This window comes from Melanotaenia boesemani, chromosome 2 (genome assembly GCF_017639745.1).
Source record: "Melanotaenia boesemani isolate fMelBoe1 chromosome 2, fMelBoe1.pri, whole genome shotgun sequence".
Classification (NCBI taxonomy): Eukaryota; Metazoa; Chordata; class Actinopteri; order Atheriniformes; family Melanotaeniidae; genus Melanotaenia; species Melanotaenia boesemani.
The window spans coordinates 22,102,432-22,173,388 of record NC_055683.1 but is presented as its reverse complement, the minus strand read 5'-3'; the positions used below and the strand labels follow the sequence as shown (position 1 = coordinate 22,173,388).

The 70,957-nt window shown below is 39.3% G+C and overlaps 3 protein-coding genes across 4 annotated transcripts; 1 reads left to right on the top strand and 2 right to left on the bottom strand.

Annotated features, from left to right (window-relative positions):
- Positions 1-18,902: 18,902 nt before the first annotated feature.
- Positions 18,903-22,693, bottom strand: wfikkn2a (info WAP, follistatin/kazal, immunoglobulin, kunitz and netrin domain containing 2a). Its single transcript, XM_041996624.1, has 3 exons — positions 22,205-22,693; positions 21,316-21,632; positions 18,903-20,227 (listed from the first exon to the last, which is right to left on the bottom strand). The coding sequence occupies exons 1-3, from the start codon at positions 22,418-22,420 to the stop codon at positions 19,027-19,029; spliced, it is 1,734 nt and encodes a 577-aa protein (XP_041852558.1). The 5' UTR covers positions 22,421-22,693; the 3' UTR covers positions 18,903-19,026.
- Positions 22,694-29,386: 6,693 nt separating this feature from the next.
- On the bottom strand, positions 29,387-34,533 carry ankrd40 (ankyrin repeat domain 40). The gene is made up of 5 exons (XM_041973086.1): positions 34,013-34,533; positions 33,417-33,565; positions 32,596-33,240; positions 31,990-32,171; positions 29,387-31,762 (listed from the first exon to the last, which is right to left on the bottom strand). Exons 1-5 carry the CDS (start codon positions 34,144-34,146, stop codon positions 31,625-31,627), a joined length of 1,248 nt encoding a protein of 415 aa, XP_041829020.1. The 5' UTR covers positions 34,147-34,533; the 3' UTR covers positions 29,387-31,624.
- A 5,105-nt stretch (positions 34,534-39,638) lies between these two features.
- luc7l3 (LUC7-like 3 pre-mRNA splicing factor) lies at positions 39,639-54,344 on the top strand. Of its 2 annotated transcripts, XM_042011936.1 has the most exons (11): positions 39,639-39,861; positions 40,772-40,838; positions 40,923-40,962; positions 41,044-41,188; positions 41,349-41,423; positions 42,931-43,035; positions 43,279-43,440; positions 43,716-44,071; positions 51,482-51,660; positions 51,849-52,063; positions 53,692-54,344. In XM_042011936.1, exons 1-10 carry the CDS (start codon positions 39,763-39,765, stop codon positions 52,028-52,030), a joined length of 1,410 nt encoding a protein of 469 aa, XP_041867870.1. In that variant the 5' UTR covers positions 39,639-39,762; the 3' UTR covers positions 52,031-52,063; positions 53,692-54,344. The 2 variants fall into 2 exon arrangements, with proteins under 2 accessions (XP_041867870.1, XP_041867861.1); XM_042011927.1 differs by having other exon boundaries at positions 51,849-54,344.
- The last annotated feature ends 16,613 nt before the right edge of the window (positions 54,345-70,957 follow it).

The following is a 70,957-nucleotide window of genomic DNA, read 5'->3' as shown; positions in this document are numbered from 1 at the left end:
TCATAGATTTATTTTATTCTTTTACAACCTAAACAATCAATATAAAAATAAATCTTAAACACTTGAATGAAAAGCAGCAGAAAGAAGACAAGTCTCATATAATCTGCCCCATATCTGTTCTAGAGTAGAGTTTTCAACACCAGCAATAACCAGTAAAAGTACTAATTGATTGGTTAAAGTAAGAGAAAGAAAACTGACACTCACATGATGTAAACCCAGGTCAGAACAACAGCAAGCAGGAAAAATGTAGCCATCTAAAAATTTCAAAACCTTCGTCAAATAACATATTTGCAGAAACACGGGCAAGCAAACTTTGTAAATTTATAAAAAAAAAAGACTAAACTGAGCAGTGGATGAACTTGCTGTGTAGGTTTCCACAAACCATAACTTCACTTAAAAAATGAAATATTATTTTGAAAAATACTGTCTAAATCCTCAAATTCATTGGTTTCATGTGCTGAGATGGCATACTATGTCATACAATAAGGAAGTGATTTTGATTATGTGTGTTACTTCTTCATCGATTCATAAATGCTTGTCTTTATGTAAAAACTTGTTAGATGACAAAGGTCATTTATCATGGGTCTTGCTGCACTTGTGTTGCATCACATAAATAAACTCCTTTGTCTAAAGTTATAGAAATTTCACGTTGCTACAGTATAAAGCCAACAATGGCATTGGGCAAAATTTGTATATCTATAAACTTTGTACAAAAAGTTTATACAAAAATTTGTGTTTTATTGCTTATTTCTTGTAATAGTGCCACTTGGTGATAAATCTCATACCATTAGAAATCCTGTCTATTTCCCTTTAAAATGATGCTACATTTGAATTTTTAAGTAAGCAAGTTTTTCATGTGCACAACCCACATTGTCAACTCTGCTGCGTAGCCCACAAATTAATTTTCCTTATAAATGTGGCGCCATGTAAAAATGAAAAAAAAAATAAAAAAAAAAAACAGGCTTTCCAGTAGTATAAGACTTATTGCCAAGAAGCATTGTTCCAACAAAGAAATAATCCACCAAACACAAATTTTCTTAATTTTTGTGCTAGGTTTATTTTATCAAAACTGTCTTTCCATAAAGACAAAGCAGCATTAACATACTGATGGGAGTGTGTGATTGTGTAAACCAGTGGTTCCCAACCTGGGGTCTGTGACCCCTCCAAGGGGCTTCCCCACAGAGCACAGGGGGTCCACAAGGCTTTAAACATTCAGAGCCATTGTGATTTATGTCCACACATTGTCCCTATTTTACAAAAAAAAAAAAGGTAAGGCTATATGTTGCTAATTTAACTTTAGCTTTATCAAAGGACAGGACTCAGCCAGAATACATTATTTATGACAAGAATCTAACTATTAAAAGCATAAAACCAGTATGGTTTCAGCACAGGCTGGGACAGGGGTCCATGGCTTTTTAGTATTTGCATAAAGGGGTCCCCAAGGAAAATAGCTTGGGAACCACTGGTGTAGACAACCCTTACTTTTGTTCACAGATTTTTAGATTATTCTTCAAAAACTAGAGATTGATTAACACTCTTTAATGTACACTGCTTTATATATAGTTTAAACCTAGAAATCATTATGGTTACCATCAGCTATTAATCATCAAAATTACATATGTTCATGATTATGGATTTTAAACCCCAAAATATACATTTAGTTTCCCCCAAAGAAACATTTCAGGAGTGAGGCTTCTTTTTCCAGATCAAAAAATTAAATCTCACTGGAGTTAAAATCATATTGCACATAGATATAACAGACAGGTGTAATATTGCAATCAAACTTTGACGTCGAACCCCGGTTCCAGTAATAGAACCTTTAGAGTGCTGTCACATGTCTAAAACTCAGTGCTAACAGTTTATTTCCATCAGTATAGGATATCTCAGTGACAGACCAATATTTCTCGTTGACATCTGATGAAGGTAATAATACTTCAGCTATTGCAGTGGCACAGAAGGAGCAGTTTAAGCTTTACTTCACCATCTAGCTGTCTTGATGAGAAACTGCAGAGACTCATGTGAGGTCAGAAGTGGGATAAAGAGGTTTCTACACAAGCATGGCTCGAATTACACCAGAGCATATTAGTGCATGTAGTGCGGTTAAAAATATGGTTAGCTACTACGAAAAACCCCCTCTGCTACTACTGTATGCAGCTTGTTTAGTAAGAAACAGGGACAGAAAATTCTTTTAACAAACACAAAAAGAAGCATATTAAGTGGTTGTTGTATAGATACTACAGAACGGATCTTCTGTGTTGTTTGGAAGATTTAATTAATTAAATTTAATAACTTAATAAGCACACAAAGGTGACAAATTAATGTTAAAGTAACCTGAAAGTGTACTTTCAGGGCCTCCTCCACTCCTCTGCTTTTTAGGGGAGCTAAACTCTACTTAGCTCTCCCGTAATTCGAACCCAGTACACAAGTGTGCTCATGGGGCAACACTACAAAGATTTTTGCCATGGTACATTTAGGGAAAACCTCAGGCAAAAGCATGTTGTCAGAAGCTGTTATATAACAATGTCAGATGCAAGTCACATTTGGACTGAATATGTTCTTTGTTTTGCCATTAATAGAGCTTCCACTCAGCACAGCAAATCTCAGACAACTTTTTTGAAAAGCAGCAACAAAGAAAAGTGAATTAAACACTTTTCTATTTAGTTTAAGGCAAAGTAATTAGACTGCATTTTGTTGCCAGAGACTGGCAGTATAAAGATTGTTGCTAGTGGTTGTGACCAGAAAAAACCAAAAGAGAAAGAAAAACAGAAACAACAGAAGAGGAAATCGGAGATAACTCTTCTTTGGGAATTACTGTCATCACTGGATATATCTGGGATATTAAATTCTATCTAGAAATGTGCCAGTCAGTCACATGTGCTGGCTTAAACTGGTAGCAGTCATTATGTCTAGTCATTTTCATCTTTGCTTGGCCAGATAAAAAACACAGTTATTTTCCTTCCCCCCAATGTGTATCAGTTGTGCTTTTTCAAGTCAAACATGCCTCCTTTGTGAGACCTTCCAAGACACGTGCTTCTTCATATTCATAAACACATAATGGATAATTCAGGTGGGAAAATATCATGGCAACAATCCCTATGTCAATCACATCTAACATACACAACAGGTGAAAAACTGACATGGCTGTGAAATAGCTGTTAGCTGGCTACTTAACGGCCATTTAGCTATCTAATAACTTCCCACTAAGTTATTAGGTAGAAATAGCTTAGCCTTTACCATCGACAATATGTCACTGTATAGCCAAGAAATAGAAGACATAATGCATTCCTGCCAGTATTGTGTTACCCCCTAATGAATTGATAGGCATGCTTTGCTAGTTATTGGCAAAATTAGGTTATCAGTATATTGTTTCTAGACTGTGGCTAAGTTAAGCTAACCAACGGCAGGCGTTAGGCATTGAAGAATATGAATCTTTTCATCAAAACTATAAAAGAAAACATGATAAAATCTCCTATGTGTCAAACGAGTCTTATAAATTGTATTGCAAAATAAATATTTCATGAGTTGTTTGGCTACCAGCTATTGCTATTAGCCACAGTCCCAACAGTGTTAGCTAAAGCCACTAGCGAGATACTACTGCAAGTGGCAACAGCTAATACTGAGTTCTGATGTTTGATTCTCATCTACAGAAGTAATGCCCACTGTCTTCCTAGTTTTGACTATTTGAATTTAACTAATTAGTTTTACCCCTTTTCTCTATAACAGTGGAAGTAGAATACATGCCAAACTGTGAGTTCATAAAAGCCTCAACTCAGTTTCCCAATGTGGGTTTACAATATTCTTCTCTTTCTGTCTTCTGCCACACCCTCACCTCCTTCCCACTAACAGTATGTTTGTCCATAAATGTGGACTGAAATAGATAGTGTACCAGCCAAAGTATACAAAGAGGACATTTGATGCAGTGTGCTAAGAATAAAGACATGAGTCAACAACAGCCCCAGTGAGAAGGGACAAGCCCCTGACAGCAACACATTTTACTGAGGAGCACATGGAAGTTGTTCAAAGGGAGGCTGTATTCTATTTCACTTGTTTTTATGTTTGTTTTGTATGTGTGTTATGTCAAATGTTCTGCCAGCAAATTTCCAGGACAGAATCTTTCTTTTCACGCCAAGAGAATTTGATATTTTTTGTTAATCTGATAATAAGGAAGTGTGCTGTTAAGATGTGTAATATTAGACGTTACCCCATCTCCTCTTTCCAAAGTCATCCTGAAAATCTGGGCTCAGCTTACTGCTGATCTTTGAGAAAGCTACCACAGTACCTTTAACTGATTTCCTGAGGCACAGCATTCTTCTAAAAAGCAGGTCAAGCTCATCTGAGACCAACCGCGTCTACCTTCTCACTGCTATACTCCCTAGCTCACTTCTCTGATTCCAGCTACAGATAGGTTAGAAGAGCCTGTTCTACTAAAGATAGTAACACACAAATCATCTGCTATGTTATTATCACAGAAGGTGCAACTGTGGCCCAGAGTATAAATGAGATACAGGACAGTGTTTTGCTTCCTCTAAATTCTTTTTTTTTTTTTTTTGTCAAATCCACAAATAAAGGTGACCCACATGAATGCTCTCATACATACAACTCCCACAAACATAGACATGCAAATACATTTTCCTTTTCTGTTATGACACAATCAGATACGGAAGGTAGTAGGAGCCTCACATTCTTTTTCTACCTTATTACCTTGTTCACTTTTTTTCAGCAGTAATAACAATAACCCTACACCCTGGGAAGTGTAGTCAGTGACTCAGTAACAAAGCACTTGCTGCAGCATCAATCATTTCACAAGATTCCACCAATCAGATTTTAGTAACACATATTTCACCGCCTCCCCTTTTTGTCCACAAGTCACTGTGTGCCCTCTGTCATGAGCCTCACCGCATTCTTGCTGTCTGCCCCTCTTGCTTTCTGTCAAATGGCTTGCTGTGCCAAGTGAAAGTGATTCAGCTGATTCACAAGTAGCGTGGGATGCCAGCTACTACCCTTCTCACTCCACCACTCATGCTCAAACACTGATGTAGAATACAAAACCAAGCAGAAGAGAAAAATTCTCAAAGGATAGAGAACGTATCGCTATTCAGCTGTTTATTTAAAGCTTGCAGTCACTTTGTTTGAAAGAAGTCTTGGGATTTATATAAACATACAACAGAACTTGCCCAAAGTCTTTCCCTTTCTTCTGTGTTTGCAACTGTTTTCTTCTGAAACTCTAGTCTGGCAGAAGCGGTTATAAATTAATAATTTGCTCTCCAGAGAGCACCAGAGTGAGTCATTCCTCCAATTACAACTCACAGAAAGTAAACACAGGAACACATAAAGGTAGGCAGAGATCCCCTGGGGTAAACCACGACCCCCTTGACACAAAGACACACATTACATATCATATGAGAATACACACATGCAAGAATACACAACCTACCCTTGTAGTAGTTTCATATTAGGCAGACTTACTGAGAGAGAGAAATACAAGCTTTTATCTTCTTCCTTTCCACAATTACAATTGTGTAAGCTTGAACTTCTTTGCTTAATTTCTATTTGAAAGGTAGGTTTTTTGTCACTTAAACTAATGGTTATAACAACTGATGTGACATATGATTGTGCACTGATGATGGAATTATTATGATGGAAATAGAAAAAATTCCTAGGACAAAAGTAAGGTTTCTATGCTGTTCAGCTAATGCCCTAGAATCAAGAACAGATTGAGCCATGGGACATGGTCATTAGGCCTCATTAGCTCCAAGGGACAAGGTTGTCAACCTTACTCTACCCACACACACACACACACACACACACACACACAAACACATAATCCACATGACTTAACCCATGTGGTTGTGTGTGAAATGGAAGGTAGCAATTAATCATCTGCATTGTGCAGAGGCACCCATTTAGTCTGAGGTGATGCAAGGTCATCTGTGCACCTTTACTGGGATTGGCTGACATCAGGATCACACCTAAACATTCACACACACACACACACACACACACACACACACACACACACACACACACACACACACACACACACACACACACACACACAGAGACTCACACACTCTGCGACTGTAAGAAGAAGCTTTATTCACATATTTTAAAGATGTTTTCATGCCTTGTAGAACCACTAATTACAAACTTCTTGAACGTAGCCATCTGGACATGACAGACTCAGGCAACCTGAAACGAAAGCCTTCCGTCTCACCAAACTTTTCAACCCTTGGACTACCCAAACCTCTGCCCCCACCGTCCCCACCTCCATCCTGCTCCAAATACCCACCCCACCCTCTCGGTTTATAATCAGAGTTGCCGAGCTAAGCAGAGTGAAAGCACAGGAAAGACAGCGGGGGCCGGTGCTCGACCCCCATTCAGCGCAGTCAGAGGGCCAGCCCGGGCCCCGAAAGCTCAGATTACATCCCACATAATGAGAGGCCTGGCTCAGCAGGCTCTGCCTCTCTCTCTCTCTCTCTCTCTCTCTCTCTCCCTATCACATAGACACACAGGCAGACCCACTGTGGTATTATTGCTGAAGCCCTGTTCTGTTCCTCTTTGGTTACTACACTGACAACTGCCAGCACAGCTGCTTTACATGTCACTGTATGGTCAAGGGAAACATACTCAGATATGGTGTGTGTTTGATACTGTGTGTATCTGGCACTAATAACGAAGGTCAGGTCCACTCACACCAATAGATACAATAAGTTTAAAATTACAACTTTGCTTTGCTTACTGACATCACACCAAGCTTAGCCAGTGTTTAATGATATGGTATTTCTTATCTGACTAAACACATTAAGCAGATAAAACTACAGCACGCCAATGCCAAATATCCATGATTAAAACAGCCAAGGTTTAATATATCCATAACCTAGGAAACCAAAGAGAGGATGGTCTGGGTAATGTCATGCAGAGAACACCCCCACACAATGCTTTCTTTTGATTAAGCACAGGTTTGATACACTGCTGATAACTAGTAATTCGCCCACATTCGTATTCCAGGAAAATAGGATCAATAGGATGATATGAACATTTTTGGTAGTAAATTATTAGAATAAACTTCCCCCCTAGAATGCACATTACATATGATCAAAAGGTTAAGTAATAGGATTGACATATTATGGTCTGTCAGGGGTTTATGTGACAAATTTTGGTCAAATGTGTTAGAATAAAATAATTGCAGCTCATTTTAGAATTTAAAAATACGTTGTACAAATTTACATAATAAACACAATTCAGATATTCTCTGAATATGTGCAAATTCTGGATGTGAAAATGAAGTTGTCTATGAGTCTGTGAAAGTAAAAAGTTGGGCTTCTTCAACTAAACAATGATTCCTGGAAGAGCCACAAAGTGTAAGAAATGAGAGTTCATGGTTAATACAAATCACTGATTTGAGCAGCATGGGAAGTTTGTTGGTAGATCTTAACAATTCTGTGTATCTGAAATTCCCTAAAATACTTAAGACCCTGAAGGGATCTGCCAAAGTGGTTGAAAATCCCAAAGTTAAGAAGAGATAATGCATTCGTTTCTGTTATGTTTGCTGCAGGAGATGGTCTTTCTTTCTTTGACATGTTTTCTTCTCAAATATCACAGGCAGTAAAAGATTGACTTAATCTAAGTCACTCCAGTTCATCTTTGGCTTGAAGTTAAATCATGTTTTTGTGAAGATGTTGAGTTGAAATACTGGATAAATGAAGAAAAGATCTCATGTTGGAACTGGAGGAAAAACAGTTGTCTTTGGACCATTAGTCAAACTTAACTCAACATCATTTCTTAAGCTTGTTTTGTATACAGAAAATCATTTCAGTGTCCTGAAATTCACAGAGCGAGAAAACATAAATCAAAGACAAATAAGACAATGTAATTAGTCTACATTGAACAGTTTGTCCTCTTTCAGCCTTTGCTGTGAAGACCGTACAAAACCATATTGAAACACAGCCTTTTCTGGAAGCTCGGTGTGTGGATGGCTGTGACAAAGCCTGGCTCCTTCGCAAACACACAGATCCATTCAGAACACAACTCACAGCCTACTCACTCACATGTGGGCCGGCATTGTTTTTATTCCTCCATGCTTTCAGAGTACCAAGGCCATTAGCATTATGAAAAGCTGGACTGGGGCACAGTGAGCTTGTGTATGTATGCATTTCAGTGGATCAACAATATGAGTCTATGTGGGGCAAAGAAAATTGATCTATACTTGTAGATAGAGCAATATCACATTTAGATGAATGTCTGTTGTTCAAAGTGTCCATGTGTCTTTGCTTTCCCTCAGGAATATGTGTGTTTGTATATGTGAGTCTCTGTAAAAAAAAGGAAGGAGTGAGGTCACAGACTGTTGCCACAAAGGCTCACAGCCCAAGGTCTACTGGAGTACAAGCAGCCTTTGTCAAGGCCATGTGTGGAGTGCTCTGTGCAGGATTACAATGAATCTGAGAGAGTGGGGGGATGTACAGAAGGAAGAAGAGCAAGGGGCTTCAACAGCTTGTATTGATTAGCAGGAAAGAGTTCCACCTAACACCCCATCTGTCTGTACTGCTGCCAAGAGGACAACAACAGCACCTGAAACAATGATTTGATTCCTTTTAAAAAAAGTTTTTTTCTTTTAACTTCACATCATGGTTCATGGCCTCTATGGTTGTCTTTCTGTAGGGTTGCATTTTCACCCTTTCTTTAAGTCTGTGTGCTCTCCTCTTTGTTTGAAGTTAAATGATGTGCTTGAAGGTGTAGATACACTTGCCTGGTCTTGTTTTCTGTTTTTTACCACACTGCTAATGCAAAGTAGGGATCAGTTTTGGCCAGAATTTATGAACACTTATAATGTGATATAACAACACTGGATGGATTATTGTGGGGGGGGGGGGTCCCTTATTGATAGGGTGAAACTAAAGTACCACAGAAAGATTATGATACCAAAGACTCCTGTGTGCCCTGTGATGTTGCAAAAATTGAACACAAATATGTTTGCTGGTCATCTAAAGAAACTTGTTAGCAGATTTTTGCCACCTACTGATTCGGAGTAGTGAACTTCACAATACACTGGCTTGTCACAGATCAAGTTCTGTACTTCCAGAACAGAGCTGGTGCACATTTCAAAATCAAACTGGTTTTAAGTTGGTTGAAATAAAGCATGCAAGAGACTCTGTGGGTATTTTCATAACCGGTATAGGATAATCGATAGACAGATTAAAAAAAACAATATACTGTAATTGTTGTGATGTTTAGTCATTGCTAATTCATAGACAGCGGATACAGGTCATTGTTGCATCCAGAAATATAACTCATATGAAAAATCAAATTTCATGATTATTTCTTGAAATAATGCATACCCATCTTCTATGGTGGTAGCCAATACGGCTTGTTTTCAATGCAATTGATACACATTTACATGTATCAATTGTACTAGCATGCTCTATGATAGTGTAGAGATGCATTAGCACACATGACATGATATCTGAACATCTATAAAATACATTGATTATGAAGCATGTGCAGAACTCATTTGCCTGTACAGACCAGTCAATCTTTAAACAATGCACTATGAAAGAGAAATGTCAAAAGAAGCCCAGAGAAGACAATTGACTTTCAAAAATACACCCAATTGTTAAAAAAACATGTTTTGTTTAAGAGTAAAGGTCACACCTTTATCTTTACACCTGCAATTCTTGTTAAATACTATTGTACATGTGATTCGGAGGTCAATAAAAGAAGGCAAGCCTCGGTATGCTTTATGAGCTCATGAATGTTTGTGTTTGTTTTTTGTAAATGTAATTTTATGTGTGCATGTACCCTCAAGCACATACACATTATATGTTTTCAATGCCAGATGAATGCAGTGTTTTAAAGAAGGGTTAGCCATCCTTCCATTATTCAATTTCAAGTGTAGTCTGACAGACAAGAAGACTCATCGACCAGTAATACACAGTGCACCCTTCACTATTCAACTCATGCACAAATGACTGGAAAGCATGTTCCCCCAAAATCACAGCTGAAGAATTACACCAGCAACAAATACAATACACGGAGTATTTTATCCCTCTTTCTGTTCCAGAGCAGTGTACTGATCGAATGAACCTTTGACAGAGATATTATGTAGAAGTCAGTACCTCTGTTCCACCCAACAGCGTAAACAGCCACTCCCAACAGCCTGGTCCATGTTCAGGGAATGTTAGCTAAGGAAACTCCCGTGATAAAATGATTTTATTTGGAACACAAAATCACCATCACAGACAGAACTCCTTCTATATATTGTCCTGATAAACAATAATCTTAGATTTTATTGGTGCTGTAGCACAGAGAGCTAATATTAACATTATTGTATGCTACAGTGATGCAAGCTAACAAATGTTAGCTTGCTAATAGTCTAGTTCTAATATTGGTAATAGGTTGTGTCTGTAAATATATTTAAGATCTATTTGTGAAATTTTGATTATTTCATGATGTAATTTAACTTCTTAAATTCCTTCAGAAAAGATAATATAAACATTTATAACAATACATAAAATATTGAATTGAATATTTCTTCCTCTACAGTTTGTAGACTAACAGGAATACAGTGTGCTATCTGTATCACAAGGAAGTACTGAGGAATCAGAACACACCCTGTTTGTTATTGTGGTCTTAAACCACTCATGTCTAGAAAACAAATCTGTTTATGCACTCACATTTTAACTATTCTCCATTCTGAGGGCAAAAAGCCAACTAGTGAGGCAAACCATTAAAATTTAGATTAAATTTGTTTTATAGTTAGACTAAGGGTCCAGGAAATTAGAGTTAGTCAATGTAATATCCTCCAATGATCTGGAAACACGACTGTGTGTATTTGTAGGATGCGATGAGAAGTGGAAGATCTGGCAGAGGAAAGCAAATGCCATCTGCTGCTGTGTACAGCCCAAGTGTTACACTCAAACACAAATCTTAAAAACTATCCAAGAAAAAAAATATACAGGTTGTTTGAGCACCTGACAACACATTATTCAGTCCCTTTGGTCTCTTATTCCTTTCTTCTTATTTTTTATTGTCACCCTCAAATCTCCAAAAGCTCCCCCTGGTGAACGAATGTCATCATTTTTCCACTTCAATGTCAATTGCAGCTGGAGGTGGAAGCTAATGGCTGCTCAGAAATATGACTTATGCTCTGAACAGATATTAGAAAGGATATTAAAAGAAAAAAGGAAAAAGGCCACATGAGAATGGCTGATGGACCGGCAAGGACAAAATTATATTGCTTGGCAACTGCACACATCAGGGAGCACACATAACCTGTTTTCAAACTGTAGGCATAAAATGTGTTATGTTATTTTATATGTATAGGTACCCATTAAAGGTAATGAGTACCTGACCATAAAATTACTTCATGTTACAGAAAGTAGGACTGTGAAGCACTCACAGTGACTAAATAAATTAGATATTTTATGATCAAATGAATTTTATATTTAAATGGATAGATCATTTAAGCTAGGAATCTCAGAGGAACGTTGTTTCAATGCTTAATGCTTTGGAAATTTGCTAAATAAATGTGCTTTTAAATTTGTTGACACTAGAAAAGAACAGAACAACATCTGAAAGCTGTTTTTCTAAGCATGTGTCATAATGTATTACTGTTTCTCATCTCTTTATCAATAAATCAAGACATTTTTTAACTTCCTCCAACTAGAGTTTTGGTCGTTATGGTAACAGATTATACCTTTGCACAACCTTGCAATGTGACTTTAATTCAAACTGCCTGTTATTGGTAACTTGACAAGTGCTGTCCACTCTGAGATAAATTATTAATAAGTGTCAGCCTTATTCCATCCCTGTGCCGTTTATTTTATTATTTTATTATTAAGTCCAGTCTATTTCCTCACCTCATTCTCTCCCTTTGTCCCTATATCTCTTGCCTAGCACCCATCCACTCACTGCTGCCAGAGCTCATATCTTTTTCTCACTTGTCTGGGACACAGCAGAGTTCAGAGGTCAAGTGTCATGTGATTTGGATGTTTAATACACACTGACGTGCTGCCTAAGCTGCTCAGGACGAAAGCATGAGGTCGTGGGATCTGCCAACCACATTAATACAGTGGACTCACACACAAACACCCAAGCCTTGATTAGATGTCGGCTGCACGTGAGGATTTCAGCTGTAGCCGGCTTAAAGGCATTTGTCTCGTAGCAAATATGCATGCATTAGTGTAAGCACATGTGCACTCATGGGTACTGCTGGCTTTCAAAGACCCATCAGTAAAAATGCCATTTATTTTGCTTTATACTTGTTTAATTACATATGATCTGCACAAATATGAAAAGACAAATGATGTGTGGCCCGGCTTCTGTTCCATGTGGCAGCTTTGTTGTTCAAAGTTTTCTTCTCTGAGAAATCTTTTCAGTTTATGTAATATGACAGAGAAACAGGTTTATGACTTTCCTGCCATTGAAACATAGTGTAATAAATGATAAAAGCACAGATTAATACTCATGCTCTCCCATGGCAGGAAGGCACAGTCCGTAGGGAAAGGAACCTGACTGCAATCCAAAAATAGTTCAGCTTCAACTTCTATCTTGCTCTCGGTCTCTGACAAGGCCAGGCATTTCCTTCCATTTCAAGTAGTGAACACTTATGTAATGCATCTCTTGAAATAAGGTCAGGACCTCTAAGCCTTAAAATACTCATTTTGCATAACACAGCACAACTGTGCAATATCAACTTAAACACGAGCTGATTATAGACAGACTCTAAGCTAAGCACAATTAAAATAATTGTGTATATGCTTGGAGTCTGGGAGATGATGATGACTTTCTGAGGAAACTATTTGACACCCACATTTCACAAGTATACATAGCACCCTGTCTCAAGTTAGGGTCTCACAGAGTTACTAATTATGTAAGGGCCAACGTCAGTCACATGCTACTAATGCTAAAATGGTACCAAACAGGCACAGGTGCAAGATGGTACCAAATAATAGGTCAAATTAAATGAATTTGTCTTCTTTTCTGAATGAAAGCTCTTTAAACATTTTTGTTTTGGTTTGGTTTTTATTGATTGAACCTTAAATGTCGGCTAATTGTTGTAATTCAAACATTTATCTATGGCTATATTTTAGTTAGAAAATGATCGTTGTTAATGATCATTGTAATACATCCATTTTACAACACAACTATCACCAAGTTTTTGTATTTACATGTAAAGACAACATGTCATGACAACATTCTGTCACTTCCTGGTTGGTTATAGGATATTATATCGCTTGGTGAGGGTTATAAATCAAAATAACTTAGTTGAGGCTAGAAAACAATCGTAATTTGAGCTAAAATACATTCTTTTTGCAATGCAGCCATTACATGGATGCCATTTTCATCATTTACATGCAGCTGCTCTCACAACGAGTAGAGGTTGCAGTATTTTTCTAAAGCAACTATAGCTCATATCTGCCTGCATGAACCTGTGATCCACTGGTCAGTTTTGGGAAACGTGACATGCTGACATGAAATGTTGCCCCATGTTTGTTAGATGTGTAAATAAGCATCTGATAATTCAAAAATTAACCATGTAAACCAAAAAGATTCAGGTATATTACTGGTCAAAACTAGCTTTTTTTACTTTTATTTATTTATTTATTTATTTACTTAAAATGGTCAAAATCTGCAGCATCAAAATTGAAATAAGAAATGTGGGTATTAAAAAATTCAAACTTTTTCAATAACACAAAGGTGCTTGTAGGTGCAGGCTGGCTTCCCTATAATCAAGAAAAGCTTACAGTTTGGCTAAATCAATGTAAATATTGGGATTGCACTGGTTTCCAGAATTCCCCAGAAATGACCAGAACTCATTCACACAGTCACAGTGTGTATCACAAAATCTCTTTCCAACACTCCTATTTTTACTAAGAAACTGAAAGGCCTGTGGTCGTCTTCTTTTCTTAAATAATTTATCTCCCTCTTGATTCAAAGCACTAAAAGAAAATGCACAAACAGACATCCAGTCTGTATTTGAGTTAATGTTTGGCATGCTCAGTTTTGTCTCTGATTTACAATGGTCAGCACTAACCTAACAAAAGGGTAATAACTCACCAGACAACAAAAAAAACTGTCCAAACGAACTGTCTGTGTCTTCCAGTCATAATCAAAAGCAGCAGTCTAGCACTCCCCCCCAGTGTCTGCAGAGCTTCATGGCTTCTCAGCAGAGACTTGCATCCATTGGCCCCTCTGGTACCCCAGCAATGGGAGATGGGAAGTCACTGCCACGATGAGCAGAAAGAGTTTTGTTTACACTGATTTAGTTGTCTGGTATTATGGTAGTTCTTTTAGTAGGTCTGGTATAGTTCACTGACAAACAGAAATAGGCTAAATTTAAAACTGTTTGTGCTCATGAGTGTGGAAACTTTTCCTTCTCTCTTTTCACATCCACAGTGGACTGACGTTACTTGTTTCCACTTCTGATAGCAGCTGTCTCTGTTGCCATTCTGCAGGGTCACACCAGGACAACAGTCGTCCCAAAAAAGACACAATGTGAAATCCCTAAGTAACTCTTTGTGATGTTGGCTGCAGATTGGAACATTTTGTCCCAAGCATCTCTTTATCTCAGTCCCCTCCCTCTTTCTCTCCTCTTTTTTGGCCCTCCTTTTTCTCTTCCTCTTTCTTTCTCTGGTGTCATTCAGATCTGAGTATATCGGAGCCAATTGCTTATTTTCCCTTTGGTGGGGTGGCACACACACACAAAAGGTTTAACATCTGTATTACTGTGCTTATGAATTTCTATCCAATTGAGGGAATGTGCACGTCATATGTGTGCATCAGCAAGTCTGACGTGAATCAAAGCCAGCCTGGTGTTACATCTCATTAAAGAGACAGTCTCACTGCTGTCTCCGTCAGCAGCAGAAGAACACATTGAAACCTTACATGTTAAATCCAGCAAGCTTTGTTTGGAGGGAAAAAGCACCTTCGATTCTTTGTATTTTTTACAGAGGATGGTGTCTATGTGCAGCTGTGATGAATATATATGTCTATCATGTACAATGGTGAGCTGATCTATCTATCTATCTATCTATCTATCTATCTATCTATCTATCTATCTATCTATCTATCTATCTATCTATCTATCTATCTATCTATCTATCTATCTATCTATCTATCTATCTATCTATCTATCAACCCCCCCCCCCCCCCCCCCCCCCCCCACAAAAAAAAGGGAAAACACACACACTTTGGGTAAGTACTATTTTTAGTCCAAGCAGAAATATAGCATGAAAAAGAATCCCCAAAGAGTCAACTGCAGCACTTTCAGCACTTTCATTCCTGCTGCCACCCTATCTCTCCTATTTTTTTACCTTTCACAATGGCTTCCTTTTCCCTTCCCCCTCATACCTCTTTTTCAGGCATTTGCAGACATACAGGCCATAGATGAAAGATGAAATCAGAACATCTACAAAGTGTGGGGATGAAAAAAAATTAAGTGAAGATCAACAGTTTTGGGGAAGCTGAAGGAAGACTAATACATGGACACAAACAGCTGTATCATAGAGCAACATAAAAATTAAATCCATAGCTAGTAAGTAAAGGTAACCAATATAAAAAAAATAATGTGCATCATTATGATAACTCAGAAAATTATTGAAATACAAAATGATTTTTTGTTGCCTTTTTAGACACGTGTCTATTTTGATGTTCGCACAATATAGCCCCAAAGAAGGATAAAGAACAAGAATAGAACTATATATCTACTGTCACACTGCTACACTGTCACAAAACTTTACATTGGCAAAAGAAAAACCTGTCAGGAACAAGGGAAAACATTAAATCAAGCATCATTCCAAAACTGCTCGACCATCATCAGCTATTTTTAACTCACAGAAAGTTTGTTTGTGTGTTTGCATTGACTGCTTTAATTAACACTTTGTCACTTTGTTTGCACTTCCTTGTTGTAGTTGATTGGTAAGATGTCTCCTGTTATGGCATTACAATCATCTTTTTTAAAACTCTAAAACACTTACCATCACCTTCTCAACTTTTTTCTTCTATACTGACCCCTGAACTGCACTCTACTTCTACATGCTGCTTATATCTAGTAGTAAATGTAAATGAATGTTTTTCTAAGTGGAAGGCTTTGCTGTGTAAATATATGTAAATGGGTGTTTCTAAAGTAATAAAAATAGTACTGGACTCTAAATAGAGACATGTTATTTGATATGTAGTATTTTGTTTTGGACTTTTTGCACATACCAATCATGAAAACTGAACTCTTCATGAAAAATTTCTCATTTTAAGTAGGCGTTGACATGTTTAAATATTTGTGAAGCACTGTGCTGCCACCCAGTGGGCAACTGCAATGATTGCACCAAAATAGTGTTTCCTCCAAAATACAATTCTGTTCATGTTACAACTTCTACAAGTTGAGGAGAATTTATTTTAAACTCATTTTAAAAAATATATTTGTTTACAAAATTTTCACAAAATTGCTGTTTCAGTGCTAATACTATATAAATATATGTTAATCTCTTAAGTTTTTATGGTGGCAATTAAAGGCCAATACAATCCTATTCACTTTAGTCATTTATAAACTTAGCACAAGAAGTAAGGACATTTGAGTTTGGTTGATTATTTCTCCCCTTTTATTAAACCAGCCAGCTGGTGTCTTCCAGGATGACAACAATGTCACCTACAGAATCAGGATCTTCACAGGATACCTCCAGAATTTCGGAGGGGAGAGGATGGAATGCCCTGCTTTGAGTCCTCGTCCCAACTAAACACTTGTGGGATCTGTTCAGGTATGCTGTTCATGTCAGAGTGATCAACCCAACCATATTTGGTGATCTTCAACAACTCCTGGTTGAGAAAAAGGATGGCCCACAGGGAGATGTGACCAGACTGGTAACCAGCATGAGGAGGAGGTGCTAAGGTGTTGTGGTTGTATATGGCTCTTCCAAATGCTACTAAAGTCCATAACAGTGTAAAATAATTTAGGCATGCAAGTGCTTATGTATATGAATGTGTGTTATTTCACTCCACTGTGTGCACAGAAGTTCATCAAGATCATGAGTTCCATGTACAATATATTATGGTGGGTGAAATTCTTCTTATTGTATGTATTATTTTATTCTGCCATTTTTCTTTTATGTGTTTCATCATGTATTTTCTTAACCAACAACACAGTTAAATATTTTGAAAAGAAAAGTCTGGCATGATTTCATTTTTAACTTGAAAATTGGTTTCTTTGACACTTAGATTTTTTTTTTGCAATGGAATCTTAAATCTTAAAGCAAATCTTGTTACATTGATTTAATAGATAAACTGTGAGAACTTGATCAAATTAATCAATGTTGTGTTTGTATGGACAGTACCTGATCTGAATGAGGATGTAAAATGACAAATAGGAGGAAGGTTGAAACCCTTTTTAAAGTCACTGAGTGCATGACCCACACACACACTTGTACCTGCAACTGTCTGGCTTATTATTATGGGCTGTCTGCCAGGCTGCCTGTGCCTGGGTGGTGGTCTCCGAATGAACTTGTTACTGACATCAGCAGCCAGTGGTGATGTGTAGAACATCAATGAGGCTGTGTGGAGCTCGGTCTGGTGCACAGTCAGTCACTTAACACTTGTCAACAGTTCTAATGAAAGTTACCTTTTCCTTGGTGGCCTCTTTTTCATTAGCAGGGTCAGAGGTTGGCGCTCAAAGCCGGTTATCTGTTGATCCAAGAGGGCAAACGGTTGAGGAAGAGGGCAGAGGAACAGGGTTAGAGAAGGGGATATGAGGACAGAGGGAGGGGTAAAGGGGAAAAACATGTGATGGCTAGCTGACTCCTTTTGTTTTATGTATGTTCAGCTGGGGCTTGAGACACATTTCTAAGAAGGGTATGCTGCAGTTTAAAGTTTCTCAGCACCAGGCTTTCAACCAGATCTGATCTACACTGACTTGCTCAATTAATAGATTACCATCCCTACCGAACATTGCACTCCCCTCCCTTTCCATTCTGTTTTCTATTATGTCTCCTAAGCGCAGATGTGGCCAGCAGAGTGAGTGAAAGTTAGAGAATCAGCCAACATCCCTCTCCTCCTCCTCGTCCCCTTCACCCCGGCCTCTTGCACATGAAAGGGGCCGCACAAGGCCAGTGGATGATCGGTGGGGTGTGTGCTATGCGAGGGCCCCAGACCCAGACACAACACAACACACAGCTCTGCAGGCCACCACAGCTGGGATGGAATGTGACCTGCTTCAGACGTTAATGCCAGACAAGGCCCTGTGTGTGTCTGTGTGTGAATTGAAAGTGGAAGGAGGTAGGACATGGATGGAGGGATGTCAACTAGAAAACAAGCAAGCTCTGACCGGCAAGGCCCTCTGACAAATTGCTTGAGAGCTCTGGTATTTTTGCTCACACAAAGGAAAGACATCTAAAAACTGAGGAGTAGGTAATACTTTCAGAATCATCTTTATTCAACTAAAAAGGCTAGATGAAATAAAAACAAAAGTTTCCTCTTTATATATTTAGATTCAAAGAGATACATTCTGCCTATGTACTATAATATGTAATACATATAACCACTGGCCAAAGCCCTAAGAAAGAGGTCAAGAAAAATAAATATGAAATATGAAACCCCACATACATATTTAGTATTGTAAATGAAAACTTATCAAAACAGATTCCATTAAAAAAATGGAACCTAAGAGCTTATATGATCCTGGTATTTAAACTGAGGCTTCATGCTGTATTACTGTGAGTGCGCATGGCAGTTGTTGACTGTGTGATACCCAAAACATTAAAAACATATTCTAATCAATTTAGTAAAAACAACTAAATTAATATTAGTGTATTCAAGATAACATTGGTGGAGGAAAAAATGTCAAATACTTTTGCAAATGTCAAATGATTCTTGACAAAAGGTTCTTCTGAGATCTTCTGAGTGTTTTAAAGTGAGAAAAAACAAAAAACAGGCAACAAAACTAAACAACAACACAGATAAGTTGGATTTTTGTTTCCTGGCAGTCAGTTTGGTGAGGTCACTGGAGCTTGGAGTAATCTTAAAATGATGCACAAGCATAAGAGTCTACTGGGCTGTTGAGAAATCTTTGAGGAAATCGCAGGTTTTCTTGTGGATAACCTCACGGAGCTTCCTGATTCTACGAGTGCTGGAGGAGCCCACGAAGCTGTCAGGCTGCAGGACGGCCATCCCGTTATGAACGTCCCCCATGATGATGAGCTGCCCATCAGCTAAAGTAATATTGGGGCAGGGGCAATTCCAGTCCATGTTCAGAAGAGTCACCTCCAATGGTTCCTTGCCAAAGAACCTGAGACCCATCTTCTCATCCTTCAAGATCTCCTCCACGGTTACCAAAGCATGGCCTGACTCTTGCTCCTCTGTCAGCTCAGTCACACGACCGAGGATCACGAAATCACTCTTGCAGAAGCTGGTAACCATCTTGCTTCGAGGTTTACATATCTTGCAGTTGTGGTTCTTTGGAAAGGGACACATCTCTTCACAGGCCTCTTTAGACTCAAAGTTGTTCTCATTGCCACCGCAGCCTCCATACACAAAGGACTGGCACTTTTTCATAGTGCTGCTGTATGCCCAGCGGGGCTCGTAGGCCTTGCAGGGCCCTTGTAGGCTTGGTAAGCTGCAGGGAGCTGCCAGTTCGCCTCCACACGACAACATGCAGGCTTCATAGGTGTCAAAATGGTTTTGGTTTTTATTGCACTGACTGTAGGTAAAGGTAAAACAATTGTTCCTCTTTGGTTCATAGTACCAGCTTATGCTCTCTTCTCCACAGTCATCAGCGTCTGGACTCTTAAGGCACTCTGCAGCTGGAAAAGGCAGGTTGGTATTATTTCCCTCTGAATTTTTACCTTTCTGCTCTCTCTTAATCACCACCAAGGGAAAATGTGATGACACACTTCCTCCAACATTTCTAGCGGTGCAGGTGTAGATTCCAGCATCTTGAAGTTGGGCATTGTATATGACCAGCTGGCCGATGTTAGTGACCACGACATTCCCTTGCACATGATTGGGTCTCATGATGATATTCTCTTTGCCTTTCAGTTGCTTCTCCCAGGTGATTTCCGGTTGTGGCTTTCCAGACACCTCACATAGGAAGCTTGCGGTTTCACCCACAAAAAGGGTCTGTTTGGTGGGTCCATTGTGTATGGCAGGGAGCTGAATCTCAGTTGGGAGGGTGGTTTGGAGGGCAGTAGTGGGATGTAAGGTGGTCTCCACAGGGATTGGGCTGGTGTTGGGCCAGGTCAGGTGATACCTGTTGGTAAACAAATTAAGATTAATTAATCAGTGTCAGATGATGTCGAAAGCTCTTCTTTGATAAAAAAAAAAAAGAAAAGAAAAAGAAAAATTAGGAGTAAAAGAAAAATACTTAGACTTAAATCTATTTACAGGCAATAGTAGGTAGCATAGAATTATTTTTGCATTGCACATCCGCAACACAATCCAAAGAGTTAAAAACCTATGTTGGGGCAATTTTTGGATGATATTTAAAAAAAAAGAATAGTTGCTTTAAACAGGTGATTGTAATCATGGATACTCACAACAGGAGTATCCAAAGCTGCAGCTTTGGCAAGCACAGATGGGTAGAGGATCTAAAGTGGACCGTCACACAGTAGAAAATGTGTGGTTGGATTACTCAAGATTCTAAAATCTTATTCAGAAAGAAATGGACACTGGACATAAAATAGGAACAACTCCAAAAAATCAGGCTCTGTGATGGTAGGGGTTTGATTGAGGGCAGCATTTATACAAAAATGCATTTTTACAGGAACATGTGCTGTCTAAAGAGACAACCTTTAACATGAATGTCCATGTATTTTTCAACAAAACAATTATATAGGTGTTATAAAGGCATGGCTGCAGAAGAACAGGGTACGAGCACTGCACTGCAATCCTGACCAGTCCACAATGGAGAATGTTTGGAGCATTTCGAAAGGAAAAATGCAACAAAGGTGATTGCCTACAGCTGCAACTGAAGGAAAGCTTATAGGAAGAATGGGGCAAAATAACTGATATGCTTTGTTGCTCGGTATCCCTAATGCCAGGACATGTTTTAAACTAGATCAGAAAAATGCCTTACTCCTCTAACTGCATGTTGCAAATGCTATTATGTTGATGAGACAAATCATTAAATATCTAGTTAATATGTCTGCATTGAAATAAAAGTCAGAGTAACTTTTTTTTCTGATTTGTGGTTGTATTTAGATTTACATATATTTCAGAATACATTATTTTTTCAGAGCTACAGCCAGACACAGTAATCAAGTTCATTTTGAGAACATGCATAAGACAACTTTACCTCACTGAACCAAAAACAAATGTTAAAAATACTTAACATGTTACCTGCAGGTGACCTCAGAGATTGAGATACCCTTGGAACAAGCCTCTGCATCCATGTAACACTTGTTATAATAAGTCATGCCATCAGATGCGCACGTGAAGTGGGGTTCTCTCTCACAGCGGTCTCGGCACTTACAAACAGGCTGACCATCCCAGATGTCACACTCGGAGCCTTGCTGAGAGCACATGAACTTGTCACAGGTAGCACCCATTGGCATTCCAATCGGACCCTTGTTGCCCTTGATGTTTATGTAGCGTGCCGCCACACAGCTCTTGTTACCACACACATTAGGGCAGCACTTTTCAAATGCCTCACAGTCCTAAAATTTGAGAAAGGAAAAAATAAAGTTTGGGCTTTTTACTAGCATGCTTGTTTAGGTAAATAAAATATGCAAAGTGGATCAAAAAGAAAACAATTAATTTAATAACAATTTAATTAATTGGTAGCCTGCTCTAAAATCAGCCCTCTGAAATACTGTCCAACCATTCTTAAAACTGTAAACACACATCATATACAGCAGTGGTTCCCAACCTATCTTCCTTGGGGACCCCCTTCATGCAAATACTAAAAAGTCATGAATCCCCCGCCGCACCCAGGGCTGAAACCATGCTGGTTTTATGCTTTCAAAAGTGAGATTCTCACCATAAATAATGTATTCTGGTCGAGTCCTGTCCTTCCATAAAACCTAAGTTAAATAAACAACTTATAGCCTTACTTTTATTTATTTATTTCTTAAAATAGGAACAATTTGTGGACATTATTAACAATGTCTCTGAAAGTTCAAATCCCTGGTGACCTCCTATACTCTTTGGAGGACCCCCTTGGGGGGTCCCGGACCCCAGGTTGGGAACCACTGATATTACAGTACAGTCTGCAGACAGGAGAACTCACCTGGTCGGATTCGCATTCGCGCAAGCAGGTGCTCATAGCATCCACCCACAGGTTGGGGTTCAGATCATTCGGGCACATACCTGCGTGTGAGTACACCACCTTCGCAACGGACATTATAGGCAAAGCTCTCACACGACAGCTGTCCATGCAAAGGAATATAGTGTAACACTGTCCAAGAAGAAACCAAATCCATCGGGGAAACAGCATCCACCACATGTCGTTACGGCCGCAGACGCTAAAATGTTGAAAATTCAGCGGGTTTAACACGACTTTAAATAAATAAGAAAAAAAGTCTTCAAACTATCCACAGTGGCGTATGATTAACTTTTTTTTTAAATCAGCTGCTGTATGTGATAGCGTGCGACCCGGTCCCGGTCTGAAAGAGCTGTCCAGGTTAGTTGCTTCACGTTTAGAGTAACAAGAGTTAAGGGCTGGTGTGTGCAAACCCCCCTCAAGGTCTGGCTTCATGAATTACAGTGGCCTGTCTACTCGGACAGCAAATCCCAGCTGAGTTACAGTCATGATCAACTTAATTAAAAGGGAGGGAGGGAAAGAGAGAGAGAGAGAGAGAGAGAGAGAGAGAGAGAGAAAGTTCACCAGCAGTTTCATAAAGAACTGACGAGACACCTGTGCGTAAAGAGCCGGCGGATTTAACCCTTAACTTACAATGAGTGCAAAGTTATATATGAATCACATTTAAAAATAATCATGTGAAAGTGACTGCACTGCTATTTAAACGTATAATATCTAAAATATAATTACACATAAAACAGTATGTATAGCCTATGAACAAACACATTACAGATGGCAGGCTAAGACTCACTAATATAGTCATACATATCATAGAAATTTATACAATAGTAGTCCAATAATTTTTTAGGCTGTGATTTAATAGAGTATTTTACTTAGGATGAATAAGTTCTAAAACCATGGCCATGAAGGATTTGAGTTTGTAACACATTAATGTGGAAAATGATGCTGGAACATTACCAGCTGTCTAAACAAGAAGTCTCCAGGAGATGGCACCACACTCAGGATCTTTTTGATTTGGCTTCTGCACTGATACCATCTGGGACTTGTTTGTACCCTTTTCTTCAGCCTTTGTTCCATTAAGTCTAGATACATTTATCTAAGGGTCATACTGATTGTCTAGGACCATCAGTTAGACTTTTCAGACAGGTGAAGAGGGCACACTATGTGTAAATGGCTTACCTTTAATCATTAATCTCCTAAACTGAATTGGGGATTTACAAACAAAACTGAACTGAATAGAATTTTTTTAAATGTAAAATTTCAAATTGAAGTTCAACTCCTGCCACCATGTTAATAGTTGCCATGGCCACACATAGACCTATCTTAACTAGATTTCTTGCATTTGATATCACGTTAAGTTAAACTGATTCAAAGAATGAATACTACGTGCTAAACTGATGTGTTAGTTTGTTGCCTGTGCTAAAGTATCATTTAATTTTATAGTGTAATCTGATTACTGTTAGAAGAAAAACTTTAAGTAAAGTACATTGCATTCAACAATGGAAATACTGCAGGCATTTTGGACTGCTATCACAATATTGACATGCAAGAAGTAGTACCGACAGCTTGAAATCATGCTGTGAAAAACTGCTCTGTTCCCCAAAAGGTAATTCCAGGAAGTCCTGCAGAGGACTGAAAACTGAAACTAAATAAATATGCCAGTGGGTAATGTGTTCAATGTGAACATAACAAAACGGAAAAGAACTTTGCCTTTTGATCGACAGTGAACTTGCCTACGATTTGTCAAAAAGTTTTCTCCACCTTTAGAAAACTTGCTCTGTGTGCGGATTGTCTGAAAGGATGCGAGGGCAGTTATGGAGTCTGTGCTTCCCAAGCTGAGTCCCTGCTGAGCTTAATGAGGCCCAGCGTTCTTCAGACCAAACCCTGCAGTCCCAGTCTAGCCTGCTCCCTGTCAGCCCTTTCAAACAACACTTATATTTACCCAAACAGGAGACACTAATGGATCTATATATATATATATATATATATATATATATATATATATATATATATACATATATATATATATATATATATATATATATATAATAATAAAAAATGCCATAGGTCTACAGTAAATGTTGGGGGGGGAGAGGGAGCAAATTTTTTGGCTAGCGATACATGACTTACAAAGATTTGACATACATACATGAACAAAAGTTCTGTTGAATGCAAATGTGCAAACACAGTCAGGCTGTGTTTGCACTGTCTGTTCACCCACTCGCCCCCTCAAACCACCCCCACTTCTAACCTTCACCCCTCAAGACCTTGCATTCCCAACCTAGTCAGCACTGGGGCTACAGGGCATGTCACATATTGAATAAAGCTACATGGAGGACCCCATGCAGGGCACTCCTACTACTCTATCTGCTTTCAGTGCATGCATTGTCTGCAAACAGACCTTGACTTTGACCTTTTCTTTGCACTATCAACATGTTTATGAGCCTTTGAAACTCTCAAGTTATTTCAGAGGATAATGTTTTTGTGAAAACTGTACCTTATGGGGAACTTGGAAGAAGATCTGACCTTATTCAGCTAATTTAATTGCAATTCATTGCATCCCCTGGCACACAGACATATTCATTTAAAGAAAATGGAATATGGCAAAGGATAGGCTTATCAGCACAGCTGAGTTTTATAGTTTAGAGTCTCAATCATCAGCTTGAATGAATTTGAATTCAGGAATTCTTTGACTTGTTCAGAGCTTTCCTTGCGTGGCTGCGTCCATCTGTGTGTTGTCCCCTTTTACCTGTGGGAAGAGATAATTTTAGGACAAAGGCTCAACAGCATAGATTTGAGACTGTGATTTCATCTAACACATCTTAATCGAAATCCCATGGGTTGGTAAGTGTGGTACAAGACAAAACTGTAACTTACACACCACTTAAGTGATCAGAATTGTAGACTATTTTCAAACTGGAGTCTAGTATCTAAGATCCTAATGACCTGGCCCCTGCATGTTAACTGGATTTTGTCTGTTATCGCCCTGCTATTTCTGTAAGATCCTCCAGAACTGTTTTTATCTATAATGTACATTTCTGCAGCACAACTTTTTGACAATCTACCGTTTCTTTTAAGCCATTACAGACACTTAATGACAACATAAATGAAGATATAATATAATATAATATAATATAATATAGAACTGCATGGTGGAGTGGTGCTTAACACCGGCCTCACAGCAAGAAGGTCACTGGTTCAAACATTTACATGTTCTCCCCATGTATGTGTGGCTACTCTCTGGGTACTCCAGCTTCCTCCCACCGTCCACGTTAAGTTAATTGCTCACTCTAAATCCTCCCTTGGAGTGAGTGTGTTGTTTGAATGGTTGTTTGTCTCTCTGTGATGGACTGGCGACCTGTCCAGGGTGTATCCTGCTTCTAATTGCTAGGATAAGATCCAGCTCCCTGTGACCCTTAATTGGACTTAGCAGTGTAGAAAATGGATGGATAATACAATGTAATTAGGGGTGGGACTTGATTAAAAAATATCTAATTAATTACAGGCTTTGTAATCAAGTAATCTTGATTAATTGCATTGTGTAACAATATTTGCCTCCAAAAGCATTTTTTATGGATTTTAGTGGACAACTGAATCAAATAATAGACATGGACATGGATATTGTGAACTCAAGCTTTAAAAATGTCTGGAAAAACGAATTTAATTGCATTTAAATTCAAAACAGTCTACAACATGTTAGAGTACTTTTAGCTTTTAAAATGTTTTCATCCACACTCTTCATTAATAAACATTAAAATTTGACGGTAAGCCAGACCGGGATCAGCCAGCATCAGCTTTACACCTTGAGGTGAACGTCTCCTGATCTGACAACTATGGCAAGCCAGGAGGGCCACAAATTTGCCACTCTAATGGTGCCTTTGTACTATATTTACTATAGTATATCGTACTTAAAGAAGAACAGCATAATAAAACATACATAGATAGTTTCACATGTTTCATTGTGCCATATCTGTACACCTGTACCACCTGCTGGTGGTGGTGTCCACGGGGTGAACAATCCAGGACTGACAATAGACTGGCCAGAGAGAATTACTGTTCCTGCCATTACACTTAGGAAGATGTGAGACAACAGGTCCAGACATGGTTTAACCCTCTCAGTGCTCCCAGGGGTAGTCATGGATTAGAACTGCTGTGTGTTCTTATATGTTTCTTGGTGACTGTGAGTCATGAACAATCTTTGTGAAATGTAAATAGTTTGTACTGTATGTGTTTACACGAATATGTTTTTTTTTTGTTTCAAAACTATAAATGCTTGTAACTGTGTTTATATTGTAAATAGTTTATTAAAGTTTGTTAATCATGTCTCCATGTTATTATCTTTTCTTTGTTCAGTTTGTTGAATTCCAAACGGGGATGTGTATTAATTTCACTGAAAACTCGCTAAATATAGCACCAAAGTAGTGAAACTGACAAAACTGAGCATCAGCTCCATAAACTGTTTCAAATCTGAACTGAAGCTGTTTTTAAAAACAACCCAAATCTGTAACTACTAACTTATATTACTCTAAATTTTGGTCTTTTGTATTTTCTTATGGTAATGAATAAATGTATGTTTGTGTCTAGGATGGGAGGGTAACCATATATGGGAATTGTATGGTTTGTAGTGTGTCATGCCAGAGGACTGTAGATGTAAATTAAGACTAACTGGTACAAAGCATCAGATGGCAACATTTATGTTTAAATTATACATGGTGCCTTATAAATATATTAAATAAATAAATTTGATTAATTAATTAATTAATTAAAAACATAATTTGTCCAGCACAGTACACAACAACAAACTATAGCCCATATATGTGCTGCAGGATTTAAATTTAGACATGGTAATGATCAGGTTTAGCTAAATAGACAGAACTGAGCTTGCAATCACTTTGTTTCCAGTTTTCCATTGTTTTCCCCCTTTTTTTCCTTCTTGTATGCCAGTTTGTGTTGCTTATTGTTATGTGTTTCCCTGGCAGAACACAGGGTCTTAAAAAATCCCATTTCAATCATCTGTATGTACTCTACATGTGATGAATTGGTAATAAAGAAACTGGACTTAAAAATATGCACAAGGGTAATCCCAGCCGTCTTTTTCTCTCTCTCACCACACTTTTCTGAACATAACAGTCACATGCTGACAAATTGTTGTGTTGCTTTATAATGCAGAGTCAAAAGTAATGCCCGGCTAAATGGAGAACTGATTTGGTGTTGTTACAGCATCCAGCTGTAGTTTGGTATCTGGTCTGTCCTTCCCTTTTGACCTGCATCTGCACAACAAACCTCTGTTGTACATTCTGTTATAAACTCTACTAACATTAGATTTTGTTATGTTCCCTTTCTGATATAAAGAACATAAACAACACTTAAGTTACAGTCATACTGACGCACTTGAATCTGTGAAATCTTAACCTCTTTAGTGACATGAATACAATAGTGTTCATGTGGAGTCCAGATGTTCAGACACAGCAATCTGGAGAGCACAAATATTACATAATCTATGCAGAGTGGTGTTAGGTAAGTGTGTGTTTATACAGAAGAAAGGACAAAGCAATCTGGATATACATTAAACTGGGCATCCATCAGTACATGTATGCCTCTATGTTTGTCCACTGGCACTGCTGTGTTATGTTGTGTGTCTAGACTGAGGCTGAGGAATCAGCTTAGGGTCCTGCTGTGGCTGGACGTGTCTCTCTCCTTTGTTCTGGAATGAGACACTCATAATAAGCTTAGAATGAACAGTCATAACACCGTCATTGTTTTGAACCAGCTTCCCAGGGCTCAATCACAGTCAAGAGAAGCTGCAGACCTGCATGGGCTATAACCCTTAAGGTTATTTTAGAGCTGCAGGCGGAAGACAACGTTACTCCCAGGCACATGCCTTCAACCATGGTATTTGGTGTAATTTGTTCCCTTCTCAAACAGGCATAATTCACAAAAGCTGATATACAGAGCTACTTATTTGCAGCAAAAAAAAAAAAAAAAAATGCATGCATGAGAGTGTAAAACCACCAAGCTCTGTTGGGAAGTTTTTTGTACATTTTACATAAATCCATGCAAGTATTATGATTGCATGTCTCTTTTACCTGCATAATTTATAGATTTCTCAGTCAGAAGTTATTTTATAAATGTATTGAAGTTGTTTGGAGTTAGAAATATCTGGCTGCTTTATTAACATATAGTGTACAAATCACATACTTGAGGCATATGCAGCTTTTTCTTACTTTTAGTGGAATTAACATACGTTCCTGTGGTGATTATTTCACAAAACTGCCATAAATGTTGTGGAAAAACTTCTATACATCCACAATAACAATGACCGAAGGTTTCATCCACATGTTCCTTGGCTGAAGGGTTAGAAAACTTCAGGCAAAAATATTACTGAGCTTTATTAGAATCAGTGTGTAATGAGTAATCCAAATTTACAATAAACATCTGTTATTTTCAACTGCTTCTATCAAATTTCAGTGTTTTTCCCTCTTTATTCCCACCACAAAATTCATTAATGAAAATATTCATGCAATAATGACTAGGACAAAATAATCTCGAGGCACCATATATTCAAACAGACGATTATGCTTTACAACCAGAACCATGTGTGCCATCAAAGGATGTCTGAGCACCAGCAGTGAAATTTAAAGCATTATTTATTACTAACTGACTTGCATAACAATTATCTGTATTCAAATGTGCAGCAATCCATGCCAAATTGTCCCCATGATGCCTTTTTTTTTTTTAATGAGATGCAGAAAGGACCCCGACCTATGAAAACTGGTGTTTCAGTAAAGAGAAATAAAGGATCTGTATTAAATGCCAGAGTTCACAGTGAAAATTAATACTTTATATGAAGAACAAATTTAGAGAAAAGTTTTCTTCCCTTTTATTCACTGAAAGTGCTCCAGTTTGCAGCTCATTCAATGCCAATATTTGCTCATGTGCTCCATCTAGTGGCTGCCAGCTGAAACACATTACACATAAAGGCTAATCTGAAAGAGAGGCCATTCAGTACAGGCAAACGGTGACTTGATGCCAACTTCATAATCAAACTAATGATCAAATGACATAAATTAGTCAGGTGAGTGTTAGTTTGTATAAGACATTTGGACAGTCTGAGAAAATTTGGGATAAAAAACGAGAAAAGGAAAAGGATCAAGTCATTTACCATGCTTTATCAAAGAACAGGTAGAGGTCTCCATAACAGAAACAACACAATTGTAACAGTGCCTAAGATCATTTACAAGTACACATGTCCTGCTGTGTATAAAAATATCAGACTCTGAATGCATAGGTTATTTCAAACTGTATTCTGCTCTTTCTGGAACAATAAGCAACCCACAAACACAACATAGGCGTCTTCTTTTCATAGAATCAAAGAGCCCACAGAAACCAAATGCAAACATGCAGCTCTCATTCACCTTGAGCACAAAATGGCACAGATCTTCATTTTAGTTAGCTTTTTTTTTTTTAGCCACAGCTTTTAACTTTCCTCACTCAAGCTCCTGCCTTACATGTGTTGAACAACTTCACTCAAAGCATTTAACTTAGCTTTCCTCTGCCCTTCACATTGCACCTCAACAAAAGCATATAACACTTTCCATCACCCTCGTTGAACTCTTGCACAAAGACGTTTTGACACAAACACAACAGGCCTAGCTGGTAAGAAAACCAAAATAAAATAAAAAAAAACATATAAAACATACAAATACAGTAAGAGCCTCAGGTGTACATTTGAACAGTAAACACAGATTGTATGCCGAGTGAAGTCTGCTTACTGCACTGTTTAAAGTAACTGAGTCCCAGCAAGATACATTAATAAAAGCAGCATAAACAATGTTGTCATCTAACACAACATGGCTGTGCCTCTTCACCAGTTAGATTTATTTAGCAATTAGTGTAAATACTAATGTCATTAGTCTGCATTTAAGATCACTTGTCTATCATTTCAGAAATGATCTTTAAACAATTAGAATGAAACAAAGCCTGGCACGACCCTGCAAAATAGAAACAAAGATTTCTATATTTCCATAAATGATGAACAAGGAAGCACTCAATCAAAAAACGATTAATGTGTGTTTTCCCATCTCGTTTCTTTCTCTTTATTCTGGAGGGAAAAAAAATAAAAACATACAAAACTGTATTTGTTTCTCATACAGTAAAAGTTTTGTTCTAAAGTTAGTGTCTTTGCTGGCTAGATTAGTTTTTTTGGTTTTAACTCTAATTAAAGTCAAAATGAAAAAGACAGCGACAACAAAAAAGTGTAACAAAAACGCTTGATTTAAATGGTCATAGGAAATGGAGTGTATGGTCTCACTGTATAAGAATCAACATGACTCAAAAACAAAACATGAATACTTCACACCAGACTCAACTAGCAACACTCTGCAGAGCAGAGGTGATGATGAATTATAGAATGAGAGGGGGAAAAAAAAAAGTTCTGCTTCAAGTTACTCTCACAATGAGGTTTTTGCCTCATGTAAAAAAAGTTATAATATATATAACATAAAAAGCACAGATCTTTAAAACATAACTAGCTATTCCCTTACCACAGTGTACAACTGAATGATTTATAATGCAGGGAAATGAGTATTTCACCTCGGCTGTGTGGGGTTTTAGATTAAAGTGTACTGTATGTGATCAGCTGATACAAGTACTTGGAGTCCAAAGATACTTATATCTCACTTTGAGATTGAGATCCACCTTAGGAATTAGGTTAACAACAGAAACCCTGCAAGAAAAGACACTAAGGTTTATGCCAACAGCATGTAGAAAAGTGTGTACACAAGCAAGAGTATCTGATAGCACTCTGTAGGTCAACGTGTTAGAAATCCTGCTGTGTGAGTTCACTGTGCTGCAACTCGTCCTGCGTTGAAGAGCTCATCAGTTAGAGTTATGTAAATACACCCCTGACGTCCTCTGCTCTCTGTCCTCTCAGACTATTGTCCTCTTTGACCAGAGTCCACAGCCAGAATAAAAATGTGTCCATATAAGGAGACTGAAGAATCCCATTTGAGTCCAGCCCATTAGGAAGACACGCCAACATCCCTCTCTGTCGACCCACTGGAGCCTTGGCACAAAGTGCAGTGGGAGGAATGGGTGATAAAGACAGGAGAGAAGGGGGCCAAATACTTTCACACATAATCGAGGATACCATGCATCAGTAATCGCTGGGAACTGGTTGGGTACACTAAAGCGGCAGCAAGGCCAGGAGGACAGGAGAAGGGACAATAGCTACAGTTGCAAAAAACAAATCCCAACTAGGATATTGGTAAAACACCAAAGCTGAACAAAGCTTTAACAAGGAACCTGGCCAGGCAACTAGCTGAGGTTGCTTAAGGTTAGCTAAAGAAGCCTGTTATAATCACAGAGACCTCAGGGTTCACAGTAGCTTTAATAGGTGAGGCGAGAGGCCTTCATGTTGTAGCAGGGTCTGTCTGTTAGACCCCCAGAGAAGAGGGACAGGCCTTCTGCTTTCTCCAAAACAACCTCCAGCTCTTGGAAGTCCTGCAGCCGAGCCACATCCTTGTCCTGGACATGAGAAGGAAAACATTATTACTAACAAATACTCTTTTCAAAATTATTAACTATAAAGAAACTACATATGGTTAACGATGGTTCTGCAGAAAAACGCTCCATGTGTACTGGAATTTTCTTTTTTCACACATGGAAATTGCTGGAGCACAGAATGGAGAAACACTTTGCACACTACACTTGATAATAATAACTTGCATACGTCTGAGTCTTCTTTGCTGTACCTTTCTTAACATGGTGTTTGGCAGCTTCCTGATCTTCTCCACATGCTCAGCGCTGATGTCCAACTCACGGCAACAGACTCTCAGAAGGGAACGATATGTCAGCTCCTGGCGATCCAGCTCTACTTCAATAAAATCATTCTCTCGTGCAGTGGGGTTCTGGATACGAACCTTAAGAACCAACTCTAGAACAACAACCACAGCAATTTCTCTCTGTTAACAATAATATGCTTGGAGGGGGGAGTCACTGATTTAACATACCAGTTTAAATTAATGGCAGGAAAACAAGTTTGTTTACTGTTTAAGAAATGTTGTGGGGCTGGATAAACTCTCATGGATGTTTGTTATTCCCTTAGTGAGGGTGAGGTAACTAAGTAATTATAATGAGTGATGCCCAATGAAGAGCCTGCTCTGATCCTATAAGTTGGATGCTGCTATGGAGCAACAAGTGAGAACATCATCATGGCTTTGGCCTCATTAGATACTTATCTGAAAATGAATAAACCATAGAACCATTAACACTTTGATCATCAAAGCATATGGCTCCAGTAACAATAAGCAGGGTGTGTGTGTGAGTCAGGAATGCTATAGAATCCATTATAAACTTACCTTGTACATTGACAGGGAAGGTACTAGTGAAGAAGAAAGGCTGGAAGGCCGGCATGAGCCCATTAGCCTGACTGTAGCCCAGTTGCTGTGGAATAGACTGCTGCCTGCTTATGGTTGGGTTAGAATTGGCCAATGGGGCTTGAACCTGGCTGCCACTGTTGCTAGCCAAATTGGAGCATGGTGAAGCCAGTGGAGATGAACACATGGTGCCATTGTGTGCCACAGTGTGAGGATAGTCAGCATGGTTGACCAGGTGAGGCTCAACTGACAGGTCCATAGGCACCGAGCAGTTAACAACGGTGTGATTGTGGGATGAGGCTGTGCTGGGTGACACACCATTTTGCTCTGACATAGGGATGAATTCACCAGCTTGGGCTTGACTGTGGTTAATGGTGGGATTTGTGGGAGGAGTGGAGCCATCAGAAACCAGGCTCTGTGATTTCTGAAGCTCATCTGTTGGGGATGGGGATGCTGAGTCGCTCTTTGTGTCTTCAGTGTAGTCTCCAGAGCCGTTTTGTGTAAGGTGCTGTGCATGGATGATTTCTGACTTGTCCATCTTGGAATACATGAAGGGTGGATTGGACAGGTAATTTGGGATGATCGGCAACTCAGGCTCCTTGACTTCAGGCACTTCGTCCACCTCAACTGTAGCATGAGAGTGGAAATAGATAATTTTGTTTTCAAATGCTCAATACAATAATACATATAGTTTTTATCTGTCTTAAAACAGTTAGAGAATGACCTATACCAACAATATTGAAAATGATAAATGACCATGCTAATCTAACAGTGACAACTAAACTGTAGAGGAAAATTATTACCTCCTAGCAGTCGTTTAATCTCTGCTTTGGATGTCAGTTGTGAGGCCAACTCATCCTTAGCCGTGAGGATTTCTTTGTCTGCTCCACAACTGAGCAAATAGGACACTACGTGCTTATGGTTTCTCTTGCAAGCCCAGTGCAGACATGTCCTGATGGAAGCAGAAGAAAAAAGACCTAGTTTATTATAGTTTAATAAACAAACGACAACAAATATTGACAGAAAAACGAGAAGTTTATTTGGACATCTGAGATTGGGGTTAACGGTGACAAATGACATCAAACAGGCTGCATATTTAACTTGTAAACTGGAGACATTTACTGCCAGCACAGCCAACGTGCTCGTAAAGCACTAAAATGCAACGTGAAAACATATTGGGGACAAATTACAAGACATTTTCAGTTTGGTTTAGCTAGATAAAAGTGGCAAGGCTGGCTGATTAACAAGCTTTGCTGCGTGTACGGTAATGGGATCAAGCTGACCAGTCTAATCCCTGTAGCTTCGCACTTTGCTCAATGACTGCTCAGAACTTCTCAATATGTAGAGCAAATCACGCTTGATATGATGAAAATTGTAGTTACTTAGTAAGAACACTTACCATCCATTAATTTCGTTCTGTGAATTAACATTTACCCCACTCTCCACTAATGATTGCACTTCATCGATATCTCCGATGGCAGACGCCTCTCTCAGCCGCTCCTGTAGTTCTTTATCCAGCGAAGTCGTGGACATTTTGGCATAAACAACTAGCGACGTGAGATCATAGGATACAAAAATACTTCTCAGATTAATGAAGTTGCCAACGTGAATTACCTAGCGATTTCCGAAGTGATGACACGCAGCTCCACTAAAAATAGACTTGCCAGCTAACATTAGCTACCCCAGCTAACCTTACCTACTTGCTAGCTTGATGAGGTGTTAGCTTGTGGCAGCAAATGGCTTCAGCTACTTCAACTTCCTACTGATGATCCTTAAACGCCCAAATAGCAAGTTAGGTCCTTCGCATTTATTTCTGCTGCCTGTTCGAGTTACACTTTCACTGCCTTCATCCTGTATACACATTCAGTCAAACAGTAGTGACAGAGCTACGTCGGCGTGCTGTCAAAAACACCACCGCCTCGTTGGGGGGAACGTTAAAATGTGACAACAATGCGCACAAATGTTAGTTCCCTTTTGAATATACCCACTATTTTTTATTTTATTTTTATTTTATTTTATTTATTTATTTATTGCCACTTGTCCCAATAAAAAAAATTGGTCACATTATCAAGACTTGGATTCTAATCTAGCAAAGTAACTCGAACGAGTAAAAAATAAACCCACACGTGTTGCACAGTTATGAACCACAGCGGATTAAGGATAGACTGCATCAAGAAAGGTTACACCAAAACTTGAAAAAATAGTGTATAAATAATTCCCACTACCAAGGTACTGTATTACTTTTCGTATCCATGCTACTAAAGTTGGACGACATGTATAACTTCTTTATACACTACACACATTATTTTGACATGTTGCATTCACTACACGTGGCCAGTAGAGAGAATTTGACATCTACACCTGCAGTCTGTTATTTTCTCAATCTAGCTGTAATTAACTGGTCACGAAACCAGAGCTTAATTTTTGGTGACCTTGTTGGCAAAAAGGTTATTATACAGTCAAAGTGACATAAAACATGGGTATTGCAGAAATACTTGGAGAGAATTCTTAAATAACCTTTTATTTATAAGATTTATTTTGAACAAACATTTCTAAGAAAGAAAAGCAAATATTCCACCCACAACATCAAAACATTTAAAGTTATATAAAAGGTAAAAGATGAAGTCATATACTTATCTAGTGCTAATCCTTTATCCATAATAACTCAGATAATAAATCTTTCACAGCATTACATCAGGATATTTGTCACATCACAAACCACACACAATGATATACCCTTTAAGAATACTATGACAATACAAAAAAAAAAAAACACAATAATAATAATAATAATAACAACAACAACGAATTTGATTATAATGTCATCACTCATAACCAGTTCTAAACTGACAGGGATGGGCCTAATAACTGTAAAGTGTAGTTACTTACTGCATAGGAATTAAATGTTAATATTTTTACCATTTATTACAAAATTTAATCTTTGTTACGATTACTTCAAAACCAAATAATAAAAAATGTGACAATGTCCAAAGGAAAAAAAAAGTTTTGTTCCAAGTTGTTTTTGGTTTCTGTTTATAACCATTAAACAACAACAAAACAAGAAAAAAAAAAAATAAAAAAAAACTTTGGTCTGTATGTATGTAGATCTCTTAAGTATTGTGCAGCATGCATCTGTTCTGTGCAAATTATTGTTGCTAGACAGTGGCTGCTTAGTTAAAGGATTTAGGAGGAGGGCACTTTGAGGCACTTACCATCAAATGTCATCTTCCATTTTGACTGTGAATAATAATAATAATAATAACAATAATAATAATAATAATAATAATAATAATAATAATAATAATAATAATAATAATAATAATAACAATAATAATAATAATAATAATAATAATAATAATAATAAGCTGGACAAAGACATCAGGAAGTCCAGCTCTGTCCTGGGCTGTTCTCTGGACTCAGTGTGGGGGTAGGTGACAAAAGGCTCCTGCAAAACTGACACCCATGCTGTGCCATGAGTCCCACCCCCTGCAGGATGTCCTGTCTGGTCTGGAGAGCAGCTTCAGTGACAGACTGGTCCATCCCAGCCGTGTGAAGGAGAGATACAGCAGGTCTTTCCTCCTTGCTGCTGTCGGACTTTACAACAAACACATGTAAACTGTCTTTACATATTTACATATGGTACAAACTCACCATGTTAGACCATATACTGTACATATTATTATTTATTATTTGTGTGTGTGTGTGTGTGTGTGTGTGTGTGTGTGTGTGTGTGTGTGTGTGTGTGTGTGTGTGTGTGTGTGTGTGTGTGTGTGTTCTTTTTTTAAATCACTTGCGTGCTTCTGCTTACTGCACCTATACTGTTGCAACAAAGCAATTTCCCCACGTCTCATTTTTTTATTTTTTTTATTCTTAACGTAAATCTTATGCATTAATTTAAATGCGCAATCAGAACATGATAAAGCAATCCTTGACAAATGTAACGTTATACACTTTTTAAAATTATAATTAGATCTTTATGTATAGTAGCTCTTTCTTCCTTATTCTTGATCAAATCATTATTGAATTCTATTAAATTTATTATTTTAGTAACGTTTCAGATTTTGTTTTGTTTTTCTTTTTGACCGTTAACAAAAGAAATGTCAAAGTCTTGAATTGTGTTTGTTTTGTAATAGTAAAAGTAATGACTGCTTTTCACTTAGTGAAGTTCTACTTTCATACATGTTCATAGTGAGTATTTATATTTAATGGGCATGATTTGACTGTTCTATTAAAATTTTATTTTACTATTAAGTTACACTTAGCATTTATATTATAAACTGCTGCTAATGGTCTAAAATGTTAATTTATCAGGGAGCTGAATAATTGTTTCCACATTTGTACATATATTTGCATTATTTAAAGGATATTTAGTTAATTTTTATTTATATTTTCAGATGTTCAAGGCCCACCAGTCTTGTTGGGGGTAGGAACTGACTAAAGGACTGGGAGGGATGGTGGATCGACTGGTGTGCAAAATACTAAAGAGCTATTTTCCTTTCTTTCACGGATACATGACAGTAATGGTCAACCAAACAAACACCGTACCTGTGTAAACCACCACATCTTATATGGGCTGTTTTTTGGACTTTGGGACATCAGGAGGATACTGAAGAAATGGTAACTGGTGAGTTCTTTGATGAATCAAAGTGCGGAACATTTGTCTGACTAACATGTCTAAATTTAAATGTGTGAACAAATAAAAGTTAAGTACACTTCTAATATCAATTTGTAAAATGCGATGTTCAACACTTCTAAAAAATTGCGATCCACAGCTGTCAAATATATTTCTCTTCATTCTTAAACCAATCAGAAGACTGTTTTGCAGAACATTTAGTGGTCCCTTCATAGTTCAGACACTTCTTTTGGTTTTTTTTGGTTATTAGAGAACAACATGCTGTAACAGCTGTCCATGTGCAGCCAAATTTGAGGAGCCTCATTACCTCCAGGTTTTTCAGATAAGATTATAGGGGTCAGTTTTCTCTTTTGTTGTGTTATGTTGCGGTTGCAGACTTTGCAGTATCCCACGAAGTTCCAGTTTGGATTCAATGTGTTTCTCAGTCTTTTGTCAGGATTTTAGGAGCTTCAGTCAAAATCAAAAGACACTGCAAATAACTAGTAAGGCCCACATTAGTTGAGGACAACAAAGGCTGAGAAAGATACTGTCGACGAGTGTTAAGTCAGGACAAAAATAATCAGTGTATTTCTGGATTATCATATTATTCAAGTAACCATGTAAACACCAGGACCTGGTGTATTTTATCAGATTATTGCAGTTATCAATCTAGATAAATTTAAATAACTTTATATATCTTTAAGGGGTACTTTAATAGCAAACTGATTATTATTCTGCACATGTACATGAAAAAAATAGCTCTTTATACCTACTGTTCCATATGTTCATATTCTGTCATGTTACTGTTTAGATAATTTAGAAATTATCCAAATCAACTGAACACATCATGTCTCTATTTCCAGTTTACACTTGACTCTGGAGAGGACCCTGTGGCACTGGAGTGCATGTCATGTTCCTGTGCCGCAGGTAAAGATCTGTGTAATCACATGGTAGCCCTGCTATTTCAGACAGCATGCTACAGGATTTGCACCAGAGGCAATGAATGATATGACAACTTGTAAGCCCAAAACAAAAAGAAGTACAAGAACTTGGCCCTGTGCCATTTGGCCCTGTCCTTTCCTATTAATGCCCTCCTGAAATAAATAAAGACTGGATTAGACACCCTGATGCCCCGTGTTTCCACAGTTACCTGTTGATGGCTACCAGTAAAATACGAGCCCTATTACAAGCAACAATGCTACCTGAAGAGCCTGACGGTTGTTATCGTTTTATGTAACCTTTTATTTTTTTATGTTAGTTACATTAAGAGTCTTATCTGATCATATTTATAATTAAAATAATGTGCATTGATTTTTATATTCTTTTGAAAAGGTGACACAGGAGAACTCAGCTGCTATTGAAGCTGGAACCAGGCAGCAGTGAGAATGCCAGTTATGGACCCTCACAGCCAGCCGTTTCTACGATATATGCCATGTTCATGGGGAGTCTTCTGCCATATCCTTGGCTTCTCACATCCGGAGGGGAACTCCTCGAACAGCTGCCGTGAAACAGGTTTGGACCTGGAATACTGCGGCTGTATTCAGATTTTTGTGGTGTTTCAGTGCCACCTTGTGGAGTAATCATCCACCCAGATGCACCATCATCCTTGTGAAATGCCTGAATTTGGCCTGGCAGAGGTCAAGACCTGCAACGTGGAAAATGTTGAACAGGTCAAACACCTGACCACAGTTAAAGATGAAGCCTGCTAACGGAAGACTCACAAGTACTACTTTCAGGTACAAGGACAACCAGCCATAAGTGGCCTTCAGTGGTGTGGCTTCATCACAGATACACACACTGACTTAACAACTGAGAGTGTTTAGGGATGAGGAGATTATCCACTCAATGCGCCAAAAGCTTGATGACTTATACTTTAACATCTACATGGGTGTTATCTTAGGTAGTAAAGTTTAAAACATAACTTGAGAGTGCAGTGTAGTAGAGCAAGTGAATAGAAGTCAGTAGGTATTGCCTAGTTGATACAAGCAATTCCTCCTTCACCAAAAAAATGGTTTAGATGGTATTTGGTTGGTTTTATTTATTTATTTTTGTCGATATGCACAAAACATGGTGTAAAAGAAACCTACATCAAGTGATGTAAAAACTCAACATACACTATTAAAATAGAGAAATGCAAATAACAAATCTTAAATAATTTATACAAGCAAAAACACACCTGTTACAGACAAGAAAAAAAAAAAACAAAAAAAACAAAAACCTACAAGGGGTTGTTGTGTTGTGTGTATACGTGAGGGTCATTTTAGAAGTCTGGACAGAATAATTGAGTTTTGAACCAATGAATATATTTTTATTTATTATTTAAGAATTTCACTAATTAGCTTTTGAACTCCATGGTGCCGCATTTGTACTTCCGGTTCAAACACACACTGTTCTTGTGGACTGGTTGGACCACGAGCGGGCGTTGTTACCTCGTCTGCCATTTTGATTAGATGTACTTTGCGCAGTGTATGGTCTGAACTGGCTCTTATTTATATATCATAGTATTCCGAGTTAAAGCTATAATATTTTAGGAAAAAATGCTTTCCGCCGCCCAGTTACTCGATGAGTTAATGGGCCGAGACAGAAATTTGGCCCCGGACGAGAAGCGATCCAACGTACGATGGGACGACGAGAGCGTAAGTTAGCATTATAGCTAATGTTAGCCTAGCTGATCGGAGAATCCAACGTGATGTTAGCAATGTGTGTTATCTGATTTTATACTATTGTGAACGTGTGAAACAGTTGTCTCGGTCCATCAGTCATTGGTTTGGGTTTTCATAGCTAGAAAATGTTAGTCAAAGGTACTTTAAGCCCATTCTAGGCTCGCGTGTTAACAGAATTAGCATCAGTTTGCTAACGATTAAGCTAATTCAATTGGTCACAATGAAGCATGTGCACGTTTTTTGCTCTTATCTGATACGAGGTCAAATTTGAGCAGTAATTATAGTTTTTGATTACTTCAGTCTGATTGAATATGCGGATCATACGCTTGCATGCACATGTGTTTTAAGTACAAGTATTGGTCCCCTGCATCAGTTTCACTTCAACACATTTTGTATTTGATTTGTGTTTGATTTGTTCTTTTGTTAGTTTCATGTAGCCCTGATTCGATGCTATTCATGTCAAAAACATATAATGATATAGAGTCCAAGTCAGTATTTGGCCTGGTAATGTAGTCGCATCCAGCATAGTTTCTGTAAAGTGGTCCATCGACAGTTGAATAGCGTACAACGCTCTTATTATACCACTATGTGCAATAGGAGGGTATTGGGAACACGCACCAGCTCATGTAAGTCAAGAACACTTACCTCTGTTTTATGGACTTTGGATACAGGCACCTTGCTCTAGAGCTCTGATAAGTTAAGTGTCTAATCTAGGATGATACCACGGTTCCTCAGTCTAAAGAAAATGTGGAAACTGTTGTTTCCTCATGCAAGTCAGATCCCATTAGGGCATTTTTATTGTTTACCTGCAGTAAAGGAAGAGGTCCAAGAAAGCTGCATCATATTATATAGATATATTTTAAATATTCCTTTTTCTATTCAGGTCTGCCGATACTACCTATGTGGCTTCTGTCCAGCCGAGCTTTTCACAAACACACGCTCTGATTTGGGTACGTTGACATCTTGGAAGAGCAATAAATGTGACATCTATCAATATTTATTTGCAGTTAATATTATTTTTTTCCATATCCCAGGCCCTTGTGAGAAAATCCACGATGAAAATCTCAGAAAAATGTAAGTTGTAATCGGGATGTCTGTAATAACTTCTGCGTTTGTCTTGGCATTTTCCCTAATAATCTGCATTCCTTTTCACAGGTATGAGAAAAGCTCTCGGTTTATGAAAGAGGGCTATGAGCGTGACTTCCTGCGGTATCTGCAGTCACTCCTGGCAGAAGTGGAACGGCGGATCCGTAGAGGGCACGCCCGGCTTGCACTTTCCCAGGCTCAGCAGAATGCAGGGGTTTGTGCTTTGACTTGATAACATAATTCTGTACACACAATGTGCATGCTGCATGCTCAGTACATTTCTCTGTCATCATAGGTTGTTAGGAAAATTGCTAAGCTACGGAAAACATTTAAATGGCCTCTGTTCCTGATATACAGTGTGTGTATTTCTGCAGGGACCTGGTCCATCAGGAAAGAATGAAGAAAAAGCCCAGGTTCTAACAGAGAAGATTGAAGACCTGGTTGTACAGGTTTGCAGCTATTTTATGGAAGTTAAACTGATTTCATAAATGAGTAGTAGTATCTGTTAATTTCAAAAGTGCATGCTATCATTTGTAGGGATGTCACAATTATTTAATTCTACATTTAATTGAGTATTAAACACTACGATTAATTAATCGTAATGATCCATCAATATCGTCACTTTCTATAAAAGTTTTTGTCCGAATAAACAGCAAATCAGCGCAACTTCTGCACAGAACAAAAACAGTTACACCTCATCCATGTGTTGCTTTGTTTTTTTCCATGTGAGTTGGAGAAGAGGCGTGTTTGAGTGGGACGCTAGAACAGAGGAAGAATTATTCCCTCCAAACAAATAGTCATCCTTGTTGGATTTTTTTCCGGGTTATCCTTAAAGCAAAAGACCAAGGTAACATTGTGGAGGCCGGTTCACCAGCTTGTAAAACATGAAATAAAAAGTTGCAGAAAACTGGATAAAAATTAAATACGTTTCACCGCCTGTTGGATAACCACCAGCTTTTTATGTTAAAGATAAATGTACAGTAGTTTGGTTAAAGGATGCTAATGTTTATCTAACGTAACATTGAAATTAAATGCTGTTGTGTCATTTGCTATTTTGTAATCATGTATGTTTCAGGTTGGTCTTGCGTCACAACATCACAACATGTTCAATGGACGTTATATTATACAGATGAGGAAAAAAACCAACAAACTAAATATGTATTTTGTGACAGTTTCTCTGTTCAAGCATAACCAACCCGCCATCTGGCTTTTAGTCATCAGTGTGCAATAGTTGTAGTCCGTAGAAGAAAGCGTGTTTAATTCCAGATACCTCGTCTTGTTTCTGTATTTCTCTTGTTCCAGTATTATTTGTCAAACATCAGCTATTCTGCTAAAGGAAAGCTGGAAGTCAAGGCTAGCTAGATATTTTTCCTGTGTAAATTCTCTACTGAAGAAGAAAAGAAATGTTCAAAACCATTTCAAGTTCAGTTGAGGTCCTGTATATATTATAGTCTTCTGTAGCACTTTGAGGTTCCCTGTAATATAAAGTGCAACACAAAGTATTATTATTATTATTATTATTATTATTATTATTATGACATGTTTTCTTTGAGAGAAATCCAAAGTTAAAATGTAGGTTTTATTTCTACATATTTAGTTATGAGACTTCTTGTTTACTTTGTTAAATTATTTTGTTTTGTTGGCATCAAAGATAGAAATAAATAGAACATAAAGACCTAGGAGTGTTCATGTGGGTCTACAAATTTATAGTTTTAGGAAATTAATTAATGCAGCTCTTTGTGATAATAAAAAAAATCTGTAACTGTGACATCCCTATTCATTTGAATGTTGCTCATATTTGTCAGATGTCTGCTGGGAAACACCACTGACATCTTCTTACATTAACATGAAATTGACTTTAATGACATAAAAAGTATAAAAGCTGGACATGCATTATTATGGACGCTTAATGCTTGTCGCAGTTAAATACAGCATGGTGCATTTGCTTGTTCTCAGATTGAGGAGCTGGGTTCAGAGGGTCGTGTGGAGGAGGCTCAGGGAATGATGAAGTTGGTGGAGCAGCTGAAGGAGGAGAGGGAGCTGCTCAGCTCCACCCCTTCGGTGAGTCATTTAGCCCTGGCTAATCAGCCTACAGACATTGCTCAAGATAGTCGGTGCTCCTCCTGTAATGCTGTCTGTTTCCAAACACAAGTTTTTATCCTATTATAAATAGTTAGCTAAAAAGAGCCTTTGTACACCTGCCAATAAAAGTTCTGCTCTTCAAATGCTCTACTAAAAGTGAAGTATTTAGTCATTTATTCATTCCTGAAGTAGAATTAATGCAGTGTTTGTACATTTATCCAGACCATTGAAAGCTTTGCAGCTCAGGAGAAACAGATGGAGGTGTGTGAGGTGTGTGGAGCCTTCCTCATTGTGGGTGATGCACAGTCCCGAGTAGATGACCATTTGATGGGCAAGCAGCACATGGGCTATGCTAAGATCAAATCCACTGTAGAGGAACTTAAGGTAATGGGACCATATATGCATGTGTTTGTGTTATATTAACTGTGCATTTTAAATTTTTGCTATTTGATTGATTCATATATAATTTTTACTCCTCTTCTTAGAAATACTTACTGCACCTGGAAACACAAATACTTAAACAATATATGTTTAAGTTTTGTCTTAACTTTATAAATTATCTGTTTGCAATAGTAATATTAGGGATTGTCTGTTAGCTTTAGGCACTTTGTGATTTATTTATCTTTTAAATTGGCCGTTAAATGCTTGTTTGTTCTCAGGAAAAACTGCGTCGCCGTTCTGAGGACCCTCAAGGTGAAAACCCAGCCCTCAAACGGGACAGAGAAGACCGCGAGCGCGAGAGGGAGGAACGGGAGAAAAAGCGCAAAGAAGAAGAGGAGAAGGAGAAGGAGCGAGAGAAGGAGAGGGAACGAGAGAGGGAGAGAGAGCGCGAGAGGGAGAGAGACAGAGAGCGGGAACGAGAGAGAGACCGCGAGAAGGAGAGAAGAGCGCGTAGAAGCCACTCCAACAGCCGCCACTCCAGCCGAGCGTCAGACAGGAAACGGAGCAGGTCCCGTGACCGCCGGAGGTCCAGAAGCAGAGACAAGGACAGGGACCGGGACCGCAGGCGCAGCAGGTAAGTCTGAAAGTTGTGCCTTTCTAGATGTCCTCGTCCTGTCATTGGGCTTTAGCTCTGTAAAGGAAAAGTTATTTCCTACCCACGGTTGTACACTGTAACCCAGGGCTACTCAATTCGGTCCTATGAGGGCCGCAATCCAGCAGGTTTTCCATGTATCCCTGCACCAACACACCTGAGTCAAATTAATGAGTCATTGTGTAGAACCTGATTGGCTGTTAGAGCCACCTAATTTGACTCAGGTGTGTTGGTGCAGGGATACATGGAAAACCTGCTGGATTGCGGCCCTCGTAGGACCGAATTGAGTAGCCCTGCTGTAACCTTTTATTACATTTTGCAGCAGTAATGATCATCAAACATCAGTGTTTCCTAGGGGTGAGCCGATTCACAATTTAATCAGTTCATCGCGGTGCGTCACAAGCTAACTCAATATCTGTTTGTAAATGTTCAAAAATTATTGTTTTTCAAAATAATTAAATGACAGGAATACAGCTGCAACGTGTGGCAACAACATAAAAGTTGCTTGTGGCAAACAGTAAACCACAGAGATACCAAGAAGGCTGCAGCTGGCCTTTCAGCCGCTGTTACTGAGAGTGTGATTTACTCATCAGGTGTGACGGCTAGCGTTTGGAAACATTTTAGTTTTTATGAACATGAAAACAGACAAGACCTGGACAAGCATAAAAAAAATACATAATTAAAATTTAATGGGCATGGGCCAGTGTCATTTTCATCCAGGATGACAAAATTATTTAGTTGACGACCCTTTTTTTTTTTTTTTTTTTCTTTTCCATAATGATAACAAGATGGTGACGAGCTAAACATGGCTGTTTGAAGACTAAAACATCAAAGAGCCATGATGTGTGAGTTTTGGTTGATGAGACTGGACAAAAATGTTAGTGGGTAGTCTGTCAAATGTTCAGAATACATGACATTTCTGTGTATTCTGTAATCTGACTACCAAAAGTCGGGTCAGTGTGACATTTGAAGTGTTGTTTGTGGTAATCCAGACTAATTTCTTTCCACCAGGTCCCAGTAGCTATAGTTGGTCTCAGACCAGCAGCTATGTTCTGCCCGGTGTGATCTGGAAAAAATCAGTCTGGAGACATTTCGTTTTCATGTTGAAATCCACGTCAATAAAATGTAGCGTGACAGTGGGCTGTGGGAGGAGTCTGCAGCAGAGCACTGCAAGTGGCGCTTGATTTGCAACTGAAAACAGCACAAGAGGAAACTGTGAAGGATGAAAATAGATAGATAGATAGATAGATAGATAGATAGAAGTACTTTATTCATCTCAAGCTGGGAAATTTAGGTGTTGCAGCGGTACAGTCATTTAGCAGTTGTGCTTCTTAAGGTAGCAAAAAAAAATAGAAAACAGTATAAAAATTTCAATATTTACAAGACTTATACAAGGAGATATTTAGCTATACACAGTAAGAGTGAGAATAGCCAGCAAATAATATAGTCCAGTGCAATGATTAGTAGTGAAGATGAGGAGTTTAACTGTGCAATGTTGATCCAGTCAGTGCAAAATTCACCAGTTACAACAGTCACTCATATTGTTATCTCTAAGACCATGATGACAGTCTTATTGCGTGTGGCAGGAAAGATTTCCTAAAGCGGTCCTTGAGACAGCGAAGCTGTCTGAGCCTTTTGGAAAAGGAGCTCCGCTGTCTGTCCAGCACAGGGTGGAGAGGGTGGTCCGGGTTATCCAAGATAGATAACAGTTTGTTCAGTGTCCTCTCCACCACTGCTTCTAAAGTGTCCTGTCTGCAGCCAATGACAGAGCCAGCCTTCCTGATCAGTTTGTTCAGTCTGTTGGTGTCACTGGCTGCAATGCCCCCCCCCACAGATGAAAACAGGGCACCGGCCACCACAGACTGGTAAAAGATTTCCAGCATCTTGCTGCACATGTTGAATGACCGCAGCTTCCTCAGGAAGTAGAGTCTGCTGCAGGCCTTCTTGTACACAGCTGTGCTGTTGGTCTTCCAACTCAGTCTGTTATCGATAGTCACTCCCAGGTATTTATATTCCTCAACCGTGTCCACATCACTACCCAGGATGCAGAGGGGCTGTGGAGCTGATCCCTTCTTCCTGAAGTCTAACACCATCTCTTTGGTCTTGTCCACATTAAGCAGCAGGTGATTCTTACCCGCCCACTCCACAAATCCGTCCACCAGCCCCCTGTACTCCTCCTCCCGTCCACCACTTATACACCCATCAACTGCAGAGTCGTCAGAATATTTCTGAAGGTGACATGACTCTGAGTTGTACTGAAAGTCTGGTGTATAAGGTGAACAGGAATGGAGAGCGCACAGTGCCCTGCGGGGCTCCTACATCACTCATCACCACATCAGACAGGACACCGCCCAGCCGGACAAACTGCGGCCTGTCTGTCAGGTAATCAGCGATCCAGGAGACAGAGGACCCGCCGACACCCATCAGCCGCAGCTTCCCACTCAGTAAAGAAGGCTGGATGGTGTTGAAGGCACTGGAGAAGTCAAAGAATGTGACTCTCACAATGCCTCCACTACCATCCAGGTGCGAGTGAGCTAGCTGCAGCAGATAGGTGACAGCATCATCCACCCCCACACGTGGCCGGTAGGCAAACTGCAGAGGGTCGAGAGAAGGTTTCACCAGCGGCCTCAGGTGGGCCAACACCAGCCTCTCCAGCACCTTCATCACATGTGATGTAAGGGCAACTGGACGGTAATCACTGAGGCCAGATGGAGATGACTTCTTAGGAACAGGAACCAGGCAGGAGGTCTTCCAAAGTTGTGGCACCTTCTCCAGGCTGAGGCTCAGATTGAAGAGGTGCTGGAGAACTACAGACAGCTGGCTGGCACAGGTCCTCAGTATCCTGGGGCTGATACCGTCCGGGCCAGCAGCCTTGTGTCTGTTCACTCTCTCCAGCTGTCTCCTCACCTGCCAGGCTGTTACAGTCAAGCCAGGGGAAGGGGTTGGGGCGGGGGGAGGTGTTATGGGTTGAAGTCCAGTCTGATCCAGTGGGCTCACTGTTGGGGGGGGAGGGGAGAGCAGTGGAGCAGTTGGAAGAGGAGGGGGGAGGTGTGGGATGGCTGGGGTAGGGGCAGAGGAGACTGGGGCAGTCTGAGAGCTAAACCTGTTGAAAAAGGTGTTAAGCTCGTTAGCTCTCTCCCTATTACCATCAGCCAGTCTGCCTCTCCCCCCACATCCTGTGATCTCCTTCATTCCAGACCACACCTCCCTCATGTTGTTCTTCTGGAGTTTGGCCTCCAGCTTCCTCTTGTAGGAGTCCTTACACTCCCTCAACTTGTCCCTCAGTTGGTGCTGCACCCTCCTGAGCTCCTCCCTGTCTCCAGACCTGAAGGCTCTCTTCTTCTTGTTGAGTAGGGTCTTCAGGTCGCTAGTGATCCACGGCTTGTTGTTTGGGAAGTATCTAACAGTCCTGGAGGACATGACGGTGTCCTCACAGAATTTGATGTATTACGTGATGCTGTCCGTCATACCGTTGATGTCCTCCCCGTGAGGCAGGCAGAGTGCATCCCAGTCTGTGCAGTCAAAGCAGTCCTGCAGGGCCTCCTCAGCCTCCTGTGTCCACCTCCTCACTCTCCTTGTGGGCACAGGCTGCCGCCGGACAATAGGCACATACTTTGGTGAAAGCAGAACCAGGTTGTGATCTGACCTGCCGAGGGGGGAAGGGCGGTTGCACTGTATGCTCCCTGTACGTTTGCATACAGTAGGTCCAGAGTTTTATTGTCCCAAGTGGAGCAGTCCACATACTGAGTGAAGTCAGTCAGTGTTCTGTCCATGCTAGCATGATTAAAGTCCCCTGTGATTACCATGAAGGCATTTGGTTGCTGCGTCTGCAACCGGGAGACGACGGAGCTGATGAGGTCAGCGGCGGCCTCCGCATCAGCTGATGGGGGAATGTAAGCAGTTAACACAATGGCTGATGTAAACTCTCTTGGCAAGTAATACGGCCGTAGCCCAACAGCCAGCAGTTCCACGTTTGGGTTGCAGAGACGTTCCTTGACACAGACGTGTCCGGGATTGCACCAACTTTCATTCACATAAAGCACAATCCCTCCTCCCTTCTTCTTACCGCTGTCTGTCACGCCTCTGTTCGCCCGCACGGTCACAAAGCCGGGTGCACCAACGCTGTGGTCCGGAATATGTGAGTGCAGCCACGACTCCGTAAAACTCAGTAAACTGCACTCACGGTACTCCCTCTGTGTTTTAATCAGCGCCGCCAGCTCGTCCATCTTGTTCGCCAGAGAGCGCACATTCCCCATTATGATGGCAGGAACAGCAGGCTTGTATCTCCACTTCTTTGCCTTCACCCTCACTCCGGCTCTGCATCCCCGGCGTCTCCTCCGTAGCTCCTTCGGGATATCGTGCCTGACCCCCGGCGACAGTACAGGTTTACTCAGCGCTAACAGCTGGTCGCGAGAGTAAACAATGGGCCTGCCACTGTGAGCGTTGCTCTCGGTTACGAGGAGTAACGAGAGCAGCAATAAAAGTGAAAAGAAGAACTTGGAGCATACAAAAACCATTGCTGTTCCGTTGCAATAAATAATAAACACAGCGAAAAACCAAAGGAAAGATAAAATAAATACTAAATAAATACTAAATAACAGTAAAAGCACCCGCAGAACTGGAGCTGCTGCAACAGGCGTCCGACCAGGACGGAGGCGCTAATCAATAATCGGATCATTTCATTTTTATGATCGTTGAAAGCCCAGATCGTAATTGTGATTAAAATTCGATTAATCGCCCAGCCCTACTAAGTGTTGGCTCAGTTTATGTGAAAGCAAGGTATGTGACAAAACAATAGTTTTTAGTGATGGAATAAAACTTTCAGCCAAGAGACATATTGATCAAATAAACATGCCTCCTGTAGCACCTTTTATCAAGCAGTTCACACTGTGTGTGCAAATGAGAGCGCATTGCAGTGCACACTCAGCAACTGGTCAGTGCTGTATCAGGTCTGACCATAGTCATTAATGTCCTTAAGAGAGGGATCAAAGATGAGCTACAGCCGGTGGTAAAGGGCTCTCAATGCCAGCAGACCCAGAGTGCAGCAGCGAGAACCCATCCTGCATGGCATAGCATTCACCACAGCAACACGGTGATATGTTTCAATAATCTTTGCCTCTGGCATTCCAAAAATACACGATTAGAAAAAACGTGGTCTCTCCGTCGCCTTTGAGATGTCTATCCTCCTCCTTTCAATAATAACTGCAGCCATTTCTGTGTAAATTTATGTCAGTTAATACCTGCCTTTTAAATGTGCTAAATGTAGATGCAAAATTAGCCAGTGCAGTCAGTTTCATGTTTGGTAAATCACATTGCGTGTTCTTGTTCTGATCCTCCCAATATTTTGCGTGTTCCGGTAGAAACACCCATATATTCATGAAGTGCAAATGCACCAAATGGATTGCGCGCATTACTTTGTCCATTTAACCTCTTAAACCCTAGGGTTTTTGGAGGTGTAGTTCGTCTGAACAGGACTACCTACTAATACTAGACTAAACCTTTTTGAGTTTTTCAAGTAAAACTGGACTAAAATGATCACATTTAGAAATGACAAAAATGTGACCAAAACTAATAAGCATTTTCGTCCAAAAGACAAAGATGGCTGCCAAAAACACTTGCTAGCAGACCAGGATTATATCTTTTTCTTTAGATATTGACATTAAATACTGTGTTTTGTTGTGGAAGTTTTACATAACAGCATTACAAAGTATCAGGCAATGAAGAAGCATTTTTTGGAGCTGGATTTTCATTCGGCTGCAAAGAACACAGTTTAAATCGCGGACTGTGGATGTTTGGTTTTTGCAAAGCAATCTCGCTTTAAAATAATGTCGCTGTGATCAGCTGCATTTTTATAAAGACATGACTCAGTGCAATATGATGTAAGCTGTATTAAGTATGTTGCTAATAATAATCCACCTCCAAAGATGATACTGTGCCTGTTTGGGTAGCGGGTTTTACATCAAGTCGGGTCCAGATTTGGCTGGGAGATAATGTAATAGATCGTATGGTAATGATAACAGGTGCTCGTGGATGCATGTTGAACAAATTGGACCCATGCAGGACTCTGCTCGAAGCTGGATATTTAATTTATTCAGCTTTTCAGACCCGCGTCTTAGACGGGCCAGTTTTACACCATTCATAATCTCTTCAGTTTAGGGATAATGTGTGTGTGTGTGTGTGTTTAGCAGTATTTCCTACTTCTGGCACCCAAGCATGTTTTCATCTTTCATCTTAAAAGTTTCATCTTAAAAACTGAAATGGCATACTGATGTGAGGGGGGTGTAATAAGACGTCTTTTAACAAATTTTTTGCAAAGCCAGGAACAAGATATCTGCGTCCTTTCATCCCAGTTACCTGTTTCTCCATCTCTGGGGTCTTTGTGAAGGATGCGTTAATAAAGCCACATACAGGATTATCCTAGATAATCATTTACTCCTTTATGCAAAGACTGCTTCCCAATTTTGAGGATTACAGCAGGAAAATCCGCCAGGCTACAGCCAAGGTCTGGTTGGATGATCACCACATCAAGAGCCTGTCATGGCGAACTCCATCTCCAGACCCAAACCATGTTAAAAACCTTTGGAATAACATAAAAAGGAAGATAGATGGTCATAAACTATCAAGCAAAGATGGGTGGTTTGATTTTTTGCAGCAAGAGTGGTAGAAAGTTACCTAATGACAATTTGAGCAGTGGTCTCTTATATTTTCTGAAGCTGTATTTTCAAAACTGCAGCCATAAACAGAACCAAAGTGGTGGTTTGTTTATTTTCTGTACCACTGAGTCCAATGAAGGGTTGCAAGAAAGCTGGAGCCAGGCGAGAGGCAGGGTACACCCTGGACAGGTCATCAGTCTATGGCAGGGCGAACATTGAAAGACAAACAACCAATCATGCACACACTCACTCCTAGGGAAAATTTAAAATTTTGGACAGTGGGAGGAAGCCGGAGTATCCGAAGACAACCCACGCATACACAGGGAGAACATGCAAACCCTCCACCGGCCGAGGCTTGAACCAGCAACCATCTTGCTGTGACGCTGCGGTGCTAACCACCACACCACCATATAGCCCGCAAGTTTGAGCAGTGGTCTCTTATATTTTCTGGATTTTTTTTTTCAACCAAAACCAGGCAAAACTGCAGCCATTAACAGAACGAAAGTGGTGGTATGGTAGAAAATTAGACAGACCAAATGTGTTATGTAAGTTTCCATGATCAAAGCTATTGCAAATCTAGTTTGTTGTACAGTATGAGGTTCATTGCTCACCTGCTTAAAAAAATGCATTATGTGCAAGAGACATGCACCTCTAGAATAAACCTGTTCTGCACCAAAATAAATAAATAAATAAATCTAATATGTTTTGTAAAATAAGGATTTTCTTTTCCTTTCTCTAGGAGCCGGGACAGAGAAAGGAGGCGCAGCCGTGAGCGTTCGGACAGGAAACGGCGCTCACGCAGTCGTGACAGGAGGCGGTCGCGCAGCTCAGAACGCAAGTCTCATCGTCACCGTAGCCACAGCAGGGACAGAGACAGAGGAAAGGACAAAGAGAAAGAGCGGTCATCAAAAGACAAAGGTAAGACTTACTATTCTCAGCTCCTTCAAATGTCAGTATTTCCCTACTAATTACTTTCCAATAGCAGGTGCAGGCTCTGGACGATATGACTTGTAATTTTGGTGTGTGTATTGGCCTCTGTGGTATTTGTCAGACAGTAATCAAATAAGAAGTGGTTACCTGACTGTAAATGCGAAAAATGTTTTCAGACCGTAAGGCGACAGAGGAGAAGAGCAGCTCTAAGAAAGACAAGCACGGTGACAGCGATGCAGCTGCCGTCAAGGCTTCATCAGAGGTGGAACCGATGCAGACTGAGGCGCCTGCCTCCTCCCCTCTGCTTAATGGCCAGCAAGAGCTCCTCCATTCTGAAGGTGACACTCAGTCCAATTAAAACTGATCTGATAGGACCTCAGATCAGGCTCAGGTAAGTGCGTCCTCCTCTTCACTCCCCCTCTGGCTCTTAACCCACCCTTTCACACCCCTCCAACCCTCCCGCCTCCCTGTACCCTTCCTCTCGCCTTTTCCCAATCTGTTTATGTTCAGTTCAATGCCTATGATTTTGTCTTTTGTACTATATGCAAATATCTTTATCCTGTTTTTGATTAGTGCATCGTAAGTATGCACTGAAGATGAAGGACTAGGCCCGATGAATGAGAAGAAGGTAGAAAGCATTCACAGAAAGCCAAGAGGGAAAGGCCAGTGTAGCCCTGAGCAAACATGCCCGGAGGTACCCCTCGTTTTGTATCGGTTTCTGATCCTTATAGTTGTATATTTCACTCTGTGGACAACATGGCAAAAGAAAAAAAGAAAGAAAAAACACGTTGACTAAACAAATCAAATTACCTGCCTGTATTTATCTGTTTTTATTTTATTTTTTATTTTCTAGCTTTGAAACCGGAAAATGTAATAATTGTTATTTGTTGACATCACATTCTATGTAGGGAGGAAATTTAGTCACTGTGTGTATACATGTGTACATATATCATGGGAATGTCCCCTTCTTAGGTGTAAACACACGTACATTTAGCCTTCGTATAAAAGTGTATGTGACAAACAAGCCATTTATTTAGCCGTAATCATAACTCAAATGCCATGGATATATATATTTTTTTGTCCAGCTTACTGTGCCTGATAATGCCATGCACTGTGTGTTTGGGGGGGGTGTTATAGACCTGGGGGCCTAATGTCACTGACTAACTGGAGGGTAGGGTTTATCGGATGAATTGCAGCTGACTTCCATACCTCACACAGCGTTGGTGTTGTGAGCGAGACCACATGAGAAAAAGGGCAAATTAAAAATCATGGATACTGACTGTCAAACTGTGCAGGTACTCACCCCAGGTACTCCTTTCTCTACCCACATCCATTTCTGAATGCTGTTGCCTGTCAGAAAAAAAACAAACTACTGTACAGCTGTAGATCATGAATTGAAAGTTGGATTGTGTGTACATTTTGAATTGTGTTTTCTCTGCTTCTGTATTTGGTAATATGTTGCGGGAAGGGGAGTCACTACTTTGAATTATCAGAGACACTGTCAGCCTACTTGATATACCTGTGCCAACAGCTGAAATGTCCCTGACATTTCTTAGTGTACGTCAAATGACAGTGTTCAAGCTTCAGCTACATACATATATAAATTGTTTTTGGTTAAAGAGGGAAACCAATTATGTTACAAAGCAATCAATTAGACTTTTCACTTTGGCAAAGGGAATATCAATTAGTTTTATCACCAGCTGTAGCGTGAACATAAATGGTAATAGACCACATGGGTTGATGACTTCTGAATAATTGAATGAAAGTGCTCATGAAAGTAAAAGGATACCTTGACCATTTACACTTAAGGCTTCAAAAGCCCACGTTGCTAGTTAATTAGCAGTATGTTGCATTATTGGCAGTGTCTCTTTATAATTTGCACTTTCCTCTGTGAATGAATTGAGGGATTTGTTTGGCTAGAACAGATTATTGTTGCTCATGTAGCAGCAGATGTTGCTACAAGCACTTGTTGTGGGACCTTTGCTAACACTGGATTTTGTGGCCGTTTTTGCTCAACAGGGGAAGCTGGGATATCTAGTGGAGGAAGAAGTGGAAGACCACACCCATCCTTACCCTGAACCTGACACTTCGCTGCTTAAAAACAAGGTGAACCACAAATGTGTAGTGGCTTATTTAAGAAATGAACATAAAGTACACATGTAAATGAGGAAAGAGGAACATGTTTTTTTCTTGTTTCATTACCTGTCAATCCTTTGTGGCTGGATGAGGATAGTTGTGGTTCATCTAAAATTCATCTGATTTATTGGTTTAGATGGCAGCCAGACATCACTTATTTACCAGATGTAGAAGTTCTTTCTGGGATTTTGGTTTGTTTTCTTTTTTTTGGATAATCTTTCCACATCCTCAGTGTTTCTTGGCATTTAGTGAAAGTGAAATAAAAACAGTGCTTGTGGTTTGTATTGGTTTGTCAGGTTCTTATTCTCTTCCTGACCTCCTTTTTTAAAGTCAGTGGAAAGCGTATGTACAATGTAAGACCCTTGACAGGGAGTGTCTCTTTTCTCCTCCACTTAGAGCTCACATTGATTGCTCTTGTTCCATAACTGTAAAATATTCTGAATTAAATTTCATCAAAAGCTTTTCAAGACTTGTTTAATTTCGCCTTGCTTTTAATGTCCAATTTGTCATGTTGAATAAAAAAAGAATAAAATAAAGTTATTTTTTTTCTTGTCTTTGTCTTGAAGTGCAAGCCCTGGTAATAGAAGTTTAATCTTTATGAAGCAATTGGTTTGTTTTGCGCTTCATTTTAACAACATATAAGTCAGCAATGGTCAAAGCTTTTAGTTTATAAAAATTCATATATAGATTGCACAGCCACTTTAGTAGGTACACCTTTCTAGTAACAGGTTGGACCCCTTTTGCTTCAGAACTGACATAATTTTTCATGACATTGATTCAACAAGGTGTAAATATTCCTCAGATTTTGCTCAATACTGACAAGACGGCATCACACAGTTGCTCCAGATGATGAGAATATCCCGTTCCATCACATCCCAAAGGTGCTCTATAGGATTGAGCTTGAACCGTTCATCTGTACTTTCATGTTTTCACCAAATTCTGACCCTATCATCTGAATGTGGCAGCTGATATTGACACATCATCAGAGGCAACACTTTTCCCAATTTTCCATTGTTCAATTTCAGCGCACCTGTGTGAATTTTAGTCTCCTTTTCCTGTTATTAGCTGACCGGAGCAGCACCCAGTGTGATCTTCTGCTGCTGTAGCTCATCTTCATGGAGATGGTGTTCTGCATACTATGGTAGCAAAGTTTATGCAGGAGTAAATTAGAGAGGAAGTGTGAGGAAAAGATACCACGGTGTCAAATATCAGGTGTACGTATGGATTCTAAATGCATGTATACACATACAGAAGATATATCATTTTGAAAGGGGTGCTTTTAAAAGATGTTTGTGCACCTGACCACCATCGACTGATTCCAAGGTGATCAAACCCTGACAGTGAAAACTGGGACTACTTAGAATGTGGCCATTATTGGCATTAGAATAGAATAGAAATACTTTATTAATCCCTTTGGAGAGTCCTCAGGGAAATTTGGGAATTATGTAGAAGTCTGTACTTAAACACAGGTAACTGGTAATGATGCTAAAATTGGAGTTCTCTTGTGTTGCACATGCTGTGGGGTCTCGGAGCTGCACCGCTGACATGTGGGAGATGGAATTTTTAAATTTTTTTTATCAGCTTTCAAAATTTTTCAGAAATGGCATCAAGATTTCTACAGTTGGAGGTAATTAAAGAGAATGAACAACGGTGTGATGAAAACGTGATAATGTGTAGTATAAGGTCAATGGCGCTTCCCCACAGAGGCAGCACTGCAAAACCTGTTTGAGGAAGAACGAGTGAGATGTTCAGTCCTCATGCCATACATCAATAAATTATGTCTTAGCAAAGGAAGCCTAAATTTAATTTTTGTCTTTATTTTTTTCATACTCCTGTCCTCTGCTGTGGATGTAGATGACAGAAAGTAAACATGTTTACTTATATTGCTCTGATGAATTCCTTGATTGTTATGGAAATTATTAAATTATCACATGACATATATATGTATATATATATATAATATATAATATATATATATACATATATATATGAGGTAAAAAATATTGTATTGAAATAGTATTGAAAACTGCTACTGTAAACATACTTACATAGCCACTTAAGTCTTACCAGCTGATCATTAACATGAATGCAAATCTATTTGTGGTCTCTCATCTTCTCCATATATCATGTGTCCCTAAAACAGTTAATTTATCAGGCCTGGTTTGCCACTGACAGGCACCTGGTTTGAAACTGACCTTTCCAAAGCAGGTGCCTGTGGAGAAAGTGGCAGCAGAAGGTTACAGTTCATTTGATCATAATTCCCGATGACATGGAAGCAGGTTCGGTGTACAAGTTGCATTTATTGCCCACATCCCGCTGACTTGCGACTGGACTGAAGTCAAACCAGGAAATAAATTATTCAGCCTTTTTTATTTTCTTTATAAGCCTAGGTAGCATTGGAAAAGAAGATTGTCCCTTAATGAGTTCTCAAATATAAGAAGGTGTTGATACATGCTCATTAGCTATAACTTGAATGGAAGCTGCTTTCCAGGAAAATCATGGATGTATATTCACATGTTTATATTGGGCATGTTTATTTTCCTTTTCTGAAAAGGTGCAAAAAGAAATCAGTCAGCTTGGTACATTTTTGCTTTCTGGCAATCTTCCAATTGTACATGTAGACATAAAATTAACTTAATCTTTGGACTAAAGCCAGCGTTTGATCACTTGGTCTATCTATCTATCTCTATGTGTTGCACTTTTTAGGGCTGCAAATTTGAACATCATAGAGGCAGGTGGTCTTCAGATGGTCTGCTGACTTAGAACTGAGGATGAAATATGTATCAGTAACCCATGGATGGGGGCCTAGCTTTCAGAGCCAAGCTTAGTGTTGGTAACATGCATAGGAAAGAGCTGAATTTATGATTCAGAAGGGGAAGATGAGCTGAATTAGGCTTTCTCTGTGTAATTGAAGATCAGCTGTGTGAAGTGAATTATTGGTTTGTATATTAAGACACTGCGGTAGCAGTTCTTTGCAAAACTGAACAGCAGGGGGCACTATATACCAATGTTTTGACTAAAGAAAACTCGTATGCGGCAGAATATGTGTGGCAACTGGATCACACTAGTGCAGTTTCAAGATATGTTGACATGTGCCTTTTAATGCATCCATGTTCAAACAGGAGCTTAGAGGAACCTTGGGAGCAATAAAACTACAAAAAAAAGTATCACACTCAGGCAATATTAACATCCCACTCTCTGCAGCACAGCCTGTCATCAGAAAAGCAATATTTCCCCAGGGTAAGAACTGCAGTTAGAAGAGGAAACAAGGGAAGCAAAAACATGGAGATTGTTAGCTGAAAAAGCAGAGGGAATGAAAATGTGACAACAGGAAACAAGGGGAAAGATGGTGGGAAGTCAGCCTTTCCTGATGCTAAAAACCCTCCTGAAACAGAAGAATGAAGCTAGATGATCTGATGCTTTATTTGCTTTTATTCTGCTTCACACAGAGACACAGCGAATCTCAAGTGAAGGTCGAAAACAGCATGCAGATTATGCAGCAGTGTAGGCTATTCATCAGGGCTGTTGTCGTGCTGTCTGATTAATAATCGAAACTCCAACACGCACTCAGAGCTTATGTCAGCTATCACTCAGGTAAGCTAATGAGGGACTATAATTTTCCCCTCAAAGTTTTTCATATGTGCTGAACTATTACCTGGTGTCATGAGAAAATGTAGCACCAACAGTTTTATTTCTGAACTATCTAATCTGCAAGTCATCAAGCTACAGTCCCTTCTAAAAGTATTCATCACGTAGAGCACTCTTCTTACTTTGTTGGTTTACAACCTTGAATTCAAACTGATATCTCAGTGGATTACATGTTGTAGTTTGAAATGAATTAGACTAAATCGGTTAAGTGAGATTTCACATGTCCACCTGCAACACATAGGGCGAGATCAAGCAAACAGCCCTGTTTATACTTGGACCATCGCTAACTTCAAGCCAGTTTGTACATATACTCCAGGGCTTGGAAAGGTTTTTAGCTCAGAGCAGTGCTTTAAGCATTGGTGGACACAATAAATAAATAGATAAATCTCTCAGAGTACTATTAAAGCCATTATTAGAAAATAGAGAGAGTGGCACTGGAATAGAAAGGGCAGACCTAAACTCATTGAGGAGACGAGACAAGCATTGATCAATGAGGTAACACAAAGGCTAAAGGTAACCCTGAAGGACCTGCAAAGCTCTGCACCAGTAATTGGAGTGTCTGTCTGTAGGACTACTTTGAGCTGAACAGTCCACAAAGATTTATTGAAGGGATTTTAGGAAAAATCTGTTGTTTTTTATTTATTTATTTTTTTTCCTTCATAGGAAACCTTACCTAAAAAGTGTCCACCTATGGTGCTGTGCTGGTGTACGACACTACACATTATATATTCACTCATTTCCACGGGACTTATAAATCTGTACAGTTGCGGTTCCTTTTCTCTATTAAAGAGAAAAAGAAATTTCTAAATTTCTCGTTTATTTGTCAGGGACCACGTACAAAAACATACACAGGGTAAAGATGCTCTGTACCAGATTATAGCGTTCTCGCTAATTTTCATGGGATACCATGGGATTCCCACGGTGTAGCATGGAGGTGGCAGCATCATTTCTTCAGTTTTTCTGTTGGAAACACTGACCTTCTCAGTCTTTAGGACATGCCAAACGGAGACGACGCAGTCTTCTATCGCTGTTGTTTAAAGCTTAGAGTACTGCAATGCTGACTTGACGGGTTTAGGAACACACCTAGGTTGGTCCATTTCACCTTTGTTTCCCTTGCTAAGAGGCATATTAGGGCTTAACTTTGACCCCTGTACCTCTACTTTTACAAATGACACAATACAAAAGTGAAAAAGCCAATCGATGTAGTGTCTAGGAAACTGATTACTAATTTAAATAATCACTGATGGCATTAAATAAAGACAAATTCTGGAAAAAAGACATAACTGCTTTGCAAACTGACTTATTTCACTAGTTAATTGTGGTAAGAGGTGGCAGTGAATATGAATTAAAGCTTTCAGTCTTTCACACACTTTGACAGGAACAATAAGGCTCTTCCTCACATTCATCTGGAAAATGCATTGTCCTTATAAGTTTCTGCAAAGTAAAAAGTACATTAATTCATTAATATTATAGCAATATTATGTCAGTTTTTTTGTGACCGATGCAGAATGTCTACAAAATATATCTTTCATTTTAATGCAGTTCAATACAACACCACAAAAAATAAGCTTCAAAACTACCATTTTAGTCACATCCTGACTGACACAGTCTCTGCTAAAGTTGACAATTATCAGTGTTTGCAGGTAAATTCAGAACTGTTCTGTTGGGTTGCGTAACTCTGTGCAAAACACAGTTTTTCTGAGCATGCTTAAAGTCTCAGGTTTCAGCTGAATTTCAGTTATTTTACCTGGACTCTGAAAATAAGTAGCAGTACTGAAACCAGCTTTTATGTTTGCACCTCACACCATCTTTACTGTTGCCTCAGCAGATGGCTCCACTGCAGGAATGGGCTCCAAATCGACAAGTTACAGCCCAGCAGCTTTCTTTTAGTCTTTCTTTTTCACCATCCCCTCCTTCATGTTTCTCTCTTTCTCTCTCACTTTCTTTTTTTTTTTTTTTTTTTTTTGTTTCTTTTGTCCTGCAGTGTTAGCAGTTCTGGCGCAAGATGAGCCACCCAGAGCCAGAGAGGCAGCCAGTTAGAGTGTTCAGTCCTCCCACCAGAGCATCAAAGTCTTTTCGTGGGTGATGGAGTGAGGAAAATCATCCTGGCTCATTCTCGGAAAATCTAAAAAAAAAAAAAAAAAAAAAAAAAAAAAAAAAGGTGGGATAGAAAAAAATTACAAGTGATGCAGTACAAAAAAGTAATAGGAGAAAGAAATGTTTCCTGAGATTGAAATTGCACTATTTTCTTTTAGCTGGAACATCATAAATCCTGAAATTTTCTGGCTTTCTGCCAAACATTTTGATACATGACAAGGAATAAAAGAAATGTCAGAAGGAGAAAACAAAACTGGCAGGGGGTAGAAGAGTAATATGAAAGCGTTTAGTTTCAGATTGTGTTTATGGGCAAATTGCTGGTTCTGATATGTGGGTGAGATAAGTTTTACCTCCCCATAAAGCACATTCACATAAAAAGCCCATAAAGATCACATTTTCAGACACGCATTTTCGATACAAGGAAATATCAAATCATCCCCTAGTATAACCCTGTCTCCATGGTGATAACCTAAGCTGACCTTGCCTAATTTGTACCATTAAAGTTGATGGTTTTGCAGAGCATGAAATATGCACCAGGTGGGAATTTCTACACACAGAGCCAGCCGACCTCCCTCCGTGTCTCACCACAGCAGCAGAGCAGAGAAACCTGCAGAGAGCTTCAGCAGTACAACCGTTACCACCACAGTCCAGCCCAGTAATGTGAACCAGTGAAAGAAGCATCTTTTTAGAGGATAGTTGCTGTAACATTAAATATAACAACAGTGAAAAAATATGGGTTTCATTTCTTCATAATATGCTAGAGTGACTTTTTAGCCCTTTGATGACTATTAGCATCTTTTTATTTGGTCTTTGATCTGAGAGCAGGGTTTTTTCATTATAGGTTAGAGTCATAATTTTCAGTGATCTCACTGTCCAACCTTATATTTATAAACAGAGTATATAAACAAAAGTAGAATTTGATGCCAGAAACACACATAAGTTTAGAGTTAGACTAAGACAGCTAAAAAAAAAAAGTTTCTACAATCAGCTGATTCTTTGGTAATTGTTGTAGGTGTCAGGACTGGAAAAGGGCCAAACACCAATAACTTCGTTTATTTCATGCATGGATGGGTCATCACTCACCACTTTTGCCAAAGTGCATCAGAAAATAATAACAAAGATTTCATTTGATTTTTTTAACATCTGCAGTGCACAGTGTTCTCAAATATTCATTGAGTCTGGGGAAATCTCAGCGCATGAAGGCCAAGGATGGAAATTACTGTGAGATGACCTTTGAGCCCTCAGATGGCCCTACATAAGAACATGTCGTACCACAATGGTCAACAAATCCACATGAGGCCTGCAGTACCTTGGAGAACCCTTTTCCTTGAACACGTTCGACCACTGCAACCAGAAATGTAGCCTGAAACTGTATTAGACAAGAGGGAGGGAATACAAACTGTGTGCAGAAACACTGCAGAGTTCTCTGGAGCTCGTCTCAGATGGACAGAAAGACAGTTAAAATGTTTCCTGTGGACTGAGTCTACACATTGTAGATGTGAAGATGTAAAGACCCGTGGGGCTGTTATCAATGAAGGTTAAAAATTTCCTTTTATTTTCAAAGTACTGCTATAAAAAGAAAAAAAGTTATTTTTGGTTTAGCAACAATATTATTTTTATACAGTAACAGTTTAAATATTTCTTGTAAATCTCATCTTAAATATTAATGTAATAAAATCAAATATTTATGATGAAGAAGGATGAATCTTTTAGGATTTACTTATTAAAAGGTAAAAGGTCAGTAGGATGAATTTCAAAGCTGTGTGAAGCTGCTTCCTTCTAAACACAGAGGGTACAATATGATGAATTTCCAGCCATCAGGTGAACAGACAGAAAGCAGGATTAGAATCTCATGCAGCTTTAGGTTCATTATGTATATTTATTGCCTATAAATTCTCTAACTTTGTATTCTTAGTTTGACTGTTTAGCTTATCATGACACAGCCTTAATTTGATAACTAAAGCAAGAGGTGGCTCGGGCATCTGGTTAGGATGCCTCCTGGACGCCTCCCTGGTGAGGTGTTCCAGGCATGTCCCACTGGAAAGAGGCCCCGGGGCAGACCCAGGAAACGCTGGACGGACTACATCTCTCAGCTGGCCTGGGAACGCCTCGGGATCCCTTCGGATGAGCTGGTGAATGTGGCCGTGGAGAGGGAAGTCTGGGTTTCCCTGCTTAGGCAGCTGCCCCTGCGACCCGACTCCGGATAAGCGGAAGAAAATGGATGGATGGATGGAAGCAAGAGTATTATCCAAGTTTTAGCCTTGTGACACCCAGGGACTCAGTTACACTGAGTCTCCAGTTGAAACTTAGTTTCTATATTATCTGCACTACTTACCACTGTCTTGGTCTCTTTTAGGCTTTTGCTGCGATATTTTATTAATTATTATTATTATTAATATATATATATATATATATATATATATATATATATATATATATATATATATATATATTTTTTTAACCAAGATCGCCAACACATGACAAAGATTCTCAATGGGGGTTCAAGTCTGGACTCTGTGGTGGCCAATTCATGTGTGAAAATGATGTCTCATGCTCCCTGAACCACTCTTATAAAATTTGAGCCCATTGAATCCTACCTTTGTCTTGGAATATGCCTGTGCCATCAGCAACCCCAGATCATAGACTGCCCCCACACAGTAGGTACTAGGCATGATGGCTGCATCACTTCATCTGCCTCTCTCCTTACCATAATACTCCCATCACTCTGGAACAGGGTAAATCTGGACTCACCAGACCACATGACCTTCTGTTGGTCCAGAGTCCAATGTTTATGTTCCCTAGCCTAGCAAAATGAAGCCTTTTTCTGAGGTTAGCCTCACTGATTAGAGTTTTTTTTATGGCTGCACATCCATTAAATGCTGGCTAAGTCAATTTATGTCTACGTTTACAACTGGAAGATTGCCAGAAAGCAGAAATGTGGCAAGGAGACTGATTTCATTTCACACCTTTTCAGAAGTGAAAAATAATAATTGCCCAATACAAATATGTAATTATACATCCATGATTTTCCTGGAAAGCAGCTATAAATAGACACACTGCTTAAAAAATAAAGGGAACACTAAAATAACACATCCTAGACCTGAATGAATGAAATATCCTTATTAAAGACTTTGTTCTTTACATAGTTTAATGTGCTGTCAACAAAACCACACAAAAATTATCAACAGAAATCAAATTCAAAACTCCAAACCCATGGAGGTCTGGATTTTGAGTCACACTCAAATTTAAAGTTGAAAAACACACTACAGGCTGATCCAACTTTGATGTAATGTCCTTAAAACAAGTCAAAATGAGGCTCAGCAGTGTGTGTGGCCTCCACGTGCCTGTATGACCTCCCTACAACGCCTGAGCGTGCTCCTGATGAGGTGGCAGATGGTCTCCAGAGGGATCTCCTCCCAGACCTGGACTAAAGCATCCCCCAACTCCTGAAAAGTCTGTGGTGTAGCATGGCGTTGGTGGATGGAGCAAGACGTGATGTCCCTGATGTACTCAATTGGATTCAGGTCTGGGGAACTGGGGGGCCAGTCCATAGCATTAATGGCTTCGCCTTGCAGGAACTGTTGACACACTCCAGCCACATGAGGTCTAGCATTGTCCTGCATTAGGAGGAACCCAGGGCCAACCACACCAGCATATGGTCTCACAAGGGGTCTGAGGATCTCATCTCTGTACCTCATGTCAGCAAGGCTACCTCTGGTGAGCACATGGAGGGCTGTGCGGCCCCCCAAAGAAATGCCACCCCACACCATTACTGACCCACTGTCAAACCGGTCATACTGGAGGATGTTGCGGGCAGCAGAACGTTCTCCATGGCGTCTCCAGACTCTGTCACGTCTGTCACATGTGCTCAGTGTGAACCTGCTTTCATCTGTGAAGAGCACAGGACACCAGTGGCGAAGTTGCCAATCTTGCTGTTCTCTGGCAAATACCAAACGTCCTGCACAGTGTTGGGCTGTAAGCACAACCCCCACCTGTGGAGGTCCGGCCCTCATACCATAACTGAGAAGTGGTCTGCGGTCACCACCTGCAGAACCACTCCTTTATAGGGGGTGTCTTGCTAATTGCTTATAATTTCCACCTGTTGTCCATTCCATTTGCACAACAGCATGTGAAATTTATTGTCAATCAGTGTTGCTTCCTAAGTGAACAGTTTGATTTTACAGAACTGTGATTAACTTGGAGTTACATTGTGTTGTTTAAGTGTTCCCTTTATATATATATATATATATATATATATATATATATATATATATATATATATATATATATATTAACTTAGCGAGCAGCAAATCACAGCCGTAGCTGTCAGTTAAGTTCTTAAAATGACACTTTAGGTCTGTTCAATTTTTGGGCAGGGATATTTCCCATTTCTTTTTCTACTGTTTTAAATTGAAATTCAATTAAATGTATTTTTCAGACATTACTAGAGCTTGAGTTTACAATATTAATATCTGTGTTTATTATTTTATTCAGCTGTCCACTAAAATCCATATATGAAACTCCTGTCAGTTGTGTTATTATTCAAGGCATGTTTTACCCATAATTTTGTTTTTGCTGGAATTTTAATGGTCCACATACTCAGCATGTTTGTCTTACACAAATACACACTCAAGAAGGTTCTTCACTATCTCCTCCTTTTCAGGAAAATGCTGATGATGCAGTCTTCAAACCAATCCTTCTCTTTCACAGCACACTTTTTCATGCCATGAATTATGTATTCAATTAATTAGCCTCGTCATTACACACTACGGTCAACTAGAAACTCCCCTCTGTTCCAGTTCAAACATGAAATGGGCATTTTTATCTTCCCTTCTCTCATGTGGTCATTGCCAGCTCTGTGTTATGAATGAGAGGGGAGGCCCTGGGTATTGTACCTCTTGAGATGTTGCAAGGCATTGCGCAGGGGAATACAATGAAAAACCATGATAACAAGATAAAAGCTTCATGTTGGACTTCAAAGGGGAACAGCTGTGTGAAGCACACTCTGTGCCTTGGTGATTAAACGTCTGTGTTCATGGAAGCCAGGGGCTCCACACGTGCACATATGGGATGTTGTGTGTAAACACACAATGTGCATGTGATGACATGAATATATAAACACTTTCCTACAGCTCCGGAGGACCTCATGTCAATGGGTACTTTAATGAATACAACCTGCCTTTAATAATTCCTGTTTTTTGTACATTAATCTACAACCCTATTTCTAAAAAAGTTTGGACACTGTGTAAAATATACACAAATATACAGAATGCAACGATTTACAAATTTGAAAAAAACAAAAAAACAAACAAAACAAAACATATTTTATGTCCAATGGAACATAGACAACACATCAGATGTTGAAATGGACATGTTTTACCTTTTCATGGAAAATATTTGCCTTTTTTAAATTGGATGCCAAAAACACATCTCAAAAAGTTGGGACAGGTTGATGTTTATCATGGTGTTGCATCCCATCTTCTCCAAGTAACTATCTATGACCATTTGAGTGAGGAGATCAAGAGTTTTAGGAGGGAGCGTTGCCCCATTCTTGTCTTTTCTGATGCACTATTCCAGCTGCTTAACAGTTCTTTGTTGCCAAAAATCTTTTGTTTCATGGTGCACCAAACGCTTTCTACTGGTAAAAGGTCTGGACTGCATGCAGGCCAGTCCAGCATCTGGACTCTTCCATGCTGTTGTGATGGAAGTGGTATATGGTTTAGCATTGTCTTGCTGAAATATCCAATGTCTTCCCCTGAAAGAGAAATTGTCTGGATGGAGTTGCTTTAAAAACCTGCGACTTTTCAGCATTGATGATGCCTTCACAGACTTGTAAGCTGCCCACACCATAAATACTTTAGTTTTGCCCCACACCCACAGACATCTCTCCCAATTCTCTGTATTTCTTTTAGATTTCATAAACTCTTAATGGTGGCATCTTTAGTCTTCACAATTTTACATTGAGGCACATTTTTCTAAAATAGTTCCACAAGTTTTATATGCAGTTTGTCCAAGATTGGTGAAGCTCTGCCCTTTTTTTTAATTTTTATTTTTTACATCTGAGAGGCTCTGCCTCTCTTAAATGCTCTTTTTATACCCAGTCTGTTGACACTGACCCATGTTAAATGTCAGATGCTCCTCCCGTTGTTTTTTTATTTGACTTTTCTGACAGCTAAATGTCTCAGCTTCAACATTTGATGTTGTTTTTGTTCTTTCGGGAATAAAATGTGGTTTTATGAGATTTGCAAATCATTGCATTCTGCTTTTATTCACATTTTACACATTGCCAATAAACTTGTAATTGGGGTTGTAGTACTTCTTCTCAGAATTATTGAGGTAAGTTTTAATAGTCAAAGCTCCATTTAACTGTAATGAGTTTCCTCTGTTACCATGCCAAACACCATGTCACACTCATGTTTAGCACTAAATAACCTGGAGGTCTAAATCTCCCACAAGCCTAAAAGTCTTGGCAGGCGGAGATGCTGCCTCTGCAATAAATTAGCAAATCACTTATTGATCCTTGCTGTGCTCGAACAGGCTGGGCTGTTCTGACACCTTGGACACAGTCATGGTCATGTTTATGACAGGAAGAAGTATATATATTAGTGCAGATGCCACAAGAAAAGCTCGAAATTTCTTTCTGTCAGCTATAGACACACACACACACACACACACACACACACACACACACACACACACACACACACACACACACACACATATATGACAAGCTTTAATGTACTGCTGTCACAATATGAGGTAATAGGAAGATGTTGGCGGGTGGCATCTGCATTGTGAATCCTTTGGCCTTTCATCGATTCAGGGGTTCAGCAGTTTTGTATTGATTGTCTTTCCTTGTGCAGAGATCACTGATTTACCTGACCAGTGATGCTTCGTGGCCAGCTGTGCTGTCTTTTGTGCTTGCACAGCAGTGAGACTGTACAGACAGGTCAGGGAAAGGCAAAGTTTGACAAGCTAGACTATTATTCTAATTGAATTTTTTTCAAACAATAGCTTCTAAAATGCCCGAAGAAGCCTCCAAACTGGATGGAAAATGCATGTGCACGTGAGCCTTGATGTGTTATCATCCTTGCTACTGCTGAGCTGCAAATATTGTCAGAGGACATTACTCTGATGTACAGTATTTGTGTGCACCTGTGTATCTCAGCATAGGTGTTTACGCCTGCATTGGTGTGTGTATGAATTCGCTCATTTTCCTGCAATCATCCGGTGTGTCTGTGATGAGTAATGAAGCTCTGACTGTCTGGCGGATGCTGTTTAATCATGCAAATCAGAACCACACTCATTCCCTGCAAAGATATTACAGCCAGAGCTGGGCACTGAGTGAGGCCGACCTCCTCCCGGCTGATTTACTCTGCCCTCTTCCCACTACCCCTGTGAATGACACCACAGTGCTAATGTAGAGGATGACGGGGAAGAAGAAAGACACAAAGAAGGGCAGAGAAGTAGGAGTGAGGCAAAATAAATGAAACAAACATTAAAAAAAAAACAAAGAGAAACATGAGAAATTTAAAGAGGACATTTCCATCAGTTTTCACACTCAAGTAGCAGCTGCAAACAGGTTTCCTGATTCATTCATAGGTACACGTGCCTGTTTTGTTATATTTTTTTGGTAACTGTTTTATCTTACATATAAATGGCTTAGGAGATCCCTTAGGTTATTTGGATGTGGTCCGACCCTAACAACAGTCAACAGTGGGACCACAAAAAATGAGTCAGTGTCAAAACTGCAAACAGCAAAATAGAGTTTTTCCAGGGTTACTGAAGTGTAGCATATGAGAAATGGATTATGTGTCTGAGTTATGTTGCAAGTCAGTTGTGCCCAAGTGTGTGGTTTTGTGGGTTTTGGGAGACTGAAGTCGATGAATACTGACATTCGCACTGATGTGCACTGAAATGGAAAATTCAGCACCGACTGACAAACACCTGACTCTCACTTTAAAATCTGTAGAAGCAGGTCCACTTTATATTGCTACACACAAACGGACATATTGCACATGTGCTGGCACATGCACAGAACGTTTGCTTCTGCTAGGTTTCATGCCAATTGCTCAGTAACTTGTATGATATTTGACAACTAACTTCAGGGGTTGCAGAAGAAAATCTTGACATTTGATGTCTTTTCTGCAACTAAAACCTCATATTTTGCCTTTGTTATAACTTATACATGAGTTATAACATGTTCTAAACATGTTCTAACATGTTCTAAACATAATTGTATACTAATAACAAGGCTTTCAGAGGTAGGCTGTTATTCATTTTATCACATCCTCCAGTAATCATTCTCACACAGATATTATTAAGTTGATTCTTAAGTCAACAGCAAAACTAAGCACAAACACTCCAATTTTTGTTTTATCATTATATTTCATTTCTTTAATTTTAGGATTAGAGGCCCCTCACTGCTAAATATTTATTAAAAACAGCTGGAGTGAAAGTGAGGTTCATCATGCTTACTGTGGATGCAATTAAAACAAAACTCCCTTTGACCAAAAAGGAGCACAGCTTTTTTATGCTGCATTTAGAGCTCTGTTTACCTTCTAATGTTACATGAAAATACAAAGATTATGATTCCAGGTGAGTGATGGACAGTCTGTTTATGATTGGAAAGCAGGGGATGATTATTACATGGTTTGCTGACACCGAAATAGAAAACTAATACTATGCTAAAACCAAATACTGCTCAAGGTAATATTCTTCATGTTTGCAAGTCATACTCATATGGAGGATTTGCAATTTTAAAGATAAGTGCACTCAAGCATTGTTATTCTAAAAATAATTTCCCTCCATTCCTCCCCAAAAACACATTCATAAAGCATGCCTGACAAAAAAAGTAAATCCACATGAAAATATACAGGGGCTCTTGTAAGTTTCCTTCCCTGCAGTGGATGGGAAACAGTCATGTCTTGGAGGTACAAAAATGATCTTGCTGTTCTTCAGTAAAAAATAATTCCTTCTCAAAATAGTCCCACCATCATGTGACCTGGTGCAAAATTGTGACTGTTGGGTTCTGTGTCTTTGGAGTGTTGTTTTATGTAGCAGTGAACTACGTAATATGTAGGCTAATGGCGCCTCCATTCCTTTACATAGATTTATGTTAAGTCTTGTAAAGATCGCATTAGCAAGTTTAGCACCAGCACTATCTTGCGTCTCTGTTGCAATGTAAACAAAATAGAGATATACATTATGTGGTGCATTGTTGGTGACTTTAAACCAAGTAGACTGGTGTGCACAATCAGATGTTTTAAGCTGAAAGACTTCAGGTTTGATTTACCCTGCCTCTCTTGCTCTGACTCCTCTGACCCTGTAAAGTGTAGCATTGCTTGGTTAACTGTGTGTTATTACAGCTGAACATTTGGAAATGTGGTTGTGTATTTGGCCCAGATTAATACTCTGGTAGTGAAAGACCACCTCTATGTTTGTTAAATTCGGATATGTGTTGGAGAGCTTTACAGCACTGTGAAACGTTGTGAGCAGTTGTGAGCTAATGTTGCTAACTCAGCAGCACCAGTCTGGCTCTCCACTGGTTCTCCTTGTTTTACAATTTTATTTCCCTTTGATGAATGGAATTTCCAATAGTTGTCCTATTCTGTATTTTCTCATATCTATCAATTCACAATGAGATGGAATGTCTGTAATGTGCATCTTTGTTTATATTTTCAATCTTTTCAGCAACAAAAATCCTGTGAGAATCCATGTTTTTTACTTTTAAATCCAAACTACAGTCAAATTGTTAAATGTGAACAAAACTGTGAAACTAGCACAGTTCTATAAATTACTGTTGTGAACTAATATACATCTGTTTTTGAAAACCTAGTTAATGACACAAGTTTTAACATTTTAAAGGACTGAAGTTGTTACCTTGCATCCTTAAAGACACGGTACAGAACTTTTGCACAATTTTTAAGTGACACACCCCCTCTTGATTGCTAATTCAGCATCCATCTTGCATCCTACCGGTACTATAAGCTCTCTCCAGCCAGAAAAACACTTCTCTTGACTCTGATCTTATCTCTTGCTCTGTCTCTTTCTCTTTTTTATTTCTTTCTCTGATAATGTCTTCTTGCTTTTTTTTTTTTTTTGCTACGGTGTGTGTTTAAAGTGCCAGTGTGTGTACATCCGTACGCATCTGAACAACAAGCAAAATGGGTTGCTGCCATCAAAAAAGATAACTAGAAGCCTGTAGCATGCACTTTGTTGGTAGTAAACTGTGTCAATAAATGAAAGTCATAAAAAAGCAATGTCAAGTCCTAAATATAACACAGAGAGAGACATTCTTTATTCTTACATAGCATTAACGTTATCTGCATCTGGTGTCTACTCACCTTTAACATGAAGGGGAAATACTTCGATTGGGGCACTTTTTCCACAGCTGAAATTCTGATATCCATCTCACCACAAAATATTTATAAGTCTCCAAAGATGTGTAAGCTTTCAATTCTGCCTCTTTGAAGCATCAATGCAATTATTAATGTCATGGTCAGTTAAGTCAGGTAGCAATATCTCCATCAGTTGGCAGTTTTGAGGATTTGTAAACCAGGATTTTGGAAAATCATACACGTCTTGAGCAATAACAAGTGCACATTTATCAAAATATTGCTGTCTGACCTGACCACATAAGTGCTTAACCGGCTTGGAAAGTGTAAAAGCCACAATGAGAAACAGTTAATAACAAATTAACAATCACTCGATAGCAGCTAGCTTTTTGCCACCCAGCTGTGAAAGAAACAATGTGAGAGTGGTCTATAGTGCGGTTTCTCCACCTTGGGACGCTGCTGGGCAGTGACCACTCCAGAAATGTGCATAATAGATTTTACTGTGTGGCCCTTTAAGGTCAAAAAGTTATGGAGTTATTAGTTATTAGTTTATGCTGCTAACATATCATGTCTTTTAGCATGCCATTTAAAATTTATAGCATCATAAAGATGCAAAATATTTCTGGGCAGTGGCACTTCCACAAACAGATGTGCACCAAAGTCACCTTCTCATTTCCAATATTGTTTTTCATCCAGGTAAATACAGCGCCAAATAGAGTGGACTCCTACCTTCCTATCCTTGGCCATATGTGAAGAAGAGTGAACATCTGCCACAAAACAGAAAGGATGCAAGAACAACAGATAAGTATCCTGACAACCCCCCGAGATAGAGAGCAGGGTCACACTACACACTGCCAGCTCTTGTAAAACCAATAAACCCAGCAAATTAGTCTACATTGTCACTTGGGACTTTGCAACTAATAAAACAATCTGTCCCAAAAAAAACAAAACAAAAAAAGAAAGCAATCTATCACCCTGAGGCTACTTGAAAAAGCAAATAGGATTTTTAGTGAGTTTGAATGAATTTAAATTAAAGGAAATTTAATTTAGTTTTTAGGACTAATGCA

Excerpts from the sequence above, each read along its gene's own strand:
- ankrd40 (XM_041973086.1), bottom strand. The coding sequence starts at position 34,146 with ATGTCCACGACTTCGCTGGATAAAGAACTACAGGAGCGGCTGAGAGAG. Across the intron at positions 32,172-32,595 it reads CTTCCCTGTCAATGTACAAG|AGTTGGTTCTTAAGGTTCGT; the intron begins GTAAGTTTATAA and ends TTGTTGTTCTAG. Across the intron at positions 31,763-31,989 it reads CAAACACCATGTTAAGAAAG|GACAAGGATGTGGCTCGGCT; the intron begins GTACAGCAAAGA and ends TCTCATGTCCAG.
- wfikkn2a (XM_041996624.1), bottom strand. The coding sequence starts at position 22,420 with ATGTGGTGGATGCTGTTTCCCCGATGGATTTGGTTTCTTCTTGGACAG. Across the intron at positions 21,633-22,204 it reads GCGAATGCGAATCCGACCAG|GACTGTGAGGCATTTGAAAA; the intron begins GTGAGTTCTCCT and ends CTCAAATTTTAG. Across the intron at positions 20,228-21,315 it reads ATCTCTGAGGTCACCTGCAG|GTATCACCTGACCTGGCCCA; the intron begins GTAACATGTTAA and ends GTTTACCAACAG.
- luc7l3 (XM_042011936.1), top strand. The coding sequence starts at position 39,763 with ATGCTTTCCGCCGCCCAGTTACTCGATGAGTTAATGGGCCGAGACAGA. Across the intron at positions 41,424-42,930 it reads TTGAAGACCTGGTTGTACAG|ATTGAGGAGCTGGGTTCAGA; the intron begins GTTTGCAGCTAT and ends GCTTGTTCTCAG. Across the intron at positions 51,661-51,848 it reads GCGGTCATCAAAAGACAAAG|ACCGTAAGGCGACAGAGGAG; the intron begins GTAAGACTTACT and ends AAATGTTTTCAG.